At 41.2% G+C, this 72,089-nt stretch overlaps 1 long non-coding RNA gene across 2 annotated transcripts; it reads left to right on the forward strand.

The window, feature by feature from the left end:
• The first annotated feature begins 1,148 nt into the window (after positions 1–1,148).
• On the forward strand, positions 1,149–38,165 carry LOC140693115 (uncharacterized). 2 transcript variants are annotated; one of them, XR_012068786.1, is made up of 6 exons: positions 19,479–19,730; positions 23,332–23,506; positions 23,683–23,780; positions 24,732–24,861; positions 31,195–31,318; positions 37,989–38,165. It is a non-coding gene; the product is annotated as an uncharacterized lncRNA (long non-coding RNA). The 2 variants fall into 2 exon arrangements; XR_012068785.1 differs by lacking the exons at positions 19,479–19,730; positions 23,332–23,506; positions 24,732–24,861 and adding an exon at positions 1,149–1,404.
• The last annotated feature ends 33,924 nt before the right edge of the window (positions 38,166–72,089 follow it).

Here is a 72,089-nt window from a genome sequence, read left to right on the forward strand (position 1 = left end):
CAGGGGATGTCTCATCGGCCAGTCAACTGCCAGTCTCCCCTGATGCAAGGGACCAGCGTCGCGGTGAGATCCATGGTGGCCTGGCCAGTGCACCTTCCTACTTTGCTCTAAAACATTGGCTTCCTCACTTTGACGCCTTGACAGCTTCCTTCCCTCTTCCCTCTGGCCTGGTGTGAATGAACAAGGTCCCTGCACCCACCTGGGCTGAGACCAGGCCATGCACACAGCCCCATGCACACAGCCCACCATCTGCTGTCTACCCCTGGGCTCAAGTGCAAACTCTGAACTCCCCCACCCCAAAGGTCCGCGTGCCCAATGCCTCCGCCTTAGGGGTCCAGATCACCATCAGTACCATCAACTACCCAAATCCCAAGGCCAGTGCCTGGCAGCCTGGGATCAACCTGACCCATCGGGTCAGTTGAGGCACAGGCTGTGGGAATCAGGGTGCCAAGGCGGGAATTGGAACCACCTTCAGCCCAGCCTGCCTCACCCTGTAGCCTCAGACATTAACTATGAATGTGCACACTAGGCTGGATCCCCCACTGGTGGCAGTAGTAATCATTACTGGAGCACGGATTTCCCCACCTCAACCACAGGGTGAGGGGTGGGGGAGTGAGCTCAGGGTAGGGGTGCACTCAGAATGAAGGGGATCCCATGGTGAGGGGGTACAGGTTGAGAGGTGTGGGGCCCGATCAGATTGGAACTGACCTGGTTGAGAGGTGAGGGGGACAATTTCAGGATGTTGGGTGTCCTGTGCTGAGATATGAGGGGTAAGCTTGTGGGTGTAGGGGCCATAAGTTAGGACCTAGCAGGATGGAGTGTCAGGGCAGGGACCTCGGTGTGAGGAGAAGGAGCCCTGTCTTCAAGGTCTGGTGGGAGACTGGGCCTGGCCAGGGGTGGGAAGGTAGTAACAGGGAGGAAAAGGTGTGCAGGGGAAGTGGGGCTGGCGGGGTGTGGCCTGGCCCAGGGCAGTCGTGGTTCTAGTTCAGTGCCAGGACCCAGTCAGTGGCTGGGTGAAGGCTCTGGGGATGGAGACCCGGCGGGACAAGCAGGAGGGGCCCCACCTGGCTCCTCCCGGCCCCAGCGGCCAGGGCCGGTAAAGCAGGAGACCCACCCGAGCAGTTTGCGCTGCGGGCGGGAGGAGGAGGGGCGCGCACGAGCAGACGGGCAGACGCGCGGACGCCAGAACCCACCCAGAATGCGTGGAAGCTGGCGGCAGCCGGTTGCTCCTGGACCAGCTCCTGGAAGAGGAACACAGCCTGGGGCCTGGGCCGCCGCTTGCCCGCGGCTCGGCTGCCGCTGCCGGACAGTTAAGAGGGCGCTGGTGGGGGCGCGCTGCTCGGGGAGCCGGCGGGTGACGCCTGGGCTGTGCGGCTGAAGAGACGCCCAGGGAGGGGTGCGGAGGTGAGGTCCCGCCTGCGCGTCCCGTTAGGACCCTGAGGCGGGTCCCAGCCGCCGCTGTGGTTCGTGGTAACCCCGCTATTAGTAGTTCCTGGACCTCGCGTTTGTGCCGCAGCTTAAACCCGGGTTTAGGAGATCAGGTACAGCCCCGGGAGGTGGGAGGGCGCCGGACGGCTCCGGAGCATCTCCTATTGGCCCTCAGATCATGGCCTGCTCCTGGGAGGCGGGTGCGGTGCGGTCGCGGGGCCTCGGATGGAATGGGGGCTGCCCCATGAGAGCCCCTGGATTTGCTCCCATCTTACCCGCGGCCTGATCTTGGGGGCGGCCTCTAAAGACCCAGGTTCGTGGGAGTCAGGTTACAGGTCAGTCTGCTCCTGGGAGGTGGGCTCGGTGTGATCAGTGTGCTGGGATGGCTGCAGCGGCAGCGGGAAATGGTCGCAAACCCCGCGCTCTCATAGGGCAGCCCCAATCCCGCCATAGCAGCCGCCACCTTTCCCTGACAGCACAGCACCCGCCTTCCAGGAGCAGGCTGACCTGTAACCTGAGTTCCACGAACCTGAGGCAGCAGAGGCCAAGCTCAGTCCATGCGCTGGGGAGTTTGAAGCAAATCCACGGGCCCCCATGGTCAGACTCCATAACCCGCCACTCCCTTCGACCACACCGCGCCCTCTTCCCGGGAGCAGGCTGACCTGGGGACCGTGCCTGGAGCAGCAGAGGCCGAGCCCTTGACAGGCCGTGGGGAAGATGGGGGCAGGTCGACCAGTTGCCAGGTCGCTGCCCATCTCCCTGCCGCTGCCCCAGGTTCGTGGATCACTTATTTTCAAGCCAGTGGTTTCCTGAGAGGCAGGCGCGGTGCAGTCAGGTGGCGGAGGCTGCGGGGAGGGATGCTGCCCCAAGGGAAGCAGGTGGACTTGCTCCCATCTCCCCCAGGGCCAGACCTGTGGACGGCCTCTGCTGCCCCAGGTTTGCAGGACACATGTCATGTCAGCCTGTCCCTGGGAGGAAGGCTCAGTGTACTTGGGGCAGCATCAGTGGCTGAAAAGAATTTTAGAAGTGGGCTCTAGCCCAGCATAACTAACTCTCCTTTCTTCTCTTGCTTCCTCAGTTGGTGGCTGTATCGGCTTTTTCATTATAGGTTATTGCTGGATAATGAACATAGGTTTCTGTGCTAAATAGAAGAAACTTTATTTAAAATCTCTTTTTATATGTAGTGGCTAACATTTGTAAATCTCGAACTCCCCTTTCCCTAGTAACCTTAAGATTGTTTACTAAGTCTGCAAGTCTGTTTCTGTTCTGCAGATGAGTTCACATTGTCTTTTTCTCTCTTTTTTTAGATTGCACATATGAGTTGTATCATTTGGTATTTTTCTGTTTCTGGCTGATTTCACTTAGAATGACCATCTCTAGCTCCATCCATGTTGCTGCAAATGGTTTTATTTTGTCCTATTCATGGTAGAGTAGTATTCCAGTGTATAAATATGCAGCAACTTCTTTACCCAGTCATCTGTTGCTACATTTAGCTTTCCTCCATGTCGCGGCTATTGTATACAGTGGTGCTGTGAATACTGGTGTGCAGGTATCTTTTCACATTGGAGTTCTTTCCAGTTATATACCCAGATGTGGGATTGCTGGGTCATAGGGTAAGTCTACTTTTAGTTTTTTCAGGGATTTCCATGCTTTCCATAATGACTACACCAAACTAGATTTCTACCAGCAGTGTAAGAGGGTACCCTTCACTCTACAGCCTCTCTAGCATTTATCATTCATGAACTTCTGAGCGATGGCCATTCTGACTAGTGTGAGCTGATTCTTCATTGTAGTTTTGATTTGAATTCCTCGGTTTATTAGTGATATCGAGCATTTTTTCCTGTGCCTATTGGTCAACTGTGTCTTCATTGGAGAAATGCTTGTTTAGGTCTTCTGCCTATTTTAGGATTGAGCTGTTTGTTTTTTTGTTATTAAGTTGTATGAGCTGTTTATATATTCTGAAAATTAAGCCTTTGTTAGTCGTATAATTTGCAAATATTTTCTCCCATTCGTAGGTTGTTGTTTACTTTTGTTTTACTTATGGTTGTCTTTGTTGTGAAGAAATTTATGAGTTTAATTACGTCCCTTTTGTTTATTTTTTTCTCTTATTTCCATTGCCTTGGTAGATTACCCTAGGAGAATGTTGCTAAGATTTATGTCAGATAATGTTTTGCCTATGTTTTCTTTTAGGAGATTTATCATGTCTTGTCCATCTGCATCTTTAAGCCTGTACTCTACATCTGTGCTTCAGTTTTGAATTTTGAGCTTCTTAGAGAAAACCTACTCTTAGCTCATACGTCAGATTCAACATGTCTAAAGCTGATTTCATAATCTTTCTTCTTGCAGCGTCTCCACTTATTCAGTGGGATAATCATTCTTCCGGTCTTAAATACCCAAAGGCTTGGAGTGGTCTTTGATTTATCTTTTTCTCACCACCCTCCATATTTTGTCAGCTTCTTGAACTGTATGTTTTTGGTTTCAAGTGTCTATTCTGATTGCTGATACTCTGATGAAGAGCTTTCATCCCTGATACGTTATTGTTTCCTTCTGCTGAATTCTTGGATATTCTCTCCCCCCCTTTCAGTCAACCTACAGTTTTGGCTCTCCAACATCTAGAGTCAAGTGAAAGAGTTAACACAACCAGATCTCAGTCAGGTAGTCTCGACCCATCATAATTTTGTACTTAGCTTATGTGTTCCAATTATTATGTAACTTAGCCTCCTATGGTAACATGTGCCTTATTAAAAACCAGGAGTCACCAGCCTTTTCCTATCCAGTCCTCAGTTAAAACAGCTTAGAATTGCCCTGAGAACTAGTTGGAGCCCCATCCCCTTCATAGAGTCTTCCCTATTTATTCCAAATACTTCTAGCTCCTCTTTTTATTCCTGCACTGTTTATGATCAGTAGCCTGTAATCTTGGCTTTGAGTACTGACTTGGTACCATCCCTGGGTGGTTTCCAATGTTTTTCCTCACTTAGCTGGTAACTGGAGAAGACTACCTTGTTCAGCCTCCTTTATACCCCTCACCCTGCTTAGCATCGGACAAAACATGCATCCAGGCAGTGCTTACCTACTTTATTTATTCGCAGGGTGGTGGTGTGGATTATAGCTAATAACTATTAATTCAGTGTTGCAATTAAAAAAGAAAGGCAAGAAAATCCATAAAACTTTATCTCCATGTTCAGTTTAGCGCTTTACCTCAATAGTTTTCTTAAGTCTGTATTTACATTCACATAGTGTTCAGTGCTTGTACAGTTTCCTGAGGCAAGCAGGTGAATTGTCATTATGTTTGACTTTCACGTTACATTTCATATTGGATATATTTGTGCAATGACAAAACCTTCTTTTATAAGTAAACAGCCGGAAGCCCAGAGAGACTAAGAGCCTAACCCAGGGTCACCTGGTTAGTGTTTGGCACAGGCCAGGACCACAGTTCACATCATCCAGCTGATCGTCTTCCAGTGCCTTTTCATTCCAGTGCTGGGAAATGTAGCCCCATCAGCCAAACGGCCAAGTCACATTGCTGCCCCTTTACCTGCCAGTGATGGCAGTGCTACAAATAGTGGCAAAGGAAAGGTCAGAAATAGGAGTGATAAAACACATTTAAGTGCTGGAAATGGATCCTCAACCTCCTCCTCCCTACTTGAGCGCCTCACAAGTGTCCCACTGTGACAGTGCTGATCATTGTTTATAACATAGCCTTAAAATCAGACATCTTTTATAAGACATGCTTTTATCTTGGTCCCTTTCCTGCTAGTAGTCACCATCATGGGCAGAAAGTGCTTGATTATGTTCTGTTTGTCACATAGGTGGGAGGGAAAGTGGGAAAGGGAGTGGGTTGTACTGAAGCCGAGCATTTTACAGCTCTGTTGTTCTAGGACCAGAGCAGTTCCACTCTTGCTTTCATCACCTCTCCACCTCCGAGTCCCAGCCACCCATTCATGCCTGCTTCCCCACATGCCACGTCCTGGGGAAGGACAGAGTGGTGGGCAATGCCCCCTCCGCCCTCTGCTCTGGGAGGTGTAGGAGTCTGCATTAACTTTTGAGCTGTTTTAGTAATTGGGCTTTTCCAGCTTTTCTAGACATCTCCTTTCCATCTCTGAGAAATTGGATTTGTAACTTAACCATACATGGACTATACTAATGTATTCAGTGACATTAGTGTGATGTTGCCTCTAAGGTGTTCTGTGACTGGATAGGAGGTTTTTATTTCACAGGATGCTTCACATCCAATTCTAAAGGCCTAGAGGCTGCAGGTGTAATCCAAGTCCTTACATGTCTGTAAGGTAGACATGAACATTATTTGATAATATGACCATATGTTCATAGATTACGGTTAGTCCTCCGGCTCTGTATCTAATGAAAGTTTAAATTCCAAACACTTGAAGAAATTTTGTGGACCATGTCTTTTTGCCTGTAACCAGTTGCCAAAACTGAAATCACAACTCTACCACAAGCCACAGTGTTTCCCAGTAGAGAAAGCCCTCTAATTTTACAACCTCTAAATAGTGCAGTGGTTGTTTGTGTGAGATGAGGGATGCCAGAGTATTTTTTGGGACACTAGAGTGGCATGACAAGTATTCTGGGACTGGTTACAGTTGAATCTCTACTTCCTATATCCTGGATTGATTACAGAGGCAATGTTAGTGCAGTAACCATCTTGTGTATGCAAGTGTAGGTAGGAAGACAAGAGAGAAAATAGAAGGGATATAAAGTAATGGAGGGACTTCATAGCAGTACAAATAGTGACTTTGACACCACCAGCTGATGACGTGAACTTGTCAAGAATTTGTGAGAATTGGTGGGTGTCATTGCAAGCAGGAGAGTCCTGCAGCTCTTGGGGTGAACAGGCAAAGGGGAGAGCAGATATGGTGGCTATCTGGGGGCTATTTTTGTCCTGAATGTGAAAATGTCCAGTCCCCTGTTCAATTTGGCAGCCACAACTTCACATGACTCAGGGCATTATTTCCACCAGAAATCCATAAAAATATAAACAACCTCTGTTTCCCAAAGTGTTTGTTCTCGATCTGAGATGATTGTCCTGTGGTGGGAGGTAAGTGGGCGATGGGCCCTGTTACATCACCCCCTTTCACTAGAAGTCTACCTCGATGCTTTTCATCCTACTCCTAGAGGTGCTGTCATTCTGTTACACCTAGGCCTGTAAGACGGGCTTGCCTGAATCCTCACGTGAAGAGGGATAGTTATGTGCAGTTTTAAAAAATTGCTTGGGTCATGTGGTCCTTTGTTCCTTCCATTGGAAATCACTATTCCAGAGCAAATAGTATGCCTCCATAGAAAGTATATTGTTTGTAAGTTGTCTTCAGAGGTTTTGCAGTTGGTTTAAATATTTGCTTGGTGATGGGATCTTGATTGATTGAAGGAGGCAACCCTCACTAGGGGCATTGTGTGCTTTCTGTCTGAGAGTTCCTTTCCTGGCAGCAGAGTGTTCGTAGGCAGAGTTAGAAAGTTACCTGGTCTGAGAAGCCGAATTTGCCCGCAGCTGGGAATTTGCGGAAGAGTCTGTTATGGAAGGAAAGCTTTAGGATTATCTGGTAGCAGAGTTCTGGGATCCAAACCCTGGGAAACCTCAGCTTTTGTAGAGTATGTTCTGTAACAATAGGCTATAGGATAATTTTTACACTTGTTATGGGATGTAGAGTTGGGGAAAGACTTAAAAATGAAAGAACTTTAAAAGAGAATCTTCGAATATTTTAAAGAAGACAGTTCTCAGAATGAGAGCTTTTCTAGAAAAGACTAGTTCTTCACTTCACAGGGGAAGCAGGGAGCAGGTGTAACTGCACTTACGGTAACTTAAAAGGTAAACCTTACCCTCCCACTTAGCTGTTTCCTGGTGTAAGTTCATCTCGCACATCTGTAGTTATAGACCTGATGTGTCATTTTCTGGTACTCCATTCTGCTTCTTAGTGAGAGACTGACACAAAGCCACATAGCAATTGAAAAATTGCACAAACGACTTTATTGTTAAAAATGTAGACCTGTGGCTGGGTGCTTCATTTGCAAGTGTCTTTCAGTACATGAAACACTTAAAAGAATGCAGTGTTATTTCTTTTTTTATTCCTTTAAGCCTTTGAAAAGAAGGTTTTCTTTGCAGAGTGTCTGGAGTACATCAGAACAAGCAAAAACTAAAAATAGCTTTAAGAAAACTCCAGTATAGACGTTGCTTATAGTATGGTATCTGTCTTAAAGTTAATTCTTTAAAGCAGGAAGCTGTAACTCTCAATTTCTTAAGCAAATATAAACATTCTTGACACTTAATGACATTCTTTGTGGGGTGAAGCTGATTTTGCTTCCATTCTGAGCGTTGAAAGTCCTTCTATGATACTCCTACCAGTCCTCAATATTTTATTTTCCCTCTGTTGTGAACTTGTTATTAAACTTGAAGCAGATATAAATATCATTAACTTGCTACATATGTAGATGTTCAGTGTTACATAGTCAGAAAGTTTGTGTACATCACACGTATCTACATAATTCCCCCCTTTCCAACTGTGTTCCTGATAGGATGGTGGGAAATGGCAGTATGGGGATATGTCTTTCAGTACACAGTGTTTCCCCTCTTCCCTCTACCAGATCTGGATTTTCTTTCATCTTTCGGCTTCTAGACTTACTAGCTCTTTTTCTTAAGCCAGGTGTATCTCATCCCCCTGTGCACACAAACATGCGTACACACACACACACACACACACACACACATATATTCTGCCGTAAGGAGTAGCGTGCAGCATCCCATTCTCCCACTCCTTCTCTGGATCCACCCACTGGAGGCAGTGTCTTGCACGAATTCATTTGTAAGTTCCTTTATAAAATTCGAGTGGTTGGGAAATAGGACTGATATCCACACCTAGTAGGCAGGCCCTCAAGGACAACTTCTATGGTTAATGCCAGGTTATCTTAATGTTTGAGTATCTGGGTTTCATGTCTTCCTCTACCACCTGTGTGACCCATGATTCCCACATTTCTGCCTCCCTCTAGAATTTTTCTCTCCAACTCTGAACTCTTACAATGTTCTGCTGATTTGACATCTTCACTTGGAACTCTGATATCTTAAAATCAACATGTGTAAAAACTGAGCTCTTTGTCGTCCAACCCCCCAAACTGGTCCTTTCTGCAACATCCCCCATTCAGTTAGTGGAAACTTAATCCTTCCAGCTGCTTGGGTCAAAAAACTTGGAGTTATTCTGATTTTCACTGACATACCACATGAATTCTGTCAATAGATCTGGTTTAACACTGCCTTTAAAACAGATCCAGAACCCAGCCACTTCTCACCATGGCTCCTGCCTCCACTGCTGCTTCCCTGCCCTGAGCCACTGTCCTCTCCTCCTGCACAGCCCTTCTCAGAGGCTTCCCTCCTTTCATCTCTGACCCGTTTTGACTATTCTCACCCGGCAGTCAAGTGAGCCTTGAAAACCTAAGTTAGATTGTGTCGTCATTCTGCAGTGCCTCCCAATTTCACTCCGGGTAAAAGCCACAGTCCTTGCAACGTCCTCCAAGGCCATACAGGATCTGCACTGACCCTTCTCCGCAGCTCCAGCAGTGCCCCCATTCTGGAACATGCGAGGTGCACGCTGGCCTCGGTGATGGTTATTCCGTCTACCTGGGACTTCTCACCTCCTAGTCTTATTTCTAACCTCAGTCCTCAGTGTGGCCTGCTCTGGTATTTAATACAACATCACCATAATCCCATACCCTAAACTCTCTTTACCTTGCCCTTTTTTTATTTTTTCCATGGTTCCTCTTTCTTAACATGCCACTTCCTCTGCCTCTCTGTCGTGTGAATTGTCATCTCCACCCCCCACCCCAGCTAGACTCCAACCCAGCTCCGTGAGGACAGGAATTTTGTTTTGTTTATTGATCTATTCCAAGTGCCTAGATTAGTCCTGGGTACATAGTAGCCTGTCAAAAATTATTTGCTAAATAATTTAAAATATTATAAAATGAGTCATCCTTTCAGGAACGGGTGAGGAAAGGAAGCTGCATGAAAGAATGGTGCAGTAAATAATGATATTTACCTGTTGTTCTTTGTGTGATATATATATATGTGTTTTAGTCTTAATTTGGTATCCAGTTTCTTAATTTAATAGCTGTATTAAGGTGTAATTTACAGGCCATAAAATTCACAAATTATAATTGCACAAATCAGCCATTTTAGATATTTCTAGAGTTGTGCAACTGTGTCCTCACAAAGTCCCCTTTTTTCCATCCATATGCAGTTCGCCCTCCACTCAGTGGCACCCTGATTTTATTTGTTTTTGTTTTTTTGGCAATCACATCTCAAAAGAATAATTTACACAGCAGTACTAATAGAGCTTTGGCTTTTAGAAATGACACACTTAAATATGAATTCAGCTGTCATTGCTGAATGTAGGTAGCAGTATCAGACATCGGTGAGAAGAATGGACTTGAGTGTCAGACTGGGTGCAGTCTTACCCAGCTCCACCAGTTACCAAGTTACCCAAATTATTTTCTGCCTCAAGTTCTTTATCTGTTATATGGGGGTAATAATAGCAGCTTATAGAGTTGTTGTGAGGATTAAGCAAATAGTGAAACAAAATTTAGTATAGTGGCCAGCTTATGTAATTACGTAAGAAATAGCCTTGCAGGTAGAGAGCAAAATTCAAATCAGTTTCTAAAGTATGTGTAAAATATGATCCAGTTCCTGCCTGGTTTGTAAACACGTATGCCTACTGCAGAATGTAAAAGCAGGCTAATTTCCAACAGAAAAGATCATTTCTTAGCATTTCTTTCAAAGATATATGCAAAATCATTTTTACTAAATTTCGGGTGCCCACCTCTGAAAGAGCTTTGACACCAGGGAGGTAATTATCTACTTTTTTGTTAAAATCATGCTGACCATCACAAAGTGTTCTGAATTATATTTTAGCCTTTATGTTGGGAAATACTGTGAGACTTCTTCTAAATTAATGGGGGGGCATTCACTGTAGCTCTTGTAGCTGTTTTGTTGTTTTCTTTTATGTACAGATGCACAAAGCAGGTTCATCAGAAGCCTCTCAATTCCAAAGATAATAACAGTGAAAAATATTGTACAGTGACAGTGAATCCTTGGCATATGAAGAAAGATTGTAAAGCCCTGAATGAATTAAGAAGGTATTGTTACATTAACATACATGTAACCATGGCTCTCTTACCTTTATTTTTCACTTTATAATGAAGATACTCCCCACCCGTCAAGGTTGCTTTGTTTGATATAGGGAATATCTAAAGCCTTTTCTGCAAGTTTTTAAAATAAGTAACAGAAGGTAATTTATCAGAAGTGTGAATGGTGTAATCTGCTCTGTCTAGTATAGTAGCCACTAGCCACATGTGGCTATTTTGAATTGAGATGTTCTATAAGTGGAAAATATATAATAGATTTTTAAGACTTCATACAACAAAACTAATGTAAAATATTTATTAATAAGTTTTAAAAGTGTCAATCACACTTTTGAAATGATAGTATATTGGATATTTTGGGATAAATATAATTATTACTGAAATTAATTTCACTTGTTCCTTTTTATTTTCTAAATGGTATTACTGGAAAATTGTGACTTACACTATGTTTCTATTGACAATTCTGGCTTCTAACTTATTGCAAATAATATGAAAAGAAAACTTTGATGAAAAATTTTGTAATTGAATAGTTGATTTACATCATAATATTTTCAGGTGTGCAATACAGAGGCTCAACATTTTTATAGATTATATTCCATTTAAAGTCACCATAAAATAATGGCTATATTTCCCTGTGCTGTATGATACAGCCCTGTAAGCTATCCAATTTATACATAGTAATTTTTACCTCTCAATACCCTACACCTTCCCTGCCTCCCCTCTCCTCCTTCTCCCCATTGGTAACCACCAGTCTGTTCTATGTACCTGTGAGTCTATTTCTGTTTTATTATAGTAATTAATTTGTTCAATTTTTTATATATACATATAAGTTAATACATAGAATATTTGTTTTTCTTCCTCTGACTTATTTCACTATGCATAATAACCTGTAGGTCCATCCATGATATTGCAAATGGCATTATTTTGTTTTTTATGGCTGATCAGTATTCCATTGTGTGTGTGTGTTCATGTGTGTATATCTGTGTGTATACACATGCATATATGTGTATATATATATATATATATATATATATATATATAATATACCACAACTTCTTTATCCAGTCATCTGTCAGTGAACACTTGGGTTGTTTCAGTGTTTTGGCTATTGTAAATAGTGCTGCTGTGAACATTGGGGTTCATGTGTCTTTTTGAATTATATTTTTCTCCAGAAATATACGCATGAATGGGATTGCTGGATCACACGGAAGTCTATTTTCAGTTTTTTATGGAAACTCTATACTGTCCTCCAAAGTGGCTGTGCAATTTACATTCCCACCAACCGAGTAGGAGGGTTCCTTTCTCTCTTAAAAGGTCAAAAATTCTCTAAATTTATATACTTTCCTTACAGTTTAGGACACAATTTGGCAAAAGCCAGAAAGAATTTGATAGGAGTAAATACAGTATTTTTTTTAAATGTCCATGCATTACGGATAGATATGTTATTGATGAGTTGGTTCCCTACATTTGTAGATGCAGAAGTTTTTATACCTTCATAGACATTTCAGTCTAGCAGAGAGAAAAATTTCTTTGCATTTTGCTGAACTTGTCCGGGTGGCTTTATCGAATATGGTCCAGGCCTCCAGAGGTGAATACACATCCAAACCTGAAACATTTGAATGTCTGCAAGATTTTAAGAGTCCAGAATGTCAGATCTGGACTATAAATCTGGTAAATGACATCAGTGAGTAGACTCAAGAAAACTCCATTTGAGTGCAAAACCTTTCATAAGCCAAAAAAGGCATTGAAATTGTGGCAAAGCCAGAGACTTGTGTGTGACACATATGGCCACAAACCCATGGGGACAACCACAGGCGTCCTGGAGTGCCAAGGGAATTCCATGTGAGGAGTCCAGCACTCACAGGAATCCAATAAGTCCCTGCCAGCCAGAGCAACTTCATTGCTACCGTGCTGTTTTGAGCAAAAGTCTTTTCAACAGGTTCAAATTGGTTTGTATTTTTTTTTTACATTTTTTATTAATTCATACTCATTTTACAGTGTTGTGTCAAATTCCAGTGTTCAGCACAATTTTTCAGTCATTCATGGACATATACACACTCATTGTCATATTTTTTTCTCTGTGATTTATCATAACATTTTGTGTATATTTCCCTGTGCTATACAGTGTAATCTTGTTTATCTATTCTACAATTTTGAAATCCCAGTCTATCCCTTCCCACCCTCTACCCCCCTGGTAACCACAAGTCTCTATTCTCTGTCCATGAGTCTATTTCTGTCCTGTATTTATGCTTTGTTTTTGTTTGTTTTTTTTTTTAGATTCCACATATGAGTGATCTCATATGGTATTTTTCTTTCTCTTTCTGGCTTACTTCACTTAGAATGACATTCTCTAGGATCATCCATGTTGCTGCAAATGGCATTATGTTGTCGGTTTTTATGGCTGAGTAGTATTCCATTGTATAAATATACCACATCTTCTTTATCCAGTCACCTGTTGATGGACATTTAGGTTGTTTCCATGTTTTGGCTATTGTAAATAGTGCTGCTATGAACATTGGGGTGCAGGTGGCACCCTGAAGTAGATTTCCTTCTGGGTACAAGCCCAGGAGTGGGATTCCTGGGTCATATGGTAAGTCTATTCCTAGTCTTTTGAGGAATCTCCACACTGTTTTCCATAGTGGCTGCACCAAACTGCATTCCCACCAGCAGTGTAGGAGGGTTCCCCTTTCTCCACAGCCTGTCCAGCATTTGTCATTTGTGGATTTTTGAATGACGGCCATTCTGACTGGTGTGAGGTGATACCTCATTGTAGTTTTGATTTGCATTTCTCTGATAATTAGTGATATTGAACATTTTTTCATGTGCTTTATGATCATTTCTATGTCTTCCTTGGAGAGTTTCTTATTTAGGTCCTCTGCCCATTTTTGGATTGGGTTGTTTATTTTTTACTTATTGAGTCATATGAGCTGCTTATATATTTTGGAGATCAAGCCTTTGTCGGTTTCACTTGCAAAAATTTTCTCCCATTCCATAGGTTTTCTTCTTGATTTATTTCTGGTTTCCTTTGCTCTGCAGAAGCTTGTAAGTTTCATTAGGTCCCATTTGTTTATTCTTGCTTTTATTTCTTCTAGGAGAAAATTTTTGAAATGTATGTCAGATAATGTTTTGCCTATGTTTTCCGCTAGGAGGTTCTTGCCCTTCTTATTTCAGGGAATGGCACTATAATTTAGACACTGCCAAAGCCATAAAAGAGACAGAGGGATGTGAGGAGAAGGCTTGGAGGGTGCACCGTTCAGTGCTTTTAAATTGTGACAGTTACTTGTGCTTTTTTTTACTTTTTTTTAATGGAGGTAATGGGGCTTGAACCCAGGACCTTGTACATGCTTAGCACGTGCTCTACCACTGGCCGGCATCTTTGACTTCTTCCTGCCCTTCCATCACACCTGTGGCCAATCCGTCCACCTGCTGAAATATTTTCTTCTCTCTCCTCCTGAGAGGGCCTCAGCAGGCCTCCACATGAACCTGCCAATAGTCCTCCCTGCCTCTATCTTGTCTCTTTCTAGATCACTTTGCATGTCTCCTCTACCTTGGAGGCACACAGAGTCCTTTGAGATGTGCACCTGTGATCTCTCCACCTGGTTGCTCATCTGCCTCCCGCACCCTGTGCTCGCTTGTAGACTATTTGCAGTTCCTGGAAGGGACCTGGCTCTCTTTGGCCTCCCTCCTTTGCATGCGCAGCTCCCCAGGGAGAAATGGCCTTAACATTATACGTTCACCTGATCACTTCTAGGGCATCTCAGAACTCAGCACAGTGTTTCCCTCCTCTGGGAGAGCCTTGGCTACAGTTCCGGCTCCCTGCCCCGAGCACCCTCTGCTGACTGTTATCCAAGCCCTCTTAACACGCCTCCTCAGCCATCACTTCACTATGAGTCCTGTGCACCTAGGAGCTCCCGGAAGCAGGGACTGTGTCTTTTTCCTCTTTATTCTCAGAGCATTGTACAGACTCAGGTACAATGGTGGAGGGCACAGTGGTTATTCTGCAATTTCTCTAGAGTTGGGGCCTAGGGGTAACAGTCTGGTGGGAAGAAGGGCTTAGGGGATTTCCCCTGAAGCTACATTTTCAATTACCATTTCATGTTGTTTTTGTCTGCTATTTAAAGTTACGATTCTTAAAACAGAATGACGATTTCTAAAAATTACTTCACCGATGATTGAGGAAAATGGCAGTTTTCCATATTTAAGAATATTATTTAAAGTTTGTGTGACTGTGGTGGTGGAAAATAGAAATGCAGGGGCTACTAAAGCATTCTCATCCCCTTCCCCACCCTCAGGTCCTTTGGACAGAAGAGACAGAGGGATGTGAGGAGAAGGCTTGGAGGGTGCACCGTTCAGTGCTTTTAAATTGTGACAGTTACTTGTGCTTTTTTTACTTTTTTTTTAATGGAGGTAATGGGGCTTGAACCCAGGACCTTGTACATGCTTAGCACGTGCTCTACCACTGAGCTATACCCACCCTTCCCCCCGATATTTGTGTTTTTAGTGGGCATAATGTGCTGGTAGCAGGTACTTTAGCATCAGACACAGTCACCTGCCTCTGACCATCACGTTAATACCTTTCCCCTGAGCTAGAGAGCTAGTCTGTTTCCAAAAGTTCAATAAATTATCTACATTTTCTTTTTTCTTAAACAAAAGGTATTAACTCATTTTTTTAGTATCGCCTATAAATATAATGTGATTTTATTAACCATTTACCAAAGTGTTAAGTGTAATAAATATTAAGTACAGATTTCTGAAGCATCAGTCATCACTGAAGATCCACATTCTGCTGTTCTCTCTCGATGTTAGTCACCTTACTATTGGAGTTCTGAAAGCAGCGCCAGGCAGAACTTGAGTACAAATGGGACACGGTTGAGCAGGAAGAACAAGTCCGACCAGAATAGGAGGCGCGGTGTCCCCACGTGGAGATAGATGAGATTACCCAGGAAGAGCGGGTGCTGTTTAGATGCACTTTAGTCTGTTTAATTCTGGACTTGTCAGCCTTGGCTGCATGTTGGAATCACCAGGGGACCTTAAAAAATGTTGGTGCCTGGATTCCATCACTGCAAACTCTGATGGTACTTAGTGGCCTGGGGTGCATTCTGGCATAGGGAAGTTTTTAAAGCTCCTCTGGTTATTCTAATGTGCAGCCAAGGTGAAGGAGCACTGCCTGGAATGGTGGACACAGAAGAGAAGTGAGGCCCTTCCTTCATAATAACAGTAAAAAGGGGGAAAAGAAAAAGACTGGTATAAGTGTATAAGAGGCATTGATTTGTATCCTTTCATAACACCAAAAAAAAATGCAAAATATAAATTAGCTACAATGACATAGTTGTAGAAGGAAAGACAAATTGGTTTTTATAGTTGACTCCCATTTTTTCACATGCGGCCTCGTTTTCATCGTAGACTAAGTGCCCCTTTGTCTTGAACTAAGTCCCAGTCACTGCTACCCCTTCCTGTTGGGATGTGCACAAAGAAGCATGGCTCTCATCCTAAAGTCAGAGAAAGGGTAGAATAAGCAGGGAAACATTTGTTGAGGTGCCATCAGTGTTTGAGCAGTGTTTGAGCTAGTCATGTTACATAATTGGAAATGTAAATTTATTGCTGCCACTCCTGCTGCAAAATTAAAAAAATAAAACTGTATATCTTTGTATCAACATTCTAGAGCTATGAAAAGATGATTTTTGAGTCATTTGTATTATTGCTTCTTTCCATCAGCTGAGATAATTTAGAGCTGTTTGTTCTTGCAGTCAGCAGCAGCAGGACAGAAGGTTATGAGCATGAATAACACTTGGAAAAAATGCTTTTATTAGGAGCATCTGAAAATGTCTCCAAATATAGATTTAATAAATGAATCACAGATCTACATAATGTTGGCATTGAAAAGATATGGAGAAAGCAGGTCAAAATCCTCTTTTATAAATGGAAAAAAATGAGGTTCAGCTACCAATAGAAAGTGACATTTGTCTTTTACAATGTAATAAGCTTCTAATAATCCCCATTATGAATAGCTCCCATTGTTTACAACTGAAGATGGGGGTAAAAGCATATGTTGGTGAAAGACTGTACATTCAGAGATGAAAGCTGAATCTTAGACAAAATTAGATGTTCATAATGCTTTTGAGTCCTGAAAAACAAAAAACTTATCATATTGGCAGCATACAAAAAATACTGAAGAAAAGTTTTTTGGTCATTTAAACTACCAAGTTTAAATTTAAAATTGCCAGCTAATTAGTTTAAATTTTCATTGGAACATGCTTGTTGAAAAATTGAAGACGAAGACTCATTTAACTTTATAGTTCTTCCTTATTTAAAAAATTGCCTTTTTTTTTTTTAGTTTTGTATTTGAAGTATTTTACTTTACTTGTGAAAGCATGCTCCATTGTTTAGAGAGGCCAGCGTTGTGGTAGTGAGATCTTGGGAATGAAGTTGCCTAAATTCATATTTGAACACAGCAGCTTGCTTCCTGAGTGATCTTGGACAACTTAACTTCTCTGTGCCATAGTTTCCTATAAAATAAGAATAAGAGAGTTGCTTCTTCATGACAGTGGTAAGGACGGGTCGAAGTAATGTACAGAATCTACTTGGAAGGCTTCCTGGCACAGAGGAAGGGCCATGTACTTAGTTACAGCTATTATTATACTATATCTGGTTTTATAATCCAGTTAAATCTTGAGTCTAACTGATTTCATCTGTTAAAAAATTCTAAATATAAACTCTAAAATGGAAACTCTTAAACTTCATAGTTGTAGCTAATTAACACATAAAGCTCAACGAAGAAACACACAGTGGAGACCATTTAGCTGCAGACACCTGTGATACTTTCTGTCCTGCACAGACTCTAAGCTGTAACTACCGTCACTTCTGAAATCAAAGGCAAGCTAAGGAATAGAGCTTTACAGCTTGGCCTCGTCAGGTGCTCAGACCATGGCAGGGACAGTTTACTGTTCACATGTGCATTTTCAAAAAATAGTATTAAAACGAACACTGTACATATTTTGTTGTGTGTTTGACATCGTTAACAGAAAAGAAAAGGAAAAAAAAAACAGGAAAAAAACCCATGCATTTACAAACAAGGAGGCATTGTCTGAAAATTATTATTATTCTTTTTATGTTTAGGATTTAGTGACCAGTAAGGAGAAATAGCATTTTATTGGTGTAATCCCTTGATTGACTAAATTTGTTTTTTTAATAAGGAAGAAGAGCGTGTTCCATTTACCACCTGGGGAAAGTGTATACATATAACCCTTTGTGCAAGTGCTCTTTTTCTTGGTAAGAACCTACAACAGACTTTTAAAATCTAATGTGAAATGCTGAGAAAACTGAAAGTCAAGCTGGGAACTATGTAGTCTCATAGAGAAAACTTTTTCCAGAGAAAATCTGAGCCAACGCAGGGCGCCACTCTGGAGGTTCCACAGTCTCTTCTGCTCACAGTGCTTCCCCCAATTCTTTTCACCTCATTTGTTCAAATCAGATCAGTTTTTTAGGATTCTCCAGGGTCTGATTAAGAGACCAGATGGAGGCATTAAGATTTCTAAAATTTTCCAAGTGTAACAACCTAGGTAAAATGTCTAAGAATAGCCTAACAAAAGAATAGTAGGAACTATCAAAAAATAAAAGTAAACTACTGAAAGATATAAAAGATGCTTTAATCACATGATTCTAGATTAAAAGATCATATCTCCAAAATATCAGAAGTTATAAAATTCATTTGGGTTTATTGTGAATAAAATCATATTAGTAATATAATAATTAATAAGATAATGAGAGTTTTACTAGTTCAAGAATAGCCAGATTAGAAAGTAGGGCAGGAAGTCCAGATATGGGCTCTGATATCAATAATAATTTACTATAAGAGATGGAAGGCATTACAAATCAGGGAGATAAATAAAGGTTATTCAGTGAATGGAACACTTGTTAGCTACTTGGGGGGAAAAGAAAAGATTGAAATCATACAGTGAACCATATATTATGATAAATACCAGAAACATTTAAAAAGTAACACAACTAGAAAAAAAACTAGAAATAAATATGGATGAGTATACAACCTCTAGATGAACAGTAAGTTTCAGAGGAAATTATACAAAGATTTCCATGCATCATAAGCATCCTAATTTTAAACAAAACACCAGAGGTTGTTATTTGTTTACAAATCCGACAAGGGGCTAATTCCTTCAATACATAGAGAGTTCAGATCACTTCAAATGTAACATCAAAATATCTCAGGAGCGTAGAAGGCAGAGAAGATGAACACACATTCACAAAGGAAAAAATAGATGTCACACTTCAATGGTAATTCACTCAGTGCACATCAAAATGAAATAGTTTTCCACCTCTCAAGTGACACAGCTCTGTTTATGAGGATGAAATGTCAGTGATCACCAATCCCATGCCTAGGTTACTGGATAATTTTTGTGAAGTATGGTTGATTTACAATGCTGTGTTAATTTCTGGTGTACTCCTCAAGCCTTCTTAGAAAGCAGTCTGACAGTTGATATCAAGAGTCAAAAATATTCATATGTTTTAATCCACTAATTCAGCTTTGAAAAACTTTAATCAGGAATTATTTCAAAATGACAGGGAAAATTCATTATGGATGCAAGTCACAGACATATATAAAATCTCAGCCAAAATATTCTTCCAACTATTCACAAAGTAGAATAGTATGCAACCATGAAAAAGTGTGTCCATGAAAATATTTCATGACATGTCAAAGTGTTATGCTTATGATAGATTTGAGAATAAAATTAATATATAAAATGATTTGTAATATACAAACAATGCACCGTTCTGAAGAAATTATGTCTATAGGTCAAAGCATTATTCTTATTTTTTTTTTATTCATTTTCAGATTTGGAGTCTTGATTGTAGGTGACAAAATCAATCTCCAATGTGTTTAAACAACAACCAAAAAATGGGGATGCATGGGATTTATTGGTTCCTGTAAATGAAAACCTCAGGTCTGTGGTCTGGCTTCAGTCAAGGAGAGATACTCTAGCCCAGATGATGTCAAGGGCTACTTTTGTCCTGTCTTCATTCTGTGTCCAAAGATGTCTCAGCATGTTGCTTCTAGGCACGCAGCATCCCAGATCATCCATCCAAACCAAGACAGGTCTCTTTTGGCAGCTTCCTCTCTTAATAGAGGAAGCTTATGGTTCACATGGGCACCAGTAAGTATCTCCTCACATAATAGTGGCTCTTCCTGGGTTATTTGCCAATTCTCCAATCATGTGCGAGGCCAATACTATGAGGGGTATTATTTGTCTTAAACCAACTATATCTACTTCTGGTGCTTCAGAAAGAGTGGGTCAATCGAGGTTAAATCACAGGACTATAAACAAAATAGAGGTTACTTATCCTATAGCAAGTTCTGGGTCCTCTTCTAAGACTGGGGACAGATCCAGGACAGCAATTCTGTCCACTACTGAGTACTTTCAAATTTTCTTTAATGAACAAATGTTAAATTTATGATCAGAAAATGTGATAAATAAGAAGAAACTTGAGGAAGGACAATGGAAAGCTTTCCTGTTTCTTAAGAAATAGTGAACCCATTAAGTGCTTGGAAGAAAAATGGAAATGTGTCAAGTTTGTAAAAGTTCTGAAATGAATTAGAATTGATTTTACAGACCATGTAGGAGACAGTGCTATACAGTTAGTGTGTCTTTGGGCTCTTTGAGTATTTCAGTACTTTCACTGAATAGTTGCTTCATTTGGGGCAAATTGCATCATCTCCACGTGGCTCTATTTCCTCATCTGTAAAAGATATAATATTACCTTCCCCACAGGGTGATTGTGAGGATTTTGAAAAATAGATGTGTGCTGAAGCAATAGTAAGCATTTAAGGATTCTTAACTATTATGTTTACTTCATATATAATTAAAAAATTATTATGCAGACTTCTAAAAATGCATACTATTTAAATTGCCTTTATGTGCTGTACAAGAGAGGAAGGCTTAATATACCTTCTATAATACATTTTTCTCAGCCTTAACTAATTTTCACATTTAATCACACACACACCAAAAAGTTATTCCTTTCACAAGCATGAAGATTTAACTGTGAAGAAAAGGATGATGAAAGAGAGTAGAGGAGAAAATAAAATGCTTTCTCTACAAACTGATGGCTTAAAAACTAATAAAAACACCTTTTTAAGACTTTGGTCACCATATTCGTAGCTAATACTTACGCAGAGTTTTTCACATGCCTGCGGTAAATGTTCCAAATTTTTTCACAATTAGTAAATAATTGATTCATCACAATAGTCCTATGAATTGCTATTGTTATTCCCCCATTATATGGGTGAGGAGATTGAAGCCACAAGAGGTTAAGAAATTTGCACAAGGCCCCACAGCTAGCATCAGAGCTGGGATCCAGGTGCAGGAGTGTGGCTTCAGGAGGGGCTTGTAAACACTCCCTCTGCTCTCCCCTGCAGGTGCAAACCAGCCGCCCGCTGCTGTAAATAACATGATGTGGTTCACTTAGTCCTGAAATTCACATTCTTTGTAGCTTTCTCTCTGGGGCTGCCATCAGGAGCAGCCAGGGACACTGAGTACATGCTTCTGGACTATGACCAAGAAGGTAGATGGAAGGAAAACAGTTTAAAAATGGGATCTTTAATGCGCATTCTTCAGTGGCCAGAAAAAAACCTGCCTAGTGAGGAACTGAAACCCTATTAGCCACGTGCAAATTATGCTTCAGACACCCCCGCTGCCCTTGGGTCCACACAGTCAGAACTACAGTGGATCAGGGACATGAATCTTGTGCAAATGCAGGGAGTAGGAATACCTGCCATTTTAAGATCTCAAGGAGTGTGAAAAGCATGTGAAGCTTTCATCAGCAGAGACCTGCTGTCACTTCTACTGTTTCCCTCAGGGCATGTCCACAGCTTCACTGGTTCTATTCAGAATGAAGACGACAGCTAGCACCTGCTGAACCCTGAATCAGTGATAGGTTCCCCCTTGAAAGGAAGCATATCCCCTTCATGGTTTACAACTAGTTCATAACATAAGTAATTCTACAGATGTAGAAGGGATACTTTCATTTGTTCTGCTATCACAGACTTCCCTCCAAAAGAACATGCCCCCAGTTGCCCCATTTTGACCCATTAAAATATACTTAATAGGCTTTCTTCTTTAGTGCAGTTTTAGGTTTACAGAAAAATTCACAGAAAGTGGAGTTCCCATATATTCCCTATGCCCTGCACACAGCTGCTCCTGCTGCCAGCGTGTTACATTAGTGGATGCACTCATTCTTTTTGACATCTTCCATTCCTCCTCCACTAAAAATTAACATGCCTGATATTCACGTCTCTTATGGCATTTACGTGCGATTTATATCACTTCTCACGTTTATGTGAAGTTTACAACACATGCATGTTTTCTGTTTAAGCTGGATTGGGGGCAAGTTTTCTGTGTAAAAATACGATCATTAGTGAGTCTCATGCTGCTGGGTTTTTGGGTTGTCAGGTCCTGTTGACCATTGCTTCAGTTATTGGGATCATTGTCTACGGACTTTCAGTGTTCATTGTATTTTCTGCAAAACTTCCCAAGAACCTGAGTGGAACAGACCCAATCCAAAAGTACCTGACTGTGCAGGTGGGCCACGCCCATCACTGCTTCCCTCATCAGTTTTATCATCTTCATGACCCTGAACGCCATATATGAGAACGTGTCAGTCATGATGACTGACTCTGGTAAGCTCCTCCTGCAGCTGAGATAATTTCTACACAAGTTTTAGAACCAGGTCAAAACAGAGACTATCTTTTAGGAACTTGAATTGCAGTACATTACAGTCTTTAGTTAACTTCAACTGCAAACCTATTTTCTCTAGCCTATATGAGAAGTGAATTAGCTCCATTTTTGCATTAGTAAAAGGGACAAAGGACGCTTTAGAATGTCCAAGCTCTGTGTAAATATGTCAGTGTTTAATAATAATTTCAATTACATTAGATAATGTACCCTATTGTTGAAAGTAAATAGTCTCTGTATTGCAAATAAGTGGAAGAGGGTCGTGGTTCCAGTGGCAGATTTGCTTGCGCGTTACGGAGAGGACAATTAATCACACTGTTATGTGTCTTCCCCCCATGCTGTTCCTGTTAGTGTAGCTCCATTCTCATCAGCTGCGGCTTCTATAATAAATATTTCTTCTCTCTGGCTTGTATCCCACCCAGCGGCTTAGCGGCCTAAGTTAAGTGCTTCCCACACGTTGCATGTGGCTGGGTGGTTCTCCCAGTGGTCTGCTCAGTGGTCATCTTCTGAAAATACTAAGACCAATTCAAATTCTGAACTAGGAGGATGATCGTTTTATGTTCCCCAAATGTTTCTAGCAAGTTGCCCCGTGTTTTGTTTGTCTTCTTCAATAGTCCTACCTTACTGCCGTTCAGGGAGACAAGAGAATTTTATTTAGCAGGATGTTGAGAAGTAGCTTTCTTTCAAATTACACCTGACAGAGGACAGTTCTTGACCATTGGATACTGTTGTGCTTATAAATTTTAAGGAACGGGTGACTTTTTTTTTTTTTGCCTTGTGGGATATTGCGTTCTTAGTGGGAGAAACTCTTACAACATTGTGTACAGTTGGAAATAACATAGTGGATAAGTTAAGAAATTCAAAACAGCTGATATAAAACAGTGTGAATTGCGTATATATATATATATACTATATATATATATACACACATACATATTTAGCGTGTTAACTCATGTGTCCGTGGCTTTGATTAGGGTTTCAAAGCCGTTCACAGATTTACAGACTTACCTTTTCTTTATTCTAGCTGCAGAGCTCCCAAGGACCAGACTGACTATGAGAATAACCCAGCCATGAAGGTGTTCTTGTTCCAGTTTGTCAACTACTACTCCTCGTGTTTCTACATCACATTCTTTAAGGGCAGATTTGTGACTTATCCGTGACATCTGTTGTATTGGCTGTAAAAATACAGAAATGAAGAGGTGTGAATACAGCTTTGTGTTCTGACAGTCTAACCTGTTTCAGGTTTTCTCTTAGTTGCCCAAAGAAGAGTGTCTTTACTCTCTGATCCTTTGATTTTTTTAGGCATAAAATAATGACTTTATTTCATGTTAGAGCTATCTAAAATTTAAATGAGATTTTCTTTCTAATATTCCAGTGTGACCCAAGTGGCTGTCTCCTTGAACTGATGACACAGCTGACAATAATCATGGGAGGACAGTCCATCTGGAATAACATACAAGAGGTGTTGCTTCCGTGAGTACTCAGTCATGTGTTCTTGGGGTGAGAACGGCCCACCCACCCACATCATTTTCCTGCGTGGCCATCTCTAGAACAGGGGAGACTCTCTGCTTATTAAAGCTCTCCAGATAAGATGATCCAGCCAACAGTATAAACGTACCTGCTGTTTAATAATTATGTTTAAATGCCTTCCTTTTTATGTTTAACATAAATCCTCAAGTGCTATAGTCTCTGCTTATTAGCCCACCACTGGGGACTGACGGATCAGAGCCCATTGAGAGATGGCCCTTTTTGGGGCCATGAACTAAGTTTTCCCACAACTTCCTGCAAATTTCTCCTCCTTTTATATATGCATTTAAAAATCCATAACAGAAATTTGTTGAGTGCCTAGTATGTGCTAGTCACTGTATTTAATGTTGTATATATATGTATGTGTGCGTGTATCTGTGTACAATTTAATCACCCAAACAATCCTTATTCTTATCTTCCTTTTGCAAATGAAGATCCTGTGGCTTAAAGAGGGTAACTGATTTCCCCAAGCTCTCATTGCCAATAAGAGACCACTGTGGGACTCAGATGTAAGACCCTATCTCTCTGAATCCATGTTCTTCTAAGAACAGAGACTCCCTTGGGGTCCTAAGGCACAGGGTTACATAATGTTTTAAGAGACACTTGTCTAAAATAATAACAACAGAAGTTTTGACTTACTGTTCTCTTCCTAAAAATGAGAAAAGCAGATGTTAGCAAAGGTCACACTGTCTTTTTGATTTTCACATAAGCCCAATCCCACATCAGAGTGGACAGTCCAGTGTTATCTGCAATTTCTGAACATTTCAAGGAGCTTACTGTATTCGCTTTCTGTTGCTGTTTTAACTAGTATCCCCAAATATCATGGTAGTAGGAAGAAAAAAGAAAAAGTCTCCTCTAAACAACACAAATATAACCTTGTATTTTTCTTGAACGCAGAAGCCTGCTGAAGTCAAAGTGTTGGCACGTCTGTTTCTGAAGGCCCCAGTGGAACCTGTATCTTTGACTTCTGTGGCTTCCAGAGGCCACCTGCGTCTCTTGGCCTGTGACCACTTTTCTCTATCTCAAGGTCAGCATGGTTGTGTGCCTCTGACCCTGATCCTGTGGTCACATCTCCTCTCCTCTCCCCCCTCTTCTGCCTCCTTCTTCCTCCTTTAACGGCCCTGGTGATTACACTGGGCCCACATCTATAATCCAGATGGTCTCTCTTAGAGTCGACTGGTTAGCAACCTTAACCACATCTGCAACCATAGGCCCCCTTTCCCAGGGAATCTGACCTCTTCCAATGTTCTGGGGATAAGGACATAGACATATTGTGGCGGAACATTTTTCTGCCTACCACACTAAACTTTTTAAGATAATTTCTGGCTTTGAGTTTCTGTTCTCATGAAACTGTTGATCTCTCTTCTGTCTTGCCTTCCACACCAGCATTCTGTTCCTGGCCAACGTAACTGCAGAGCTCGCCCCTCTCTGTGGTGTCCCCCAAAACCACTTACACAAGCAGATCTTACTGTTGTTTGGAGCATGGGGGAGAAACTCAAACAACTTGAATTTTGAAATAATAAACCTCCATCATTTTAAAATCTTCCATGTCATGTTAAAAAATTTATTTTTTTTACTTCGTTTTTTAATTTTTAAACTATTTTAAACTTTGTAACTTTTTTAAACTTTACTTTTTTTCTTATCATCCTTCATTGTAGGCTCCAGAAACCTGCTATTTTGCCCACCGCATCCAAGTTCCCTTTCATTGTTTCTCCTCCCTTCCCTAACCTTCCTTCTCTCTCCCTTATTACCAAGTTTCTGTCCATTCTCTTTATAGGGCAGTTAAATTAATTATTCTTTCTTTCTTTCTTTCTTTCTTCCTTTCTTCCTTCCTTCCTTCCTTCCTTCCTTCCTTCCTTCCTTTCTTTCTTTATTTCTTTCTTTCTCTTTCTTTCTTTCTTTCTTTCTTTCTTTTTTTCTTTCTTTCTTTCTTTCTTTCTTTCTTTCTTTCTTTCTTTCTTTCTTTCTTTCTATCTTTCTTTCTTTCTTTCTGTTTTTGCAGAGTGAACCCCTTTGCGTGTCAGTGTGTCCTTCCACATTTCTTCATAATGGCTTCAACTTTCAGCTTCAGTATGGATAACTGGGGTCTGTCTCAAAACAGGCATTTCCCTTGTCCCCCAGCTCACCACGCCCCTCAAGAAAAGATTCTGATCTTCGCTGTGAAATGAATCTTTTTTTCCCTACTGTGCAGTAGACAACCCTTGCCCTGAGCTCACAGTCAGATATTTCCAGAGAAGTAAAAGTAGGTCATGTGCAAATAATTGTCGAGGCCAGCCGAAAATCGATCACGTCCAGAAAACCTGTGCTGCAGGACTGAGAAAGAAAGACAAGACTAAAAGGTGGGGTTGAGAGGGTCTCACTCTAGCCCGCAAGACGCTAGGTCAAGAGTGGACGCCGAGTTTATTTCCAGCAGTTAATTTATATGATTTTAACCCATTAGCTCATACATTCCTGCATGTAGGCAAAGGTATTGTTTTAAGGCACATTAACAACGTGTACTAAAATCATTAACTTGTATATTGTTACAGACATCATTATTGTTTACAGTTCTCGTAAAACTAAGATTAAGAGTTCCTGGAACCAAGATGATAAACTAAGGCATTGTTCCTCTAAGCTAACATCATGACTCCTGTGCTATTATCTCAGGTGATTGTTCTTCAGGCTAAGATTACTAACTTGCATGCCGATTGCATCTCTCCTTCCAAAGGTCCTTAGTGACTTGATAGCTCAGGATGTTCCTTCAGGCCTTAATGCATCTGGCACATTCCTCAAAGGGGTGGCGGGACAGAGATTGTCCATGAGAGATCAACCTCAGAGCCTGATTCCCTGCACTGTGGGAGTTTAGGTCCAACCTCTGTGCTCGGCAGTCCTCAGGTCATGAGTGGCCCCCCACAAATAATACTACTTTTCTCTGTGAAAAGAAATAGATCAGATAGAGGAAATACTTAACTCAGATTACTCAAAAGCATTTCCTGAAGGAAATAAGTAAATTATTGAACACTAAATTTTGTTGAATCTGGTTATCCGTGAGCTATTTTTACCAATCAAGAAGGATATATTTCCTAAACTGGTACTGAGCAATTCATGTGAAATGAAACTTGCTCACATGAACTAGTTTAAAGTAAAGGATGCATTATAGTATCTGTGGTCTGTTTATACCGTTGCTTAAGTAAGCACACTGTTCTAGGTTCCAGTGAGCTGAACTTTGCCTCCATGTATTTCTACTATGGGTTAAAATATTTAGGGAATTTATTTTGAATTATGATTCCCTTTTTTGAAAACCAGGAATTCTGAATTGTAGCCAAGTTCGAGGGTGGCTTCTTTTTTCCTCACTGCCTCTTCTCTTTGTATAAGTGCAGTTTCCTTCTTAGTTTTTCATATAAAATCCTACCATACCAAAGATCTATCAATTACTCTTGCTGCACCAAAACTATACACTTCCTCAAAAATACATAGGAAGGGAAAAGAAAACTTATCAAAATTAGCGACTATTTTCATGCTATTTAAATATGTCTAAAGGAACATAATGAAATGAATTTCACTATATCTCACCTGCCTCCACCCCCCCAATCCCATGTGGGGTTCTTGAGTAGGATTCTGGGAGCAAAAGAAGAAGGAGAGTGATGCCGTGATCCAGGCTCCCTCTGGGGTCTCCCCAGCACTTGGATCTGCACCTGGTATAAAGTAGGTCTCAGTCCGAGCCAGCTGAGTGAGTGAGTGACTCACAGGCATCGAATGCGTAACATCAGTGAATTAACAGCATTCTTTGTAGGACTCAGAGAATAAGCTGAGTGCCCTGTGGCCTTCCCAGCCTCACATACTATTTTGATGTTGGGGTCATTTCTGGGAATGTTATTCTGTACTGGACAAAAGGCTAGTACAATTCCAGGGTTAAGCAACTTTCCTAGGGAAATTTTATGATAAAATATTAAGAAAAATAGTTAAATGCCCAAAATGACATAGCATTGTCCTTTGGTGTTTAGATAATGTATGGCTGTAATTTTCTTACTTTATATGTTTTCTACATTTTCCACTGTGTGTATGCACTACTATATAATAAGAAAAAGCAAATGTTTAAAAGAGAACATCTCTCTTCTCCAGATATGATTTGGTTAGAGGATGAGTCAGATACATATAATAAGAGAATCTTAAATACATGTGTCCATAATTCACTCTTTAAATTCAGGAACAGGAAACTCAGGAATGAAATAGATTAAGAGAATCAAAGATACTTGTATTCAAGATTAGCAAGTAGGGGTGTCCTCAACAGAAATGGTGATAATCTATAATTCAGGGATTAAATGTGATAATGAAAGTACAAAGACAACATGAAGTAGAAAATGCCACGTGGCAAGCACAGAGTAAAGGGCAATTTACTATGATTATGCCAATATGTGTGATCAATTCCCAAGCAAATGATTATGTAACCCCTGCTAGAGGGAGAAAGCTTCCAGCCTTGGCTGGAGAGTGGGGAGGATCCAGTGTCTGTATTTTTTAAAATGTCAAAAGGTGCTTCTCATGTGCAAATTGATATCCCTGCACGAGAACCTTAAACCAACAGAAAACCCAAAGACCGTTGACAATGATGGGTAGACGACAGCCCAAGCTTTTCTGCCACAGATGAGTGGTTCCACTCAGGAAGACTGAGCAAGAGGCTCAGGGTCTTAGCTAAGGACAAGCAAGTCGGGACTTCTAATATGACCTAATGCCATTGACGGGGGAGGGCAGTTCAGCACAAGAAGGGAGCGCCAGGTGAGTTAACATGGAAGTTTCATTCTGGATCCAAACTGTGATGGATTTGGGTCCCGGAGGGTAAAAGCCCTTCTTCCCTGGGGCATGGACCGGATTCCACAAGAGGCTGAGACAGGAAGTATGAGGCAGAGAAAAATTCCCCCAGGAGAATCCCGAGTCTGGGTGCCAGGGAGGGTGATGGACGAGTGTGGTCCCAGCGCCACCCGCACCGCAGGGCCCCGAGTGGCTGTGGAGCTGCGCGCCCCCGGCCGGACCTCAGACCTGCCTGCAGTGCTCTGGGCTGCGGCCTGGGGAGCGGCTTTAGCAGCAGGCTGGCCGCATCATTCTCGTAGGTGCCGCAGTGACCCCCAACCCTGTGGCCACGGTGATCCCAAGCCAAGGGTCTAAGTGACTTCAACCCTATTTACAGGTGACCACAGCCGGTTAGCCTGTGCTGCTCAAAAGGAAGATCCCACATGGGGTTTTGCTGTGTCAGGGTGGTTGCTGATACCTGGCATGCTTTGAATCGTTTCATCCTGACAGCACCCTGGGCAGTGGAAGTTTCATCTCTTAATTTTATTTCAACTTTTTCTGTTGAAAGTATAGTTGGTTTACAATATTGTGTTAATTCTTGGTGTACAGCATAGTGATATATATATATATATATATATATATATATTCCTTGTCATATACTTTTCCATTATAGGGTATTAAAAGTTATTGAGTGTAGTCTTGTTGTTTCAAACAAAAATTACTAAACAAAGTAACAAAGTAAGCAGACTAAACCTAGCCATGTATATGACACAGCTGAGTATGTCTCAGGATTTAAATGTGGTTTTGATCTCCAGGATCTCTTTATCAACTTTTCATATGTAAAGTGCCTATGGAACACTTCTCAGAAAAATGTTTTAAAAGCATAAGGTTTAGAGAATAAAGAAGGAAGATAATTATACTGAAAAGCAGATATCAAAAATATAGAAATGGGCATTTGTGATACAGTAATATCTGAAATATTGTAAGAACGTGTTGAATAAGAGGATCCAGTGGTGGGTCTACTAACTGCAACATTCTGCCATAGCAGTGAGTGTAAATCATCTTCTGAGATCTGCAACAATTGCATTTTGAATGTAAATAAAGTTAACTAACAAATAAGCCATGAACTGTGGAATCAGATTCAGAGTTATCTCGAGTCCCTATCCCCAGCACTTCCCAGAGCTCCCTGCTGTTCCCCTAATGTCATTGAAAGAAGTGGGGAAAGTTTGTGAAGCGAAGGGCATGTTCCATTGCAAAGAAATCTCAAAGCAAACCTGGGAGCATGGCCAGTGAAAGGTTAATGCTGAGATTAGAGGCTGTGGGAAACCAAGCAGAGGCAGCTCTTTACAAGTCACATCATATGCTCTGTGTGTGTCTACGTGTGTATGCATACAGACGTGTGGGCATGTATGATGTATACACCTGCCTTTCGTGAGAAGCCGCCTCACTGTCCAAATTTGAAATCCATCCAAACGTGCAGTGCAGTCAGTTGAAGCTCAGCCAGACGCTAAGTTGTCTGTTGTTGCTCTGTCTCTTCTGTTGAACTCCACGAGTAAACCACGCGCCAGCTGTTGCTTTCAGGGACAACAGCTCTGTAGGCTACAGGTCCATACCTTGTTTCACTGCCAACTCTGATTTCCTTTCAGGACAAATTGCCACTTGAAAAAGGGGGAAGCATTCCTTTGTCCCACAAGCCTCTGAGTGAGGAAAAAACATAACCTTAGAGACAGCTCTGTGGGACAGCATTCAGAAGGGGGCAGAGCACTGGGCTGCGAGTCAAGGCTGTGTTTCTTTCAAGCTCTGCACTGAATTTGAGGTGACATATCACTTCTTTGTCCCTTGATTTGTTCAGCTTATATTAGGGTTTTGGACCTGTTCTATCCAACGTTAGAGTATCACTTTTTTGCTCGGTGACCCTCCAGGGCTCCGCAATTCCTTCAAAGGGAAAAATGCCCACATCCTCATGGCAGCCTCTAAGGCTCCACCCCCAAAACCACCACTTATTTCCTATTCACTGTGGCCCACACCAGTCTCCATGCTGTCTGTCCAGCTTGAGGGAGCTCCAGGCCTATGATCACTGTTCCCTCTGCCCCTCCTCTGCCCACCCCTTTGCTTCCGTCTTTGCCTTATTCAAAGGTCACTGTCCCATCCCCACTCCTCCCTAGCACACATTCCTCGCCCTCCTTTATTTTCCTCCACAGCACTTATCACCAGCTCACAGACCCTGTATTACTTTCTTTTAATTATTTTCTCTGACGATTTTCAGACTGGAAAGGCCATGGTGGATAATAACAGAGAAATGGGGGTAAAAAAGACAAATGAGGGACGGCATCTTCTAAAAGCTAAAATGCCCACCTGAAAAGGAGGTAGGAGATAAAGTAGTAATAGTCGTTACAATTTTGGTAAAACCAAGGCACGTAGTCAGGACTAGTTTTCACAATATTTGAGGGTAGGGAGGCAGCAATAAAAAGAAATTTATCCTGAAAACAAGAAATTAAATCCTTGGGACGATGATGTGTTCAGCTTGAGATGTCAGGAATACTTTTATGACCTTGGTCTGATAATATCCTGCCTTATTATTTGATCTGTTTGACAGCTGGGTCATGAATCTAATGGTGCCACAGTTTCGGGAGCAGAACAGACCACCCCACGATGGGAACGGGACAACCATCTGTATCCCATGGGCAAACTGGCGTTACTTTATGAATACCCTGAAATGAGTAAGTCATCAGTGGAGATTTCTGTGCTGTCGGTTATACTAGAATATGCTTTGGGTCTCAGAAGCATCGGTTACCGAGCCAAACAATGACCTAGCATACCGACACGGAGCCCACTTTTCTCCATTAGATGCAATTATGCAGTCAGGCTTTCAAATAGGGTGCCTGTGTGTATCTTTGTCAATATTTATGTTGTACAAAGCTGAATGTTTACTGCCAAGGAATGAAATGGAATACTCATTCAGATACGTCTCCAACATTGATTCTCAAATCCTTCTGGTCATGTCGTCTAAGGATGAACTCAGAACCGTTACTAGATATGACTCAGCTCGGGCTGTAGCCCTTGTGGCACAGCTGTTGGCTGATATCCTTCTAAACAGAGTCATGTGAGCCAGCCAGCCGGTGCAGAAAGCCCGCAAGAGCATCCTGCCTCATGGCAGCAAGGTTCACAGGGTCACCCCTTCCACATCTCACACCTACCTTTGATATTGTTCCTATTTCTTCTGGCCGATGGTTTCTGCCTGATTCCTTGAGTGACCTCATGGCACATCACTGGCTTGAATTCAGAATGAATTTGCTGATCTGGAGTATCGGTAGAACACAGATCTCCTCCTTCTCCAATGTCTTTGTCCATTTCTGTACATTTGCTTGGGCTCTGTTTCTCTTTGGTTGAACTTGGTTTTGAGCTCTCAGTTGCCTTTTAATTGTTGCATCTCAAAATAGATTTCCATAGGAAACGTTATCTTTTCTATTATGCATGGCGCACTTTTATCTGCTAGAAGGCTGATGATGTGCACGTTTTGTATCTGAGCCCTTTCAGCTCACCACTGCCTTGAAGAAGTTTTATTTTTTTTTTAAGCATAGGAGACAGGAAAAGATTTTTGTTAATAGGCTTCGCATTTATGCTTGCAGATTCATGTCTGCAAAGGCACCACTTTGTGCTTCCTGTTTATAAGTCTACAGATAGAGGGAGTTTTCTTTTTCCTAAATTACATTCTATATATAAAATAATTGCTTTTAAAAATATACATTATACATAGAAACACATCTGGTTCCCTCGGTGAATGAAAGGTCACCTTGTGGCATCTTCAGTCAGCTATGCTTTGTGATCTGGTGTCTGATTTGAGTTTCATCTTTGCTTTTGTTGTGTTTAGTGACCAGGTGCCATTAAGGGTGCAGCTTCTGTCCCTGGTGTAGAAATTATGTTCGTTTATTCTTCTTATTTTCAAAAGGACTTTAAGCCAATGACCTGTTAATCCAAAATGAGTCATAATGGTAAATATGTCTTATTGGGGCTATTACCAGCATTAATAATAACAACAACATTCTGGGGGCAGCATATCATTTGGTATTTTAACACACACAAAAAAAGCCTTGGAAAAAAGTTATTGTTCTACTTAAGTCAAATAAAGTTCATGAAAGGAAAAGTTGTATGCTTTTGGGAAAAATTGATAGGGCTTTTAGAACTTTATAGTCTAATTAAAATACAAATTAAATAATTCAGCCTAACTCTACCCTACAAAACAGGGTGGAGTAACAGCTATTCTAGAGAGATTGTTCAGATTTATTCGTTTTCGTATTATCTAAAAAATCCCTGACTAATTAGATAATTCAATCCATTTCTGAAAGTAGGCCGTCTGTTATTCTGTATTCAATGCTGGAGTGAAACTTATTTTGGGTTCTTTTCGTTCATGGGAGATAGAATTTCCTAGTGCTTTTGAAATATTTTTGTTCTTCTAAAATAAAGTGCCTTTGGTGGTGATCTCCTGACCTCAGTTTCCTCCTCCCAGTTTTCCTCGTGATCATTAATGACACCCCACCTGCCTTTTTAGTTACGCCTCTTAGCTGCTGAAGGGGAATAGCTTGTGACAGATGACCCTGGAGCCCTTTACCTGTGCTTCGTTAGGCCTCGCTCTCAGCCACCAACACTAGTCTCCTTCGCCTGAAGTACTTTTATCTGTTTTTCTGCCAGGAAGGACACTTGCCATGCCTTGGCAGGGACCCCTCCACTTTTTAGAGATTTTCTACTCTCCTTTCTAGGCATGAATTGCACTTGATTCTTGTCTTGATGGTGCGTGATCGTGTCCGTGTGCATTGTGCTCCCTGGCTGCACTGATCCTGTCAGAGGCAGTAGTCAGGCTTTTCATCTTCCCGTCCATGTCTGGAGCACCACAGCCTGGACCCTGGTTCTCATACGTGTTTAAGTGACTTGAGCTTGGATTTTCAGCACACTCACATAAAACTGTTAGATGAGGTGGCGGTAACATTGCCCCCAATGCCCCCACAAGGTTCTATATGACATATGGTTTTCTCTGAGTGAAATTTCTCTTTTATTTGTTTTATTGAATTCCCCACTGTCCTTTGAGATTATTAGAGTAACTCTGAGTTGTTTACCACAATAGCTCTCCCCCCACCAGCGAATGATCCTGCTGCCTGAGAACTCAGACATGGGACATAAGAGAAATAATCTATTAGTCTTAAAATCTGGAAGCCATAAGATACCGTTTTGTACTTAGAGCACCCACAGCACAAACACCAGTCTCTCAAGAATTTGACGCTGCCTTCCCAGAGGGCGGGTGCCATAAGTGAAATGCTGTGAGGGATTAAGTGAGAGCTTTTCGTCTCTGGTACTGCCTTTTCCACCCTTGCTGTGTTAACTTGATCTTCCCTTCATATATTATGTTCTCCATTTAATTTACTGCATTTAATATCAGTTGCTCTTCAACATCTCCTTTCACCCGCCCCCTCCATTCCCTCTCTCTCCAGTGCTATCTCACCCACGCCTTCCTGCACTCTCCAGGACCAGGCCTGTCTCCCCCACACCCTCACCTCTGTTCCGTCTGCCCAACACCTGCACTGACATTTCCTTAACTCCGAAGAATGAACTTTCCAAAATGGCAGCTGAGTAACTGGGGGGAATTGTAGACCTCTCATCTCTTTACTGATTCATTTATTTACCCAACCAACAGACATTGAGCACTGCTATGCCAAACACTGTATCAACTGCTGGGGAGACCAAGACAGGTAAGACGTGGTGTCTGCACTCCCCAGGCCAGGCGAGGCATGGCGAGTAGTTGATGGATTGCTAAACAGGTGAACACAAATTGGACTTCCTAGAGCTGGAAATATTTGAACTGAATCCTGAAAGGTGAAAGGAATTTAGCTCTCTATTTTGTGGTAGAGGGAGTGGACACTTCATGCAGAGAGGAAGAGACATATAAGAGTACATGGCATGAAGCGGCTTGGCCAGACTGAAGAACAACAAGTAGGGCTAGAACAAAGGATCCATAGGTGGGAATATCAGGTGCAGAAGGCCTCTGTCACAATGGGCCTTGTGTGCTTATACTTCAATGTATCCTTAAGGAAACAGGGATATATTGGAATATTTGTAAGTAAGAAAATTGCATAATGTTTATGTTGCAGAATATCTGGTTATTCTGGAAGCAGAGTGGAAGATACTATTTTTTGGGGGAGGCCCATATTTTGGGGGGAAAGGATTTTTCGGGGACCACCCCAGGTAACCCAGACAACAAGTGGCACACGCCTGCAGAGAGGCCTTGGGCAGAAGGAGAGAGACATGGGCGGCAGAAGTGGTGACTGCTGCAGGGGGGACTGCAGGGCTGGGGCGGCAGGCCACAGAGATGCTAGGGTGACTTTCCAGTGACCCATCCGTGGAGCGGATCTGCAGGGGGAGTGTAAGGGGAGGAGCTGGTTTCGAGGAGATGGTTCTGTGTGTGGCATTTTCAGTGCGAAGTGTCTACAGGACATCTGAGGGGTGATGTCCATTGTTAAGCTGGATTCACCAGTCAGGAACTCAGAGGAGCTGTGGGTGAGGCCGTGGGGGCGATTCAGTCCTGCCCGGCAGAGGACTGAAGACGAGGCCCTGGGGAAAGTGCCATGTACATGGCAAATGGGAGGAGAGAAATCCACCAAGAGAGAGAAGAATAGCAGAGCAGTTGAGAGAAAACTAGATGAGGCAACACAGAGAAGGCTGTAACCTTGCTAAAGAGTGATTTGAACACTGACTAAAAGGAGTATAGTGAGAAAGAGTGGTGTGTGGGGCAAAAAAACAAGGGCTAAAGCCCACCTTTAATTGTCTAAACTGAGGAAAAGGTGGAGGAGGACTACACTTAGGTAGCCTTTATAAAACAGATCTGTTTGTATCTGAGTATGTGCATATGTGCACACACACCTTTCTTCCTGGGCTTTTAAAATTTATTTAAGTAAAACAAAAATTAAGGGGGGAAAATATTCCACTGAGAGGAAAATATTTGTCCATGGCAAAAGCTACCTGGTAATCAAATAAACAGGAGCTGAAAATGCCCACTGGTTTGAAACACGCAGCCACCGGCAGTGCAACTCCTGTCTCAGTGCCGCGGTGAGGGCCATGGGGGATGCAGGGCTCTGAGCCCTGGAGGAGTCATCAGCGCAGGCACTTCTCCAAGAAACTGGACTTTAAATGGAAGAAGAGAGTATAGAAAGTATCAGAGAGCAATACAGGGCCGTGAGAGAGGGTTGGGCGAGGGTCAGTTTTGTTTTACAGGGGGCGTTTCTGGCCTTGCTGAGTTGCTAGGCCTTTGCTCTTGTTGGTCTTTGTTCCAAAAGCTTTTTAGAAAGTTCTTCTCGCTTGAATATCTGAATAGATTAAATCATGTTGGGTTATTTCTAGTGTTTTATTTTTTAATTAAAAAATTATCTGGAATTTATTTTAATGTCAAAAGTGAGGACAATGTACCAGGCCTTCTAATGATTTAGCAAATTACACCAGTACTTGAATCCACTGATTTTAAGTGTCAGTTTTATAATATTACTAAAATCTCTTAAATATCCACGTCTATTCTTGAAATGTATTCTATTTCATTCATACTCTCAGTGCACTATTTCTATACTGTTTCCATGACCATAGATTAATATCTCCTACAGTTGGTCCTATTTTATCCTTTTCCAGAATGTCCCTAATACTACAATTTCAAACATCCCTCCTCATTATTTTATTTGTACATTTGTGTATATTTCTGGAAGAAATTTAGGATCACCTTTCAGAATTTTTTCTTAAATCCATTCGGGATTATTAACTAAATTTGCATTCAGATACTAGATTGATTTTGGAGAAAAAATGTTTTATGTTCCCCAAATTTGAATCTGTCAACTGAAGAGGGTGGTGCATTCTACTGTTCATTCAATCATCATTTTTTTCTTTTTTAAAGTCATTTATCAGAATCATTTTAACATTTTTCATTAATTTATTTCTGAATAGCCTGTGCCTTTGTTGTCATTATAAATGATATCTTTTCTGGATTTGAACTGGGATGATTGCTAATGAAGTCTTAATTTCTAATTTCTCTTGAATAAGAAGGGGATCTGACAGTGTGGGGGCTCTCTTTCCAATATGGTGACTGTGAGCAGTGCTTTTCATTAGGATGTCCACTTGCCAATTTGCCAGTGGCTGCACCCACTCCCCACATTTCTGCTACTAACCTGCCCCCTGTAGGCAGATGAGTTCATGTAGGGTTAGGTGGGTTTTGGACACAGATACTGACATCACTGCTGCCACGTTGCTGACACTCTGGCGTCACTAACTCTGGTTCTTGCTCTCTGACCTCCCTGAATATGACAGCTCCTTTTGGGCTGTGGACATGAGGCATCTTTCCAGCACTGTCGGCTTTTCTGCAACACACCCCTGCCTCTCAGGTCAGAAGCAAATGTCAGCTCCTCCTACCCATCCACCCCATCCACGGTCTTGCCGTTCCTGGCCAGAGTGGTCCCTATCCCTTGACTGAGCAGTAACACTAAAGGGACTACAAACTTGCCTCTCATCCACTGTCTTAGTTACATACCTGTGCTAGTTTAATTAAAAGTCTGTCAGTTAGGGTCTAAAAGTCTTATAGATCTCTGGCCTTATCATTTCTAACTGCTCCCCCACCCCATGGAAGAGCTTATGCAGATCTCTGCTGCCCCATCTGTAGCAATGCCCTGTAAACTACAGACAGAGAGAAAAGAACTTCTAAGCCACCACCATAGCTTTGACTTCCTGTGACCACACAGACCATAGAAATATCAAGATAAAAATTCATGCAGAAGGATATTTTGCTTTGGAAGACACTTTAATTGCATACCTTTCTGTGACTTGTAATAAATTCATAGACACTCTGAAAGTGCTGCACTCACCTTCCCAGACTCAAGGGAGCTTGCTCACTTGCCTGTTTTCAGTGCATTTCCTCCAACATTCTCTATGCAGAGCTTTCCCAAAAGTACATTCCTTATTCCTATTTAAATTCTTATATACAACCACAATATTCTTTTTCTTAATCCTCAATGACAAATCATCTTCCAAGATTGTATTATTTCAACACTGAGAGTGAATAATATGCTTCAAGATTCCCAAGTTTATTACGAGCAAACAACTATGGTTGGTTGAAGATTTTTAAGTATGTTATTCCTACTAAGGGTATATACGTGAAAGAAACAGGTTGTAATGAGTCTTCTTCCGAGAGATTTTTTATTTGCCTTTTGTTTGGATTCTTTCACTGTTGAACATTATTATTACCATGAATGTCTTTTCTCTTTGGGATTTAGTTCACCATTTGCCCCTCTCTCTTTACTGGAGTAGAGGAATTGTTGTTGTCCTTCCATCCATCCACCACTCCATGTTGTGTGTCCATTCCTTCAACAGGTATTCAGTTTGGGTTCACCACCTTATCTGTGGCCTCTTTCCATTGGCCCCTCTGTTGGCTCTGGAGAACAATATATTGCAAATCAGAGTGGGTATGTGGAAACTTGACTACCCAGTATAGACGCATGGTGCCAGAAAAAGCTCAGGACATCACAGCGTGGCAGCCCACCATACAAGGAACAGCAATTCTGGCTGTGGTGAACCAATGTGAGTAAAATGGCTTCATGGGCTGAAGACTTTGAAAAGTCCAAACGTGTATTGGCATTGCTTCCTAAGGAATCCAGTGTTGGGTATTGTTTAATATGAGAGGGAGATGCTAACACTATCATCGTTATAAACAACATATTTGTTGTAAATGTAATTGTTATTATTTTAATATATTTTCTTTATAATTATTATTTGTGACTTACAAGAGATCTTACAGAGGCAGTTGTTAAGAAGCATGGCCATTATACTGTTGCTGAAGTGTTAATTCAGTAGAAGCATGATAATAATATTAATAAGTATTCACTCATTTGATCCTCACATGGCTCTAAAGGTTACCCAGCAGTGCTTGTATAATGGAGATAGAAATCCATCCGTTTAAGAGTTTGTAGAAACTAAAATAAGAGCAGTCATTCCACCGTATTTTACCATATATTCCAGACTATCAGTTTAAAGTAGGAACTACCTGATGAGGCCATACAAACCCTTTGTGCATCCCCAAACATTAATTACATTCCTGGACCCCTGGGGCAGAAGTTCTTCCAGAAGGTGGTCCCATCTCTCCTCCCCACCGCACTCTTGGCCTTTGCTACCCACTGTTGGTCATTAGCTAAGCATCCTCATGTCCTGCATGTGTCTGAGCTGTGAGGAAACAGAACTCAGCTGTTTACAAACTGTAATGACTATGACCAGTCTGAACAGCCTCTCTCCTTCCCTGCCCACACCTCCACAGGGCAACGGGGGGCTCACAACCACAGCGATTCCCATGCCAGCCCATCAGGGAACCTTCTTCCCTAGAAATATTCCTACAACCAGGGCTGTTTCCTCCCTTACTTCACTGCCAGTTTCACTCCAAGGTTACAGTCCCCAACAAAAGGCTATCCCAGTTTGAATAACTTAATCAAGTCATATTTACGCTAAGTCCCTGGCACTTTCCCATGAGCACTCATAGAAACAGAACAGGGCCTGGAAGTGGCTGTGGGCCAGGTTCCTGGGTGAGGGGACTTGCTGGGCCCTTCAGGTTCTGTAGTCTGGCCCGAGCTTAGCTCCCAGCACGGCGTCTTCCCATCTGCATGATTTCGGGCAAGGCTTCAACACTTCAGAGCTTCATTTTATCCCTGCTTCATTTTTTAAGACTGTTATGCAGCAAAAAGTGTGCTTAGGGAACTCAGTGAGTCAATGAATGGATGTCACATAAGATGGTCCTCAGGGAAAGGGAATGTTAGTTATCTTCATTATTCACCATTGATAAAATTGGCTTCACAGACTTGGCCAGGTATCACAGCTACAGGCACAAGAATTTGACAATGTGTCACTGTGGATCATAGTCACTATTTTACACAGTAAAACAGCTGTCTGAGACCACCCAGCTGTCAGCCCACCAGACTCCCCACCCTAAGAGCCCTGAATTTATCTGATTTGCTTGCTACCATTACTTTTTGGAGAAAGTTGGCAAATCACACACAGTCAGTGACTGCTAGGTTATGTCCATTCCCATTCACTCAAGTTGCCCCATTTTCAGTATCCACTGTGCTGCAAAACATAGACTAATATTCAGAATAGGACAGCAAGGCCTTTCCCGATCCACAGTCAGAGAAGCATGAATTTGTCATGTTTAATATGGCATATGACACTAAGCAAGGCAGGAAAACAGGCTCCTGTGCTTTAGGGAAATTTTTAGTAATGATGTTTGAAACTAAAAGTGTTTTTGTTTGACCTTCAGCTAATCAGAAAATTCAATTGACTCCTATTACCCATTCCTCTGGTGTCGTGGTTTGATTGTATTAGGCACTTTTTCCTCATCTCCCCAGTATGACTTTGCTCCATCAGCACAGATGGAGTGTCTCCAAGGCTGCTCCGTGTGCATGGGTGTGTGTGTGCACACATGTGCCCCCACTGATTGGTGCCACTGATTCATATCCAGGGGTTGTTCTGTCTTATAACTCAGGCATTGCTTCATTATATCCTACAAAACTGCTTTTAGATCATTGATTGAACTATAGACAATCTTCTTGCCCACATTAGGAAGTGACATCTTCCAAGACACAGGTCCTGTGTGTTTGTATTTATGTATAAGTAAGAATTAAATATGCATGTCATCCCCTCACATATTTAATTTGTGCCTTCCCAATTGAATGTGCACAGTAAGGGCTAACTTACCATAACAGGAGAACTTGTAGGAAGAAAGAAGGAGGAATTGGCCACAAGGGAGAAGACAGGACATCAAGCAGGAGTTTGGTATAAAATCATTTACTCTAAAGCTGCTCTGGCTCAAAAAATAAGTGGAATTGGCATTGTTGTATCATGCCAGAGCATCTGGTATTGAAGACCGATTTTAATTTATTTTGATATAACTGGAAAATTGTGTTGGAACAACATGGGAAATGAAACACACTGCATCTATCTGTACTCCTGAAGTGTGTCTCACAGCTACTCAGTTTTGAGGAAAATTATCTTGTCTGGAGACAATACAATTATTTTCATTGTTGGAATTTTTCTAGCTTCCAGAAGCACATCTGCAGGTGATTCTGTAAAAGTCTAGAGTTGACTTAAACAGCAGGAAATTTTTGCCTTTTGAAATCAGGAGAAGTGAAATAATTTTGCCTACCACCACCACCACCAACAACACCACCACCAGGCAAGCACGTGTACACCCAGAAAGATTTCACATCAGACGGAATGGCAAAGCTGAGTCTGTTACCGAGGCCAAAGTTGTTCTGCTCGCTGCACAACAGTGATAAAAAAATAAATCAGGAGACAATGTTTTGGAGCAAGGTATAGTAACTTTATTCAGAAAGCTGGCAGACCAAGAAGATGGGGGACTAATGTCCTGGAGAATCATCTTGCCCAAGTCAGAATTCAGGCCCCTTTTAAGCTGAAAAGGGGAGGGGGTGTGGTTGGCTGTGCAAACTTCTTGCTGCAGGCATTCTTTGTTCTTGCAGTCATCCATGTGGGTCAGGCTGTGGTGTCCCTGTAAACCTCCAACAAAACAAAGGTTATTCTCTATTTTACAAATTGCCATCCCTGCATAAGTGCAGAAGTGCTAACATCATTAAAGGTCAGAGCCCCGAGAATTGGCTTTCCTGTAGGTTTTAGGCTAAAGGCTAAAGTTGTTTTACAAAAGGTGCAGAGCCAGCAAGATTAAGCCTGGAAAACAGGGCACAGTGCTTCAAACTAAAGGAACAGATCCAATGTGGCGTCAGATTTGTTCTCTATTACAGTTCGAGTTAGGGGAAATTTTGCAGTAGAAAATTCCATCAGTTTTTTTTCTTGCTTTACCTGACATCTTGTTTGTTGGCTTATGGTCTCATGGTGTCTAAACCGTATGTTCAGATGAATACTATTAAAATCATATGGTGCAGAAAATATATCTGTTTTGCTTCAAAAAATGAAACATTTAGCTTTGTTTATTCCCATAGAATTTGGATTGAATCATTTCTCGACTTTCTTCTTCCTTCACACCAGTATTTTATTGGAGGGTTTAAAGCCCAAATTGAAGAGTTTTGCAGGAAAATATACACAAAATGTTATGATAACTCACAGAGAAAAAAATGTGATAATGAGTGTGTATATATCCATGAATGACTGAAAAATTGTGCTGAACACTGGAATTTGACACAACATTGTAAAATGATTATAAATCAATAAAAATGTTTTAAAAAAAGAATTTTGGAGAAGACTCATGTAATTCATAATAGCTTTACATCCGAATTTAAGGGTGATCCATATTTATACTTTTAATCAAGGAACACAATAAACTTTCTTAGTCGATCATTTATGGCGTTTTTAACTTTGTCCATGTAATCTTTTGGAAGTTGAGAGGCTTAGACACCTGATCTAACAAAACAGGAATCATTGCTTGACTCTGTGAATGAAAGAATCCCAGTATAGTTTCCTGCAATTATATTTTATTAAAAATAATAAGGAATTCTTACTCTCTAATAAAGCAACAGACAGAAGAACATACTGAGTTTTTAAAATCAGACTATGGATTAACTTATCTAAACAAGTCAAGATAGTTTAGGGAAAAAAGTATGAACTTGAAGGAAAATATATATTGTGTAATTAATATCCTATTTTTAAGAAGCAAATGATAAAAAACCCCAAAAATTTAATCATTTATCTAGATAGTAGTTATATAAAGCTAACTTATTTTCATAAGTTACATAAATAAAAGGGCTATCAAAATCTACATTATTAAAGATTAAATTATACCAAATAGATCACCAAGGTTGATTGATTTTCATGTTATTAATAATTTTTGAAAATATAACTTACATATAACATATCCAAGCAGCCCTTCAGTTATCCACAGTACCCTAGTCTACAGTTATTCTTACTGTACTTTAAACAAGTAATAGGCAAGGTTCAGGCCCTTGCTTTTGAACTGCCACTGGAATTCTGGATATTCTCTTAGGTTAAAGACCAAAAGCAAAGTAAGAATTCTGGTTTAAAGCAGTTGCTCAAAGACTTCAAAACATTCACTATCTATATCCAGGTACAGGAAAGAATTAAGTTTTCTGAACATTAAAATAAAGAAATCTTCTGCTGAAAACTAAATTCTGTCATATATGCTGACCATAACTATACAGGCTCTAAATTAATGCTCCCTTTACTGTTTTCCTACCAACATAGATCATTATAATTGCTTTCAAGTTCCATTTATGCTAGATGAACGAACGCCTCTCCACATGCTCAATTCTGATAGTTGTGTGTGAAAGCCGTCAATCACCTAGCTTGTTGGGAACACACAGTTTCTTATCAGTGGGAAAATACATGACATAAATATATATGGGGAGGTACTAGCTCCAACTCGGTTTTACAGAGAAAAGTGCCTGTACTTGAAACTGACACTAAGAAGCATACTGAGAAATCACATTAAGTGTTTCTATGGCTCCTCAATCCCTTTATGCTACATTAATGAACGCGTCTCCACATGCTCAATTCTGAGAGTTGAATGTGCGTGTCATCGGTCAATGACGTATCTTGATGTGAACACACAGTTTCTTTAGAGTTTGGAACTAAACTACATATATATATATATATGGATAGGTAGTAGCTCCAACACGGTTTTACATTGAAAACTGCATGAACTTCAAACCGGCACTAGAAAACATACTTACAAATCGCAGTAAGTGTTTCTAAAGTTACAAAATCCATTTATGCTACATCAACGAACACCTCTACACATGTTCAATTCTGAGATTTGAATGTGTGTGAAAGGCATCAAACAACTAGCTTGTTGGGAAAATACAGTTTCTTTTCTATTGTAAACTACACGATATCTATATGGTGAGATACTAGCACCAACCTGGTTTTACAGAGGAAATTGCATGAAATTCAAACCGGACCTAGGAAAAATAATGAGAAACCAGACTAAGTGTTTCTACTGCAACCCATTGCCCTCATCCTAGATGAATGAACGCCTCTCTCCATGCTCAGTTCTGAGAGTTGAATGTGTGCAAAAGCCATCAATCAGTTAGCTTGTAGGGAACACACAGTTTCTTTTGAGTGGGGAAAAACAATACATACATATATATAGGAGGTAATATTTCCAAGTCGACTTTACAGTGAAAACTGTATGAAATTCAAACCAGCACTAGGAACGAAACTGAGAAACCAGAGTAAGTGTTTCTAATGCAACCCATTCCCTTTATGCTAGATGAATGAACGTATCTTAAAATGCTCTATTCTGAGACTTAAGTGTGTGTGAAAGCCGTCAATCACCTAGCTTTTTGGGAACACAGTTTCTTTTGAGTTGGGAATAACACTATATAAATATATATGGGGAGGTACAAGCTCCAACTCTGTTTTACAGTGAAAAATGCATGAAATTCAAACCGGCACGAGGAAACATACTGAGAAACCATAGTAAATGTTTATATGGCAACTCATTCCCTTCATCCTAGATGAACGAATGGCTCTCCACAGGCTTAGTTCTGAGAGTTGAATGTGTGTGAAATCATCTATCACTAGTCTTGTAGGGAACACACAGTTTCTTTTGACTGGGGAATTACACTACATACATATATATATGGGGAAGTACTAGCTCCAAGTCGATTTTACAGTGAAAACTGCATGAACTTCAAACCCGAAATAGGAAACATACTGAGAAAACAGAGTAAGTGTTTCTACTGCAAATCATTCCCTTTATGCTAGATGAATGAACCAGACTCCACATGCTCAATTCTGAGAGTTAAGTGTGTGTGAAAGCCGACAATCACCTAGCTTGTTGGAAACAAACATATTCTTTTGAGTGGAAAACTACAATACATTCATATATATGGAGAGGTACTAGCTCTTACACTGTTTTACCGTGAAACCTGCAGCAAATTTACCGACACTAGGAAACATACTAAGAAACAAGAGTAATTATTTCTAGTGCAACCCATTCCCTTTATGCTAGACAAACGAAAGCCTGTCCACATGCTCTTTTCTGAGTTTAATGCTAGCGAATATGATCAATCACTTAGCTTGTACGGAACACAGTTTCTTTGAGTGCCAAACTAACTACATACATATATACGGGGAGGTACTAGACCCAAGTCGATTTTACAGTGAAAACTGAATGAACTTCAAACCGGCACTAGGAAACATAACTGAGAAACCAGATAAGTGTTTCAACTGCAACCCATTCCCTTCATCCTAGATGAACTAACGCTTCACCCCATGCTCAGTTCTGAGAGATGACTCTGTGCAAGAGCCTTCTATCACTTAGCTTGTAGGGAACACACAGTTACTTTTGATTGGGGAAATACACTACATATGTATAAATGAGGAGGTACTAGTTCTAAGTCGGTTCATAAGTGGAAAATGCATGAAGATCAGACCGGCACTAGTTAATATACTGAGAAATCAGAGTAAGTGTTTCAATTGCTAACTATTCCCTTTATGCTATATGAATGAACGTCTCTACACATGCTCAATTCTGAGAGTTAAATGAGTGTGAAACCCGTTAGTAAGCTAACTTTTTGGGAACACACAAATTCTTTTCAGTGGGAAACAACACTAAATAACTATATATGGGGAGGTACTAATTCCAACTCGGTTTTACAGTGAAAACTGCATGAACTACAAACCCGAAATAGGAAACATACTGAGAAAACAGTGTAAGTGTTTCTACTGCAAATCATTCCCTTTATGCTAGTTGAAAGAACGTCTCTCCTCCACATGCTCAGTTCTGAGTATTGAATATGTGCGAATGTAAACTATAACTAAGCTTGTATGGAAAACATAGTTTCCTTTCAGTGGGGAAATGCACTGTATACATCTATATTGGAAGGTAATTGCTCCAAGTCATTTTTACACTGAAAACTGCATGAATTTCAAACCGCCACTAGGAAACAAACTGAGAAACCAGAGTAATTATTTCAAGTGCTACCTCTTCTCTTTATGCAAGATGAAAGAACGTATCTTAACATGCTCAATTCTGAGAGTGAGTGTGAAAGACATCAATCACCTAGCTTGTTGGGGAAAAACAAATTTTTTCATGGGGAAAATACATGACACAATTTTATATGGGGAGGAACTAGCCCCAACACGGTTTTACAGTGAAAACTGCAAGAACTTCAAACCGGCACTAGGAAACAGACTGAGAAACCAGTGTAAGAGTTTCAACTGCAAAGAATTCCCTTCATCCTAATTGAACGAAAGCCTCTACACATGCTCAGTTATGAGGGATGAATTTTTGCAACTGTAAAACATCACTTAGCTTGAAGGGAAAACATAGTTTCTTAAGAGTGCAGAAAAACACTACATATATATATATGGGGATACTACCTCCAAATCGGTTTTACACTGAAAAATACACGAACTTTAAACGGACACTGGGAAACATTCTGAGAAACCAGGGAAGATCTTTCTACTGCAAACCATTGTCTTTTTGCTAAAAGAACGAACGTCTCTCCACATGCTCAACTCTGAGAATTAATTGTGTGTGAAAGCCGTCAATCACCTAGCACCTTGGGAACACACAGAATCTTTTCAGTGGGAAACTACTCTATATACATATATATAGGGAGGTACAAGCTCCAACTCGTGTCTAAAGTGAAAAGTGTATCAACATCAAAACGGCACTAGAAAACATACAGAGAAACCAGAGTAAATGTTACAACTGCAACACATTCCCTTCATGTTAGATGAAAAAAGTCTCACCTCATGCTCAATTCTGAGAGTTAAGTGTGTGTGAAAGCCGTCAACCAGCTAGCTTGTTTGGAACACACACTTTCTTTACACTGGAAAACTATACTATATAAATATATATGGGGAGGTAATATTTCCAACTCGGTTTACAGTGAAAACTGCATGAAATTCAAACAGGCACTAGGAAACCTACTGAGAACCCAAGTTAGCGTTTCTATTGCAAACCATTCCTTTTAGGTTAGATGAACGAAAATCTCTCCACATGCTAAATTCTGAGATTTAGGTCAGTGTAAAAGCCATCAGTTACCTAGCTTGTTGGGAAAACAAAGTTTTATTGAGCAGGAAACTACACTGTATATATATATATGGGATGGTACTAGCTCCAACTCGGTTTTACAGAGAAAAATGCATCAATTTCAAACCGGAATTAGGAAACATAATCAGACCCCAGAGTAAGTGTATCTACAGCAATCCATTCTGTTTAGGTAGATGAACGAATCCATCCTCATATACTCAGTTTCAAAAATTGAATGTGTGTGAAAGCCGAAAATCACAAATCTTCTCGGGATTACATGGTTTGTTTACAGTGAGGAACACACTACATAAATATGCATCGGCAGGTACAGTTTCCAACTAGGTTTTACAGTGAAAACATCATGAAGTTCAAACCGAAAATATTAAAAATACTGTGAAAACAGAGTATGAGATTCTAGTGGTACCTATTCTCTTTATGCTATAAGAACAAACGTCTCTCAATTTGCTCAGTACTGAGAGTTAAGACTGTGTGGAAGCCATCAATAAACAAGCTTGAAGGGAACACAGAGTTTCATTCAGTGAGAAAACAATCTACATACATATATATGGGGGTAATAGCTCAACACGGTTGTACAGTGAAAATTGCATGAACTTCAAACAGACACTAAAAAACATACTGAGAAACCAGAGTAAGTGTACCTACTGCAACCCATTCACTTTCTGCTAGATGAATGGACGTCTGTCCACATGCTGAACTCTGAGAATAAAGTTTGTGTGAAATCCGTGAATCACCTAGCTTGTTGTGAACACATAGTTTTTTTCTACTGAAAAAAATATATACATATATACTGGGAGGTAATAGCTCAAACTCGACGTAACAGTGAAAAATGCATGAACGTCTAAGTGGCTCTAGGAAATATAATGAGAAACAAGAGTAAGTGTTATAACTGCCACCCATCCACTTAATGCTAGATACACGAAAGACACTACACATGCTCAATTATTAGAGAGAAGTGTGTGTGAAAACCAACAATCACCCACCTTTTTGGGAATGCAAAGATGCTTTTCAGCTGGAAACTACAGTACAAATATATATATGGGGAGGTACAAGCTCCAAATCAGTTTTACACTGAAAATTGCAGGAAATTAAAAACGGCACTAAGAAACAGACTGAGAAAAAAGGGTGAGGGTTCCTCCAGAAACACGTTTCCATTGTGCTACATGAAAGAAAGTCTCTCCACATGTGTAGCTTTCAACCGAAAAGAAAGCTGGTTTTCCCAACAAGCTAGGTGAAGGACGGCTTTCACACACACTTATCTCTCAGAAATGCGCATGTGGAGAGATGTCATTTCATTTGGCACAAAGAGACAGGATTGTAGGAGAAACAATTACTCTGGTTTTTCAGTCTATATCATAGGGCCGATTTGAAGTTCCTGCAGTTTTCAGTGTAAAACCTAGTTCAACTTGTACCTACCCATATATATGTATGTAGCGGGGTTTGCAACTGGAAGAATCTTTGTGATCCCAACAAGCTAGGTGAAGGACGGCGTTCACACACAATTATCTCTCAGAACTGAGCATGCGGAGAGACGTTCGTTCATCCAGCACAAAGGGAATGTGTTGAAAAGGAAACACTTACTCTGGATTCCCATTCTAATTCCTAGGACCGGTTGGAATTTCATGCAGTTTTCACTGAAAAACCGAGTTGGAACTTGAACCTTCGCATATATATATATGTAGTGGATTTTGCAACTGAAAAGAAACTTTGTGTTCCCAAGAAGCTAGTTGAAGGGCAGCTTTCACACACACTTATCTCTCAGAACTAAGCATGTAGACAGACGTTCATTCATGTAGCACAAAGGAACGGGTTGCAGTTAAGCACTTACTATGGTTTCTCAGTCTAATTCCTAGTGCCGTTTTGAAGTTCCTGCAGTTTTCACTGTAAAACCGAGTTGGAATTTTACCTCCCCATATATATGTATGGAGTGGAGTTTGCAACTGAAAAGAATCTATGTGTTCCCAACAACCTAGGTGAAGGAAAGCTTTCACACACATTTATCTCTCAGAACTGATCATGTGGAGACACGTTCATTAATCTAGTACAAATGGAAATGTTTGCAGTTCAAACAATGTCTCTGGATTCTCAGTCGGTTTCCTAGTGCCGGCTAGGTGAACCTGCATTTTTCACCGTAAAACCGAGTTGGAGCTTGTACCTCCCCATATATATGTAAATAGTGGAGGTTGCAACTGAAAAGAATCTTTGTGTTCCCACAAAGCTAGGTGAAGTATGGCTTTCACACACAATTATCTCTCAGAAATGAGCATGTGGACAGAAGTTCGTTCATATTGCACAGAGGGAACGGGTTGCAAGAGAAACACTTACTCTGGTTTCTCAGGCTGTTTCCTAGTACCGGTGCGATTTTCCTACATTTTTCGCTATAAAACCGAGCTTGAACTTGTACATTCCATTATAAATGTATGTATCGAGTTTGCACCTGAAAAGAAACTTTGTGTTCCAAACAAGGTAGGTGAAGGACGGCTTTCACACACACTTTTCTCTCATACCTGAACTTGTGGACAGACTTTCGTTCATGTAGCACAAAGTGAACGGGTTGCAGGAGAAACACTTACTCTGGTTTCTCAGTCTGTTTCCTAGTGCCTGTTTGAAGTTCCTGCAGTTTTCACTGTAAATCCGTGTTTGAGCTACCACTTCTCTATAAATATGTATGTAGTGTACTTTGCAATTGAAAAGAAACTTGGTGTTCCCAAGAAGCTAGGTGAAGGACGGCTTTCACACACACTTATGTCTCAGAACTGAGCATGTGGAGAGACGTTCGTTCATCTAGCTCAAACGGAACGGTTTTCAGGAGAAACACTTACTCTGTTTTCTCAGAATGTTTCCAAGTACCGGTTTGAATTTCCTGCACTTTTCAGTGTAAAAGCGTGTTCGAGATTGTACATCCCCTTATATATTTATTTAGTGGAGTTTGCAACTGTAAAGAATCTCTGTGTTTCCAAATAGCTAGGAGAAGGAAGGCTTTCACACACACTTCTCTCTCAGAACTGAGCATGTGGAGAGACGTTCCTTTATCCAGCACAAAGGGAACGGGTTGCAGGAGAAACATTTACGCTGGTTTCTCGGGCTGTTTCTTATTGCCGGTTTGAAGTTCCTGTAGTTTTCACTGTAAACCGATCTGGAACTTCTACCTACCCTTATATATGCATGTTTGGAGTTGGCAACTGGAAAGAAACTTTGTGTTTGAAACTAGCTAGGTGAAGGAAGGCTTTCTCACACACTTATCTATCAGAAATGAGAATGTGGAGAGACATTCGTTCATCTAGCACAAAGGGAACGTGTTGCAATAGAAACACTTACTCTGCTTTCTCAGTCTATTTCCTAGTGCCGGTTACAAGTTCCATCATTTTTCACTGTAAAATCGCGTTGGAACTTTAACCACCCCATATATATGTATGTAGTGGAGTTTGCAACTGGAAAGAAACTTTGTGCTCCCAACAAGCTAGGTTTAGGACGGCTTTCACACGCACGCATCACTCAGAACTGACCGTGTCAAAAACTTTCGTTCATCTAGCACAAATGGAACGGGTTGCAGTAAAAATACTTTCTCTGGTTTCTTAGTCAGTTTCCTAGAGCCGTATTGAATTTCCTGTAAGTTTCACTGTAGCACAGAGTTGGAGAGTGTACATCCCCATATATATGTATGTAGTGGTGTTTACAAAAGATAAGAAATTTTTTTGTTCCCAACAAGCTAGTTGAGAGACGTCTTTCACACACACTTATCTCTCTAAACTGAGCATGTGGAGAGACATTGGTTCATCTCGCACAAAGGGAACGCATTGCAGTGTAAACACTTTCCCTGGTTTGTCAGTTTTGTTTCCTTTTGCCGGTTTGAAGTTCCTGTACTTTTCACTATAAAACCGAGTTGGAGCTTGAACCACACATATATATTTATGCATTGGAATTTCAAATTGGAAAGAATCTATTTGTTCCCAACAAACTATATGAAGAATGACTTTCACACACAATTATCTCTCAGAATTGAGCATGTGAAGAGACGTTCGTTCATCTTGCACAAAGGGAACGGGTTGCAGAGGAAACACTTACTCTGGTTTCTCAGGCTGATTTCTAGTGCCGGTTTGAAGTTCCTGCAGTTTTCACTGTAAAACCGAGTTGGAGCTTGTACCTCCCCATATATATGTATGTAGTGGAGTTTGCAACTTAAATATAATTTTGTGTTCCCAACAAGCTAGGTGAAGAACGTCTTTCACACACACTTATCTCCTGGAACTGAGCATGTGGAGACACGTTCATTCATCTAGCACATGTGCACCGGGTTGCAGGGAAACACAGACTCTTGTTTCTCAGTGTGTTTCCTTGTGCAGTTTTGAAATTCCTGTAGTTCTCACTATAGACCGGAGTTGGAACTTGTACCTACCCATATATATGTATGTAGTGGAGTATGAAACTGAAAAGAAACTTTATGTTCCCAACAAGCTAGTTGAGAGACGTCTTTCACACACACTTATCTCTCTAAACTGAGCATGTGGAGAGACGTTGGTTCATCTTGCACAAAGGGAACGCGTTGCTGGGTAAACACTTACACTGGTTTGTCAGATTTGTTTCCTTTTGCCGGTATGAAGTTCCTGCAGTTTTCACTGTAAACCCGAGTTGGAGTTTGTAACTCCCCATACATATGTATGTATTGGAGTTTGTAACTGAAAAGAAGCTTTGGGTTCCCAACTAGTTAGGTGAAGGGCGGCTTTCACACACACTTAACGCTCTAAATTGATCATGTGGAGTGACGTTCGTTCACCTAGCACAAAGGGAATGGTTTACAGGAGAAACACTTACTCTGGATTCTCAGTCTTTTTCCCAGTACCTGTTTAAATTTCCTGTATTTTTCACTGTAAAACCGATTTGGACTTTGTACCACCCCATATATATGTATGTAGTGGGGTTTGCAACTGAAACTAATCTATGTGTTCCCAGCAAGCTAGTTGAAGATCGGCTTTCACACACACTTATGTCTCAGAACTGAGCATGTGGAGAGACGTTCGTTCATCTAGCACAAAGGGAATGGTTTACAGGAGAAACACTTACTCTTGTTTCTCAGTTTCCTAGGAGCTGTTTAAATTTCCTGCAGTTTTCTCTGTAAAACCGAGTTGGAACTTCAACCTCACAATATATATGTATGTAGTGAAGTTTGCAAATGATAAGAACCTTTGTGTTCCCAACAAGCTAGCGTTAGTACGGCTTTTACACACAAGCATCTCTCAGAACTGAACATGTGGAAAAACCTTCGTTCATCTAGCACAAATGGAACGGGTTGCTGTAGAAACACTTACTCTGGTTGCTCTGTCATTTTCCTAGTGCCGGATTGAATTTCCTGTACGTTTCACTGTAAAACCGAATTGTAGAGTTTACCTCCCCATATATATGTATGTAGTGGTGTTTGCAAGTGATAATAAACTTTTTGTTCCTAACGAGCTTAGTGAAGGATTGCTTTCACACACACTTATCTCTCAGAACTGAACATGTGGAGAGACGTTCGTTCATCTTGCACAAAGGGATCGTGTTGCATTGGAAACCCTTACTCTGGTTTCTCATTCTGTTTCTGTGTGCCGTTTTGAAGTTCCAGCCGTTTTCTCTGTAAAACCGAGTTGGAGCTAGTACCTCCACGTATATATGTATGTCCTGTTGTTTCCCACTGAAAAGAATCTCTGTGTTTTTCATAATCTAGGTGATTAACTGCTTTCACACACAGTTAACTCTCAAAATTTTGGTCATGTATAAACTTTCGTTCATTTGACTTAAATGAATGGGTTGCAATAATAACACTTTCTCTAGTTTCTCAGTATGTTTCCTAGTGCCCGTTTGAAATTTATGACATTTTGTTTTAAACTGAGTTGAAGCTTGTACCTCCCCGTATATCTATCTGTAAATCAAAGTCAACTGTGTGTTCCGAACAAGCTTTTTTATTGTAGTTATTTTAGTGTTTCACAAATATTCATCTCTCAGATTTGATCATGTTCAGAGGCTATAGTTCATGTAGCATTAGTGTAATGTGGAGCAATTCAAACACTCTGATTTCTCAGTATGTTTCCTAGTGCCTGTTTCAATTTCATTCTTTTTCCCCTGTAAAACATTGTTTTAGCAAGTACCTTCCCATATATATTTATATAGTGTGTTTCACCAGTCGAAAGATACATTATGTTCCATGAAGTGAAATTATTGTCGTCTTTCACATACATTCAACTCTCAGAATTGATCATGTGGAGATGCGTTCGTTCATCTAACATTAAACGAGTGGGGAACAGTAGAAACAGTCTGATTTCTCAGTATGTTTCCTTGTGCCTTTTTGAAGTTTATGAAATTTTCACTGTAAAAACGAATTGTAGCTAGTCCTCCCCTTATATATATGTTTTGTGATTCCCCACACAAGAGAGGTTGTGTTTTCCTGACAAAAGAGGTAATTGTTTGCTTTCACACACATTCAACCCTCAGAAATTAGCTGTGGGTAAACGTTCGTTAATCTAGCATAAAAGAAATGGATTGCAGTAGAAAGTCTTACTCTGGTTTCTTGTATGGTTTCTTAGTGCCTGTATAAAGTTCACATAATTTTCACTCTTAAACTGAGTTACAATGAACACCTCCCCTTATATATGTATGTATTCTAGTTTTCCACCCAAAAGAAACTGTGTCTTCCCAACAAGCTAATCGTTTGGCGGTATTCACACACATTCAACCCTCAGAATTCAGCATGTGTTGAGGCGTTCTTTTATCCAGCATAAAAGGTAGAGTGAATTGTAGTAAGACATTCTCTGATTTCTCTGTATGTTTTCAAGGGCTGGTTTCAATGTAAAAGTTGATTGCCCTGGAAAATACAATTGCTGTGATTGCTTCCCCTTCGATATGTAAGTAACGTAGTTCCTCTAGACCAGAAACTATGGCTTTCCAAATAGTTATGTGAAGGACGTCTCCAACAGACGTACTGATGTCAGAAGTGACCATGTGGAGAGGCGTTCTTTCATTCAGCATAAAATGTAGAGTGACATGTAGAAATAATTACTCTGATTTCTCAGCATGATTCTTAAAGCCGGTCTCAAGTAAAAGCAGTTTGCAACGGAAAAGAGCCCTGGAGTTTTTGCTTCCCCTTAGATATGTATCTAGCCTAATTCCCCGTGGCCAGAAACTCTGGGTTTCCAAAAACCTAAGTGAAGGAGGCTGCAACACAGATTCCATTTCCAAAATGGTACATGTGAGAACGCATTCCTTTATGTAACGTAAACAGCAAGGCTTACCTCAAGCACTTACCATGATTTCTCAGCATGTTTCCTAGAGTAGGTTTAAAGTTAAAAGCATTTTTTGCTCAAAAACCTTATTAGAGCTTGTACCTTCTCTTATATTTATAGGTCAGGCAGTGCCCCTAACACCAAAATTCTGTGTTCCAACAGGGTTGGTGAAGGATGGTTTTCGCACACTTTCAGTTTTCTCTTCTCTCCCCCACCCTCTTTTGCTAAGGGAATCATGCAGGTTGTCTATTATGGAAGCCAAGGAATTTTTTTTCATTTAGGATCAACCTCGGAGAAAACTGAGACTTGCTTCTCCTTCATTTCACTGCTAGATTTCCTCTTGATGCATTTCCAAAACCTCAAGTGTGTGTTCCTGTAACCAAGAAATTATTTCAAAGAAAATGAGCAGGTTTCCATAAGGCCACTACTTCTTTTATATTCTTGCTTTTTAATACCTCTTTTCCATCTATCTCCAGTTATCTTATTTGTATGTACTTTGGTTGTGGCTGAAGGCTAATCAGCAATAGTGTAGAAATTATTGTTTGATATTACTAATCTACTTTCTTTCCATGGATATTTGAATTATCATTGGATTTTAGGGAAGATAATTTCTTTTAAAAAATTCTGGTAAGTATCTTGTGGGTGATTCTGAATCTCTTCTTTAAGAATTATAATGCTTAATTTCTGAATAAGTGATATTTTCATAGAGCTCAAAATTCCAAAGGTTTAAGTGCCACCACTCTCCCAAAGCCTTTCAAACTTTTCCTTGGGGGCACTCAGAACTGCGTGTGTGTGTGTGTGTCCTTCTGGACTTAGTTTAGCCTGAAATGAGCAAAGGGAAGTACCCCCCTTTTTACACAAACTGCAGAAGACTTTCACAAATTTATAAATTTCAAAAATATATGAACTGTAATGTTGTAGAATTTTACAAGAGGCAGTGACCTTCAGAGCTGTCAACAATGGAAGCAGAACAGTTGGAGGAACAGCAGGTGCTCGTGCTCAGTGGCTGAAGTCACATAACATCCACGGCCACCTCTGGTTAATCTTATAGAGTTGGTGCTGTCTGCAGGCTTTCAGGGCTGTGCCCCCCTCCCCACCAAATATATATATTAGGAAAAGTGGTGAGCCTCAGTATGAGAAACAATAAAGAATTAAAAGGGGAAATTGAGTTTATTGTTTTTAAAAAGAAAAATTAGCATCCAGGTAGGTTTAATTTCAGCTCCGAATAGACTGATGTAATAACACTGACAAGGATGCGTAAACACCTGTAAGATCATGGGGCAGGACTGAAGACTCTGAAACAGCAATACCCACACACAACCTTCACTGCTGTCCTTGACAACCTTATTGAATTACTTGATTTAAAAAAGACCATAGATATTAAATATCATCATTTTGAGAAAGCAGTTCTTTTGAAATCTTATATACTAATGTAACTGAATTGGATAAAGATATGCTAAATTTGTGATAAAGTATCCAAACAGGTAACGATTACTGAAAACACCACAAATTGAAGATGACCACAGGATAATGTGCATATATACTTTAATGATCTGGAAGAATCAGCTCACCATTGTATTCAAGACATCTAGAGATGATGTCAAATTTGGTTGTCCTTGGATACCTTTTTGTGAATGTTAGAATGAAGTCAGGGTCAAGCACACAAATTTAGTTTAAAAGCAAAAGGTGAAACAGACTTCTTTTCAAAAAGCTATTGTGTCTGGCTAGAAATCATCGAATCCATGGGTCAAGGGAAGAAAAAAAACCTAGTGACCACGTGACTGTTTCAGGAGCTGGTGGTAAAATGACAGTTGACAATTATTTAAATTAGATATGATATTGATGTCCAACTGACCCAATGATTTTTAGTCCATGTGCAAAAAATATATCAAGGAATACATACTGATTTATGTTTTCTCAGCTGTGTTGCCCCCCTTCAAGCCTGCATTCTGATTGGGAATCTAATAACTTCTACTGCAGGGAGGAGGATTTTCAGAAAAGGAGTGTCCCCCAACTGAGAAAATGAAGAAAAATTAGATGTACACTGTAGAGACACAGGGAGATCTGTTGAGCCAGACGACACTTGCTTTACTGTCAATTAGTAGGAGGCGCAGCTTTTTGATGAGTTGGGTAACATATTGCTGCTTTTCTCAAGGTATTGCCCACGGCTCTTGAGAAGTGATGAAGTGGGGCCAAGAAATTAGCCTCCGAATGCCCTCTGCCATGGATGTTGTCTCTATTTTCCACTTTTAAGATTTAGCTTAGACATGTTGCAGTGTCTTACCAAGTGAGCTACAGACAGTAAGTGCATCTTGAAGCACACGACTCTTTCCTTCTCACTGCAGCAGAGAACCTCTGCATTGGAGCATCCTGAGATGTCATCCGTGGTCATTTTTCATGTTAGGAATCAGTAAAGATGCTATGTCCACATGGATGAGGAGGGTAAGGTTTCAGTCTCTAAAGTGGTAATGATGGGTTGACCTTTTCACTTAATGAGTCTCACATCAACAAATGCATGTCTGTTCTGGACCAAGAAGAAACAAATGTTTCAAAAATAATAGCTTGAAAGGTCAGTGGGACAAGTCAGGCATCTTCTTCATGTCTTCAAGTTCGGATATCAAACATGGGTTTCCTATCCTGAGTGATACTGACAATTTGTCATGCTCTGTGCCTCATGTATACCAAAGGCTTTCCTAGATAAAATGTCTAGAAATGGTAACATTCTTGATATCTGTTAAACAGGGGAAGATGAAGGAATTAAAATTAGTCCCTAATGTGCATTGATTTTTTTAAAGACATCAATTTTACAGAAATTTTGAAGAATTAAAGTGACAGAAAATTTCAAAGCACCTTCTCCTTCTGGTAGAAAACTCTTCTGTTTTCCTTTTTTGATGAATGTGACATAGAACCAGTACTACTATTGTTTGTATTGTACTTAGGGTTTACAGAGTAATTCACAGCTATCCTCCTATTTCATCTGTGCAATAACCTCTGGAAGATAAGGTTTCCTAGTTATGCTTTTTAATGTCTATTTTTTAACTCTGTCTAAAAGCAGATTGATTGAGCTCCATTTGCTCAATTTAGACGGCTGGACTGATTAATTGTGTCAGAACATTCCAGGAGGCAGATGAAAGGAAGAGACAGGGGTTCTACATGATGGAAACTGTTCCTGAAATGATTTGGCCAACAGCCTTATCCATTTTTCCCACGGCTGGAAATAAAACACAACCCAAGGCAAGGAAAACAGGGAGTCCATGTGACTCCAACCTTGGCACGTAGAGTCACGGCTGTCCTCCTGTGCCTTGGAGAAGAGGATGCTTTGGGTCTCTGTTCTACAATCTCTGTTTTGCTTTTCCTCCACAGTGTCTTATTTTACTAGCATATGCTGTAACTTGACTTACATTTCATAACATTAAAACAAAAATCAGGAACTCTTTATCATTTATTAACTAATTGGTAAATAGTTTTTCATGAATTTTTAACTTTATTATTAGGACTTACCGTGGCAATGTACAACAGCTAGTTCCCCAGATAACAGCAGTAGCTTACACATGCTAAACTTGTATTTCCCTCTTACATAAAGAAGTCAAGCAATTGGTACCGCAAGGCTGGTTTGCATGAAGGCCCCAGGGTCAGAGAACCAGATGCTTGTTATTTTCAGCCGGTCAACTTGATGGCCCAAAGTGGCTGCCTGAGGGTCAACCATCAAGTCCACATTCCAGGCAGCAGAGAGGAGGGAAGAAAGGTGCTTCAGTTCCCTTTTGGGATGGTTCTGTAAAGTCCCAGGTAGCTTTCCTGCTTTTATCTTGTTTAGACAGAGGGCTGAGAGACAGCTTGCTATGAGGTAAGCTCAGCTGAGGACCAGGCATCTCCCTCGAGGGGAGGAGAGGGAGGGGGCAAGGGGGCACCTCTCATCCTGCACGTGGTGTAAGGCACCACGATGAGCCGCCAGGGGCCTCCGCAGTCCGTCCATTGCTTCGGGCTGCACTGAGCGGCTGGTAACGGTTGAGATTTTCATGTAGAGCTGCGTGTATGCTGGAACAATTGCTCAGTTCATTTAAACTAGTGGCTAGCAGAGCACGTTGGAGAACACATTTGTTCTCACCTTCTAGCCAGGGACCCTCCCGCCAGGTTTCTGTCCTGCTGTTCATTTCCACATTATTTCCCAAGACTTCCGGAACAAATGTAAGAAGCCTGATGTTCAAATGCTTTTCCGTGTGATTCCCCCCTTGTTATTTGTAGGAACAGCAAATTGCCTAGAGAACATTGGACAAAATGCCAACACCCCATTTTTTTAAGTGTCTGAGATTTGGTGTTAGGAAATAAAAGAAATTTCCAGGAACACCCTTAAGAAACATTATTTCTTTCAAATGTGATTTGGAAAAGCAAAGGAAAATACATTTTATAGCACAGCTTTTAAGACAGCTGAAGAGGCAGTAAGTTCCCATAATGTAACTTCCAACAATTCTTTATATTTCTCTTGGAATTTCCTTGGTTCTTGATGTAAATTTTTAATAATTAATATCAGCTTTCTATTCTTTCTCTTCCTGTAGTTGTAGAATTAATGTGAAAATAGCTCTTTGTGTCACTGATGAAGCCTCCTGGTCAGACTTCTAGCTAAACAGCTTGTGTACGTTTTGGTGGCAGGTGTGCTAAATAGTAGTTTTCAGGCACATGAGGGATACCCATCACACCAGCACTGCGGGAGCCTATTTCTCACCCACGACCAGGTGAGAACCTCCTTTCTTCCGCCGCCTCACCCAGGCCCCCATATTCTGATTCTTTCTCACGACCCATTTTCATAAATTTCAGCCCTGCACAAGCAGAGGAAGTCTTGGTTTCTCCAAGACCAGGAAATTAGTTCTAGGTTTTCTGTTAAAGGACAGTGTATAAAATCAGGCACTTTGATATGTCTTTTGAGGTCTCAGGATCCCTGCATTTAAAACAAGAACTTGAGTTACAATACTATTCTCTTCCACTTTTGAAATTCTAAAGCTCCACACAATAGCTTTTTTTAATTGCTAAAATTTTTCTAGACTATATTTTTCGAAGATTCACAAATATCTGTTAATTTATATTTAAAAATGTTATATTTAAGAAATGGAATATTTACATTTAAATAGGAATTTAAGTCAAGAAATGTTTGATACTGAATGTTTACTATGAATTCAAGTATGTAAGCTTGATGTCTGTGGTACTGTCGATAAAACACAAAATTTGAGAGTTGTTGGTTAAAGTTTATCTGGGGCAAAATGAGGACCAGATTCCAGGTGACAGCATCTCAGAGAGCTTGCAGGAACTGCTCTGAAGATGAGGGGGAGCTCAGAATTATATAAGATTTCAGTGAAGGGGGACGTGCGGTCCAGTACACGGTTAGGCAGAGGCTGCTGCTAGTCAAGGAGCAGGTGTCTCTGTTAATGATTTTAGTGCTTTTCTAGATAGGAAGAGATGCAAGAATTTGGGCTCATAAAATTTCCTGAAAATGTCTAACTATCTGAAGACTTTTCTGCCCATTTTCCCAGAGCACAGAGCGCCCCATTCCTGATGTTTAGAGGGTGTTGGAGGTCAGCAGCTGCAGTGGCTCATGACTAAAGCAAATCAGAGGCAGATGACAAGTGCCAAATTTTAGTTGACAATATGTATATATTGTAGGAAAAAATGTTACTTTCCAACCCTACCCGTACTCTAGTTTTAGTTAGAGATCAACGGATTACTGTGTTAGATGACTTAGGTCAGACGAGAGGGCGACGGATTCGTCTCGTGAGCCGGCCCGTGCTCTATGTCAGCCTCCTTGATCACATTCAATTTCCTTTCTCTTCAAACAGCATGCTTCTGATTTTGTGAAGTATGGAGCCTGTCCTGAGCACATGGGGTCTGGAGATGGCCCTGTTCCTGTGGTCTTTGTTTATTCTGTGAATTATGGTGTGAAACTTTATGTGCCCAAGCTTCATCATAACTTCAAATTTAAAGGATTTAAATATGGGAGATGGATGCCAAGTTCTGGGAATAGATTTTCAGGATAACAGCCAGGATTGGTAAAAAGTAGGGAGAATGGATACAGCCTTCAAAAAAGAAATGCTATTTTACAATTTCTGGCAGAAAAATTAAAAGGCTTGTTGGGATTCTATCAGGAATGTTTAATTGGTAGACTTGTCTCCCATTTTCACGAAACAAAATAATTTTATTATTTGTTCAGGGCCTACTATCTGGCAATGAGGTAGCCCCTTTGCATTTAGTTTTATCATTTAATCTCTACAAAGAATCCTAGGAGAACACACGTGTCACAGGTGAGGGAACCAAGAACATCCAGGGTATGTGACAGGAAGGCAGATGGGCTGGAGGGCTTACCCTCCTTCAGGCTGAGACAGAGACACCAAGGCTTATTGACAAGCATGTTGCTGAAGTGGTTTACTTAATACTTTGCTTCCTTCATGAAGTGGACCCCTTGAAATTGTTTATGTCTGGCTTATCTTCCCCTCTCTCCTCTACCTCAGGACTTCTCATAAGTAGAATGAATTCGGCCTCAACTTATTCAGTAAAACCAGAAAATATAAAATTAGGCCACACAAATGTCTGATTAGTCCTTGTAATTCAGTAATTCCTAAAATTCCTAGAAACGCAAGGAAGGTGTGTTACCTCGGGGACTGAGTGCATTTGAAGAGTGAGAAATGTAGTGTGATCTGGTAAAGGCATAGGCTGTATAGACAAAGATCCGTGTTTGGATCCTGGCTCCACCATGTACTGGAAACATGACCATCCAGAGCCTCAGTTTCTTCATGTGTTGAATGGGCTGATGGAGCTCACCTCCAAGCAGTCAGGTCAAAATGAGATGGTACGAGTGACTCTCAGGCAGAATGCTTGACATAGTGCTAGTTACTCTTGCTGCTTTATAATGTCTTCTTAGGTAATTCTGTTGTCCATTGGCTTGCGAATACCTCCTCATTTGGTTTAAGAAAAATAGCATGCCTTCAGAATTTTAAAATAAGGAATGAAGATTTGCTGAATACTGCTGGGTGTATTCTTATAGTTCATTTATTAAAAAAAAAGTAGGAGTTCTCTAAACAGAATTTATTCAGTGTGCCTTGAATATGATTCAGTTAAATATGATTTTCCTTTAAATTCTTTTCAGAAATTTTCTGTGATATTTTTATTGAATAGTAGTTGAAGTTTTCTGAGGAGGGGTTACATTTTAAAAAGTTTATTCTAGTAACAATTGATACATTAAATAAATGATTCATATCCCTGGACAGCGTAAAGCCCTGTTTTTTTTTTAATATATAAAATTTTGGGGGATAGTTCTATGACATTTTATTGGGCAGAAGTATTTCCCATTTCCATTTTACAGGCAGAGAAGATGAGTCACACGATACTCATTATACAAGAGCAGCAGAGGTTGATTAATTTGGGCAGAAGAGGAAAAGTGTGTGGAGAAAAAATCCTTGCTTCTCAAACTGGACACATTCTGTGGTGCTGTGCAGCTGAAACGGTTTTGAATTTGTTTCTGGGTTGTCCTAGATTTCGGCCCATGTGCCTGGAAAGGTCTCTCAGGCAAACATGCTAATTTAAGAAGTTTGTCATTCTAAATGCTCTTAAGAGGATTAAACAAATTCCACAGCAAATAAATCAACATGTTTGGAAGGTTTCCCACCCTCATATAATTTCCAGAAAACAGACATTATTCACTTGCTAAACCAAACACACAGGTATATAAATGAGCCTGACTCACATGACTGGACAGCAAGGAGGGAGCCTCATCTATTGGGTGAGTTCTGCTGCAAGAACCGCACCTGAAGGTTTAATTAGTATTTATTTCCAGCGAGTGCTGCTCCAGCCTTTTTCTCCCCAATGTAAGAAAGCGCCCTCCTTGCCTGGCCGTTAGTGTGCAGAGCCCCGCGGCTACAACACTCCCCTGATCATCAGGAGGCTGATGGAGCCAGTTTGGTTAGAAACGTTTAGCTACACTCGCAGCGGGGATCATCAGTCACTTCTGTGTGTTGACCTCCATGTGCAGGGGAGAAAATCGAGTTTTGCTGGCGACAAACGCTAATTGACCACCAGTTGTTTCAGAGGGACTGTGATGTTGAAAACTGGAGTCCCTTTCATTTTTATATGTTGGATGCAGACAAACTGCACGGCGACACCCCCACTGTAAGTACACCCACCAGGGAGGGGGTCGGAATTTGGATCTGCACGTATTCAGATCCTGGCACTGGTCAGCTTACTGTGTTCTCGCTGGGTTTGGGAGACTGTTTCCGTAGTGATTGATTTGGTTTCCAATAAATTTGCACAGCCGTCTCCTTCAGTCGAGTTCTGATGAGTTCAGTTGGGAGGGGCATGTGAAATTGGGGCAGGCAGAGAGGTGCAATGAAGACTAGACACCATCTGGTTACCTCTCATTTTTTATGGGCCCAAAAATGGTTGTCTTGTTTTCTTTTCCCCTCCATCCACCCCTTCAGGTCAGGGAGTCGTCTTCAAGAATATCTTCCTAAAATATAAAGTAATGAAGAAGGCAGTGTGTCCCTTTGGTTGATTTCGTTTGAGTTGGGTTCATTATTAAAGATTTTCTGGTGAGGATTTTATGAGCTCTTAAAAGCTGGAAGAGCAGCACAACCAAGGAGAGAAAGTCAGAGAAACGAGTCAGCGGCCCCTGTGAGGTCTGGGGGACGAGGGCAGGAGGTGGTGCAGAGGCAGCACCGTGGCCTCCCCTGCAGCCCTGAGGGCAACGTGCGCATGTAAAGCCAGCGTCTCTTGTCACCATGTGTTCTAACAGGACTCCCACTAAAAGAATGCTTGGAGATTTGGGGAGGCCTTACCCTTTACCCTCTTGTCAAACATCTTTAATGCTGACTGTATTTATTCAAGATGACACAGAGATCACCTGCAGAGCTTGAGGGAGCGGTGCTTGCTTCCTGTCTTGCCCGCCCCAGGCTCACTCATCAGACTCCTGATTCTTGCAGGCACTGCAGTGCCCGTGGGGAGACCTCTGCTCCTGGGGGTCTCTGCTCCTGTGGTGGGAGCTCTGCTCCTCGGGGAGGTGGGCACGGGAGTGCTCACATTGGTGCCGGTCACACCAGCGCTGATCCCTCTCCACGTGATGAGCCCTTTGTGTAAGTAGTAGAGGTGGGATCCAGAGTCTTCCTCTGTCTACAGAGTTCTCCAGTAAAGCCAACTTGGAGGAAAGAAAGAAAATGCCTACTGTTCCATGACTGTGTCCTAAGGGTTTAAAGCTCACTGTGGAGCACACGTGAGATCTCATCCAGTAAATACTCTGGGGTCTTGACACTGACTTGTCATGAATTTGGCATTCTCATAATGTTATTTCTCTTATAATATGTCTAAGCAATCATTTTTGTGTGATGGTTATATGTGCATAAATGTCCTGAAGAAACTGTTGTTGATGGAAGTGTGGGCATCAGTGATACCACAAGGGCTGGTGGTCCTGGGGGCTGTCCGAGCCCCACACCATTTGTTACCAGCAGTCTTTCAGATTGCATCTTATTCCAGAGCTCACCGGGGCTCCCATCTCTCACTATGTGTCTTGAGAGGATATTTGTTCAGGGGGGAGGGGACAGGATGCTTCCAAGTCTGGGTTCTGGGGCTCCCTGTCTAAAGGTGGCACTGGCACAAATCCTTTATTCATGGAGTAATGAAGCCCCACAGTCTCGTGGCTAATTGGGCCTCCCTGTCCTTCTTCATGTGAGGAGCCGGAGGGTTTGGGTTAGGCCCCCAAACCTGTTATTGGTGAGCTTTCAGCCCTATCACACCACCTGGGTTGTCCCGTTTCAGTCACATGACTTTGATTTTTGCAGATAGGTGTGACTCCTGGACAGTGCCTGGGACATCCAGGTTTCCCCTACAGTAGGGACAGTGAAGAAATTTCAACCCATAAGGTGTGTTTGGGGGCCTCGAGGACAAGTAGGGACCCACAGACAGATATCTGGGTGGGTGGCGATCAGGCCCGAGTCTTGGAAAGACAGAGATTCCATTACTGTTGTAACAGTGAACTTAAGGGAGGAATTCGGGAAGGTCTGATGCATTTGAGATTAAAAGTATTATCTGGCTTTTATTGTTAGAAGTAGTGGTTTTTAACCCTTAAACTCATTCCAGCTTTTTATAAGAAATATTTTGTAGCCTTTCTTTTTTGGTGCCCGGAATTGAACATCATAGAAAGTGTAACCTAAGTATAAATATGATAAACAAATAGACAGGTAGATGGAAAGATGCGGTACCTCAATTCTTATATTATGGGGTATTTTATATTTATGCTAATTAGTGACCTCTCAGGACAAAAAGCACATACAAAGGAAGTCACTTCTAATAAACTATTTTTCCAAGCCTTACCTAACTGGGAAACAAGTGGCTTCACAATGTTAGAGCACCTTCCAGGCCCCGGGGAAATCTCCTTGTCACAGTTACACTTGCTGATGGTGTCTTGTGCCAAGTGCAAGCACATGCGGTTCGGAAGCTGCCCGGAGGCGGACTCCGGGGATTCCTTCTCCGTCGCAGCTGTGAGGGAGCCTTGCCTTTCCTGACTACAACCACAGAGGCGATTTTAAGTCTCTGAAAACTGCCATACCAGTGTATATCACAACCCCCACAAGATATGTTGAATAAAGTAGAAAACTTTAAGTGCCTCCTTTAAAATAGAAATAAGATATAAAATAAATCATGATTTAAAAAATTCTAGTGCCCGAATTAGTGCTACATTACACTGGATGCATTATTTGGTTAGACAACTTCATTACTGCTTTCCATACCACATTTTCTAGTTAGATTTTATTTATCTGTTTTTTCCCTAAAGAAAAAAATCATATGAATCATTCTTGTGTCAGAGGTGATGAGCAGAGAGCAAGTGCAAAACCAGAAATCGTGATGCTGGTCAGTCTAATATCAGCTTCGTCACTGCACAGATCATGTTAACTCATTTTACTGCACTTTTTGGAATTACCTTCTTACTTGGAAAAACCTCTGTGTCAGTTAGATTTGTTAGTAAAACAATTCTTTTTCTTACTTAGTGCATCAGTGATGTTTTCAAGATGATAAAAAATTTGCCCATGGCATTTAAACAGTTGCTTGTTCTCGTAATTCATGGCTCACGGTCTCGTACTTGTCACAACTGGAGAACTGTGTTTTCTGTGTGCAAATTCTCATTGCTTTGGGGACACAGGGACACGTGTCCTTACTGGATGGAGTATGATAGTAGTTGTTTGCATTCTCTCCCTAAATCCTGTGTTATGATTCCTGTTAACTTACAAAATATGAATATTGTTATTTACCTAAATAGCTAACATCGCACCAGTGATGAATATCAAATTGGCCCAACTAGGAATTCCAATATTAAGTGAGATAGTAATTTCACAACCCACACTTCCAAAAATTTGGATTGATGGTTCAATTATACCAGGGACATTACCTGTTTTAATTGAATCAATCACTGCTTTCTTCAATAAAATTTCCATTCCATCTGCTCTTTTGGTTTATTGTTCTTCAGTGTTTTGTTTGCTTTCTTTCCCAAATATATGTGATTTTGGCTTTTGTCATTGAAAATCCTTGCTGGTTTTGCTACCTCATGCTGGAGAGGAAGCCTTGTGACTGTTTTATAGTCAGTGGTTTCATGGTTGTATGAGTGCTTAATGCCACCTTGCAGGGGTGTACAGACCTAATGAAGTGTGTACATAAAAGGCTTAGTCTACACTGAGTGCAGGGTTAGTGTGAGCAGCTCATGTCATCAGTAACATAGTTAATCCATTACAATCATCCTCTGTTAATCAGTGTTATCCTTCTAACGTCTCCAGGAGAGGAAATGTAGTATTCTAAATGCAAATTTTTGCCACTCTTTTAGTCATTTCAACACCTTTAAAGCTTTGCATAATAGGACTGTGTGCCTGCTATTCCTACTTCTGCTCCTGACCCAGGACGCGGTCCCCACGGCTGATGATCCACAAGACACTGGATTCTTGGTCCCATGGCTCTGTGTGTTCTGGGACATCTGGGAACTTCAGCACTGTTTTAGGGGCTTTGGGTCCCACCTCTTCATAGCATTGCTGAGATGAGATCTGTGGTTTCACCCTCTTTCTTGAGTGTACGGTTCATTTTTTCTAGAACCAACACACACCACCGTGGCAACACTGCTTTGACCATGTGCTGGGCCAGCGAATGCTTGTCAGTTCTTGGGTTTAAATTTTCTGTTCTAATTTCTAAAATGGGGTATATTGACAGACACTCTCCATGTAAACAGAAGCTCTGTGGGGTTTTCAGCAACTTCTAAGAGCATAAATATTCCTGAAGCAGCTAAACTTCCTCCCAACAAGTGAGGAGCAAGCAGGCAAGTCCTGGGTGCCTGTGGCGGCCAAGCTGTGCAGCCCAGGCTGCTCACTGAGGAGCAAGGAGAAAATCTTAAAAACCTACTTTCATGCTGTCTTTCACAGAATCTCAGAAATGAAAGGTTTAATATCTAAAGAGGGGTGATTTTTTTAAATAAATTTTTTATTTTTTTCCTTTTTCAGTTTTATTAGGTAGAATTATTACAGTTCAACTTAACATACACAAATTGCATGTAAATACATGTATAGAGTATACTGCATTTTTTAGTTTACATATATGTACTAATTACTCTTTCTAAGAACAGATTAGAAATTTAGATTTTTAAAATTACTGTTACCAGAGGAATAAGGACATCTGCAAAAGAATAATAAACAGAATATGGTAATCCAATCACAAAGGACAGTCAGATGTGCTTACATATATTCAAGAAATCAAAATATTTAGTTCATTTGTGGTCTTATCATTATTGCTATTAATTTTAGATTTCCCATAAATGAAGTCATGTGGCATTTTTCTTTCTCTTTCAACCCCAGTTCATTTAGAATGACGGTCTTCAGGTCCATCCATGTTGCTGCAAATGGCATCTTTTATGGCTGAGTAGTATTCCATTGTATCTACGTATCAGCTCGTCTTTATCCAGTCATGTGCTGATGGACATTTCTGTTGTTTACATGTTCCTTGTTCTATGTCCCTTCTGGCAACAATTACGGATTTTAAATATTTTCCACTTTAAAATCCTTCCTGAAGGAGATGTGGTAACTGGAATCAAAAACAGTTACAGCACAGGGTGGTGTGTGATGGGCCCTGGGGGCTTGGTAGAAAGGTTGGCAGTAAGGATTTCAGATTCTTATCAAATGATTCCACCTCTTGTAGCCCTGCTGACTGCCTCTCTCACGGCCTGCCCTACAAGTCTGACCAGTCCCTTCTATGAATCCTACTGTATTGTGCACAAATTTGTCCAAATGGTGTCATCCAGCAGGGACCTTAAGTGAGGCACCCAAGCTCCTGTGTTGGTTTCTTTCATCAGCCCTTAAACTTCCTTGGGAGCCAGGACTGTCTCATTGCCCCAAGGATCCCTAATGTCTAGTGAGATGCCTGATACAGCTGGTACTTAACGAGCACATCGGTCAAATGGAAAAACCTGATTAAATAAAAGGCCCTCATTTTTCAGACATGCCTACCTGAGTACATAGGGTAAAATGACATGTCTTCTTGGATTTGCTGTCAAATACCTCAACAAAGGACAAATAAAAGAATGAAGGTCTGAATAAAGGAAATATGGAAAAGTTTGTGAATTCCTTAATCTGGGTGATGGGCTTACTCTACTATACTTACTGATGTATACTTAAGTTAGTTTATAATTTTACTGTCATTAGCGGAATAGCAAGTATTAATACTTATTAATTGAAATCCTTAGAACTGACCAAAGTTACCCCACACAAAATCCTTAATATCCATGTAGTCTGTCTTACAGAAATCTTTTCCCACAAAGACATGAAAAAAGGGAAAGGCAGATCCGTGCAGTATTTCCACATTGTCAAAAGACCAAAGGCCGACATAAAAGAAGAGGTTGCAGAAAAGATAAAGAGGCTGAAATCAATGTCCGGAAAACCTAGCTAAGAATCCTAAATAGCCGAACTTAACTAACCTCAGCACTGCCGCATCAAGAATGGAGCAAATAGCACCTAGTGGATTTTATTTTTAATAAATAAATAATGATCCAGTTCCTACCACAGGCAATTATGATAAGACTGAGTATAAGTTCCACCAACAAATAGTGTACAAATCATAATTTCTACTTGACTCAAACTGCTTCTTCTATAAAATTTGGATCTTTTTATTCTTAAGACAGATTTGTGGCATATGACCTAGTGATAAAATTTTCAACTGGCTTGTATTAAAAAAGTTCACCATAGTGAGGGTTTATTACATCAGCTATTCCTTTTTGGGAAACCCATGTGCCTTGTCACTCTCTTTCATAAGATTTTCTGTGGAAAATTCCATCCTTCATTCAGGAAAAGGCTGAACAATATATCTTATGGAAAACCGTCATAAACTGCAACCCAAGAAAATGAAAATGACACTGAGCATCCCGTGAAGCAGGCAGACACACACAGCGCACGGCTGTGTTCCCGCCTAGACTTTCTGTAACCAGCAGGGAAAATTTGCATTTAAAGAACTAAACATAAACACTTTTCAGGACCTGAGCACACAATTTTCATTTCAGGGTTTAATGGGCTTCCATTTAATTCTATGAGAAATGTATAAAACAACAGAACAACAGCTGAGATAGGGTTTAAAGTAACTTTTATGTCTTAGTGAAAATAAAGCCAACTGATAGTTATCATTTTTACTTTATTTGATCTCACTCTCTTACTTTACCTCCCCAATCTCCTCCACAAAATGATGGTGAACATCCCCTCCTGGTTCAGAAGGCGAAGTAGAAAGTACCAATCACATGGAGGTGAGATTTGTTGTTTTGTTTTTCAAAACGAACAAGTTTCATTCATGTGATTTAATAATTAAAATCAGAAACAAAGTCTACTCAATAAATGGCAGCCAACACATGTCGTTATAGCTGCTCATCAGGTTTGGCCCCACGTTACACACTTTTACATGGACATGTGCCTTGTGCTTTCATGGGAAACTGTGAGTGGGGACAGGGCCTCTGCTCTCACAGGGCACACAGCCTGGTGGGGGAGGCGGTGTTCAATCATTGCCCTTTTTTTAATGTACTTACAAATTATGGGAAATGCTATTTAAAAAGAACAAAATGAGTCAATGAAAGTGAAAAATACAAGGACAGTATTTAGGCTGAGGGAAGACAGGGAATCTCTTTGAAGATCTGACACTCCACTGAGACCCAAAGGACAACTCGGGTGCTACAGGTGAAGGGCAGGGACACACTGATAAAGGGCTGACATCCAGAATATACCAAAATTTCTTTAAACTCAACAAGAAGGATGAATAACCTGATTAAAAAATGACCAAAATGCCTGAACACACACCTCATCAAAGAAGAAATCTAGATGCCAAAGAAGTCTATGGAAAGATGCTCCACAGCATCTGTCATCAAGGGGATGCAGACTGAAACAGCGAGGTATCACTGCACACCTGTCAGAACTGCCAAAACGCAGAACACTGACAGCACCAAATGCTGGTGAGGCTGTGGAGCGACAGGAATTCTCATACATTGTTGGTGGGAATGTAAAATATCCCAGATACTTTGGAAGACGGTCTGGCAATTTTTTACAAAATTAAACGTACTCCTAACATATGATCCGGCAAATGTGCTCCTTGGTGTTTACTCGACGAAATGGAAACTTATGTCCACACACAAATCTGCATACAGATGTAAATAGCAGCTTTATTCATAATCACCAGAACTCAGAAGCATCTAAGCTGTTCTTCAGTAGGTGAATGGATAAGCTGTGGTCCATGCAGAAAATGGACTATTATTGGGTGCTAAAATGAAATGAGTTATCAAGGCATGGAAAGACACAGAGGAACCTTATATGCATATTACTAAGTGAAAGAAGCCAATCTGGGAAGGTCCTGCAACTGTCTGATTGCAACTGTATGGTGTTCTGGGAAAGGGAAAACCACAGAGACTTAAAGATCAGTGGCTGTCAGAGGCTAGAGGGGAAGGAGCAATGAATGAGGTGCAGCACGGAGCATTTTAAGGTCACTAAGACAGACGACTCTGTATGATGATGTGATGGTGGATACATGTCATTGCACATCTGTCCAAACCCACAGAGTGCGCACCACCAAGTGTAAATCCGAGTGTCAAGTATGGGCTCTGGGTGATGATGACTTGTCAGTGTAGGTTCAACCATTGTCACAAATGCACGCTCTGGTGTAGGTGTCAATAGTGAGGAGGCTGTGGGGACAAACTACAGTTCATACACCCTATCCAGCCCCAGCCACTGCTGTTAATAAAGCTCTGTGGGTGTGTGGACTGTCCGGCTGCTCTGGCGTCTGAACAGCAGAGCTGAGCAGCTGCACCAGAGATCGGGAGGTTTGCAGACCCTGAAATATTTACTCCCAAGCCCTTGACAGAAAAAGTCTGCTGAGCCCTGTTCTAAACGAATCAAAATTCACCCTGATGAGACAGGACAGCAGGGCCCAAACCAGGCATGGTTAATGAGACTGAAGCAATGTTTTAGTTCCAACACCTTTGCTGAAGTCCTGCAGGTCCAGCGACAGAATTTAGCCAGGAACCGTCTGCAGGAGGAGGCGGGAGCAGGCCTTCCCGCCAGGCTCCGGGATGCCGGGGGCCGCGCGCCGCAAGGGGGCCACCCGCTTGAAGGAGGCGGACTTGCAGTGGAAGCCGATCAACTCATAGAGCTCGGAGAGGAGGCTGCACTGCTGAATTCTCTCCTCGGAACGCTGAAGCACAGGGAGAAAAGCAACAAGCTTCTGAAAGAAACATGTCAGTGAAAAAAGACACGTAAAAAGATTTTCCCATAAAACAGAGACCCGATGACACAGGAAGGAAGAGGAAGGCTGACTCAGTGCCCTGACGGGACCGGATGCAGAAATGCAGGGAAGCAACGCTGTGCAGAAGCTCCAGACCCCTCCGGGCCCCACCTCTCCGTGTTCCGCCTGTCCTTTTACTAGAAAGGCCCGTATTCCCTGAAATAGAGGAATCTCCTACCTAAACATGGGACACCGAGAAGGGAAAGAGGAAAAGGAAGGGAAAGAAAAGGAACAACAGTTCATCTAGACCCTAGGGTTTGGGCGGGACTTTCACCAAACACACAACCTCTCAAAGCACAGAGCGCACAGTGAGAAGCTGACAGTGTGACTGCGACTTCTTCTCCTTAAGCACCAGCTACCTGCCAGCACACGCTGCACCCGTTACTGAATCATTACAATCATCTCAGAAACTATTACTACCCGGCTCACAGGCAAGGAAATCTGAAACTCGGGGAGGAATTATTATCATCCTGGACAAATTCCCACAGACCAGAAGTGTCAGAGCCTCTGGCAGACCATGGACTAAAATGCTCCTCATCACCACGGGCCCTGAGCCTCAGGCTGAGGCCACGTCAGGTCTGCACGGACCCAGAGCACAAGTCTGTGGGACAGGGAATGCTCCCACTCGAAGTGCCAGGCGAAGACCCTCAGGAAGCTATCTAATGAAACCAAATCCCCAAACTCATTTCCAACCCACTGCTCTGTCCGGGAGGACTGCTCAGCCCATCTGTGCTGTCACCTGTGCACAGGCTGAGCAAGGGGCCCAGACAGGGACGTGACGTCCCAGTGGACGTGCCTCGGAGAGCGCTTCTTCACAGGACAGACTCTCCCGGCTTCCAACGCTAACTCTTCGTTCCATTTCCAACTGGAAAGGAAGTTTAGACTTGCTTTCCTCTCCAGAAACAAAGAGAGTGTTAACATCAGCGGGAAACTCAAGACTGAGGAAGAGTCTCCAGGCCATTTGGAAGGATAGGCCGGGGAGGGAACAGAGACAGGGATCAGAAAGACCCGTGTTCCAGTCCAAAGTCTGCACGTCACTCGCTTTGACAGTTTCCTTTTTAATGCAGGTGATAAAGTCTAATTATGATTGTTGGGAAAACTAAATGAAATAACGTATTCCACTAGCATAGGTGTAAAATCCTCCATGAGTGTTCCAGAAATGGACGTGATCGTGGTTAGTTACTGTCTGCCAAGTCTTGTGTTCTAAGCTCACATCACCCAACCAGAGATGTGCCAGAGAATGCCTTACCAGCCAGCAGCCTTCTCCAACTTGGAAACTCACAGTGTCCGAAGAGCAGGCAGTGGTGGATACTTTGGGGCACTCTGGAGGTAGCACTCCAGTGATGACTTTAAAAAGCTGGGGAGAATTTAGGGGACCATACA

Source organism: Vicugna pacos, unplaced genomic scaffold (assembly GCF_048564905.1).
Source record: "Vicugna pacos unplaced genomic scaffold, VicPac4 scaffold_19, whole genome shotgun sequence".
Classification (NCBI taxonomy): domain Eukaryota; kingdom Metazoa; phylum Chordata; class Mammalia; order Artiodactyla; family Camelidae; genus Vicugna; species Vicugna pacos.